At 36.1% G+C, this 72,089-nt stretch overlaps 4 protein-coding genes and 1 pseudogene across 5 annotated transcripts in view; 3 read left to right on the forward strand and 2 right to left on the reverse strand.

Moving 5' to 3' along the window:
* Positions 1 to 15,615: 15,615 nt before the first annotated feature.
* On the reverse strand, positions 15,616 to 16,683 carry LOC306665774 (olfactory receptor 2B6-like; the record flags this gene model as incomplete). The annotated part of the gene is made up of 1 exon (XM_079147391.1): positions 15,616 to 16,683. The coding sequence occupies one exon, from the start codon at positions 16,681 to 16,683 to the stop codon at positions 15,616 to 15,618; it is 1,068 nt and encodes a 355-aa protein (XP_079003517.1).
* Positions 16,684 to 34,476: 17,793 nt separating this feature from the next.
* LOC306665775 (uncharacterized protein) lies at positions 34,477 to 43,858 on the reverse strand (the record flags this gene model as incomplete). The annotated part of the gene is made up of 3 exons (XM_079147392.1): positions 34,477 to 35,415; positions 42,117 to 42,239; positions 42,929 to 43,858. 3 exons carry the CDS (start codon positions 43,856 to 43,858, stop codon positions 34,477 to 34,479), a joined length of 1,992 nt encoding a protein of 663 aa, XP_079003518.1.
* Positions 43,859 to 48,732: 4,874 nt separating this feature from the next.
* Positions 48,733 to 49,852, forward strand: LOC306666719 (signal transducer CD24-like). Its single transcript, XM_079148949.1, has one exon. It carries the CDS (start codon positions 48,810 to 48,812, stop codon positions 49,044 to 49,046), a length of 237 nt encoding a protein of 78 aa, XP_079005075.1. The 5' UTR covers positions 48,733 to 48,809; the 3' UTR covers positions 49,047 to 49,852.
* LOC306665776 (large ribosomal subunit protein eL15-like) lies at positions 49,099 to 51,119 on the forward strand (annotated as a pseudogene). Its single transcript has 2 exons — positions 49,099 to 49,116; positions 50,471 to 51,119. The product of its transcript is annotated as a large ribosomal subunit protein eL15-like (transcript).
* Positions 51,120 to 71,494: 20,375 nt separating this feature from the next.
* LOC306666688 (olfactory receptor 2G3-like) overlaps positions 71,495 to 72,089 on the forward strand; it is a gene marked incomplete at both ends in the record, with an annotated part of 933 nt that continues 338 nt past the window's right edge. Inside the window, one exon of the mRNA XM_079148910.1 lies at positions 71,495 to 72,089. This exon is cut by the window's right edge and continues 338 nt beyond it. Coding sequence (XP_079005036.1) covers positions 71,495 to 72,089 — 595 coding nt within the window.

The following is a 72,089-nucleotide window of genomic DNA, read 5'->3' on the forward strand; positions in this document are numbered from 1 at the left end:
ATAGTTAGGATCCTTTTCTCCATCATATTAGAACTGAAGAAAAGGATATTTTCTTGTATAGTCTGTGGCTTTCAAAAGTATTTCCAGAAGACTTGTTTTCAATGTTCCAGATTCATCTGCCTTATCCTTGGGAGTCACAAAAAGCAGACATGCTCCCTGTACTTTATTGGCAGTAAATGGAGATTTGCACTCTTCTTTTTAGACAAAGGAGAGGGAAGAGTTGCAGTAATCCTTGGGAAAAAACGGGCAGTTCTGAATCCAATTAAGTTGGGTGTATTTACATTTATGTCCAATGACTGGTATTGAGAAGAAGGATTCAAACATGGATATTAAATGGACTTGAGAAGGACTTATGTTAAAAGTTATTGCTACATGATAAGGTGTTTTAATTGGACCCATTTGAGAAAAGGGCAGCTTATGTGTTAGGAGATTATCAGTGTTTTAAAAAAGAAGCAATTTTCAGATGCAAATGAATATGTTAATTGGTAGAAGCCCAAAAGTCATGCTGATGGGTGAAGAGGAAGGAGAAGTTCATATGAAATATCCTATGACATGGCAGTAACCTCAATTGCTAAAGTATCTTATCTTTTGGGTGAGATTTTTGTGCATGTTTCGCATAGGTCTTAGCTTAAATATTTGTACTTCTAAGTTTTCATAATTTCTGAGAGTGTTTAACCCAGGAAAAGCATTAATATTTCCAGTCATGCTAACTTAATTTAGATCCCAGGATACATATCATCAGTGCATTATTAGCCCAAATTTAAAAAGTCTATTTAAATACACTGAAGGATTTTCATAAGACTATTCAGTTCATATTTATCAGGACCTTAAACAACATCTTATTAAGGGATCCTAACCCATTATTTTGAATTAAGTACAAAGAACTAAAATGAGTAAAAATGATTAGACTTGTTTACAGACAGGTTGTACTTTGGAAAGTATAATCATAAATAAAGCTTCCTTTTAAGTAAGAAAGGAAGTCTGAAAGAGAGAAATAAGAGAGAATGAGTGGAGAGCAGGCTGTGCTCTGCTCTGAGTTACTCTTTGGTGTACAGAATGGCAGTTTTCAGGTTGTGCCTAAACTTGAGTCACTCATTCCCTTTTGCAAAGCTGTGGTTTGCTACAAGTTACTCCATTCTGAGTTTAAATCCTGATGTGGAATGACACTAATCCTTGTTTGTACAAGTGAACAACCACCATCTGCCTGGCATAACTATACAGCACGAACTGATAAATTATCATGCTAGCAAGATAAATTATCATGCCCACCTGTGAACTTATCAAATTAATTCAGAGCACATGTATGCACAGGTGTATCAAATTCTTATTGGAAAAACCAGGCCCACAAGCTTATCCAACACACCTGCCCACCAGTAATGTGACCCCCTCACTTGAGATCCATAAAAGAAGGGCACCTTGAGACTGGACACAGCAGGACCCTGATCCTGTCACCTGATCACTTGTCATAAGACTTGCCCAGGAAAATCACCACAGTGAAGAACCTCGAACTCTCTGTTCTTGGGTTTTAGCAGTGTGGTTTCTCCTACCCAAGATGATCATGGATGCTCACTGCAAACTGACATCTAATCTGACACCCCAAGGTGACATTTTGAAACTGCTGTTCCTCCAGAACTTGGCCTAGACTAAGTTCCTATACTTTGACAGCTCTGTGCCCTGAACAAGTTCTTTGGCTGGTTCCTAATTCTATCTGACCAACTGCATTGATGATTTCCATTCATATCTGCTCTCTGCCTTTTCTCTTAGTTCAGCCTCCAAAAACCTATGGTTTCCTAAGCCCCTTCTTAGTCTTTTGGTGACAGTCACATATCATTGTGTGCAGAGTGATGTGTGATGTAAGTGTTGTAGATTAAAAAATATAAGATTGCAATAAAAGAATGAGTGTTTACCCTACTGGCTACCAGATGACCCACAAGTTATTCAGTGAAACTTGCACTGATTAAAGTGATGTAGCCTGTGAATTTATCATTATTCAATGAATTCTGACATTATAGAAAGACCCAAATATTTGGTCTATATTAATGATACTGAAAGAATGGACATTTTTTTAAGCTGTCTGTCTTATCTCAACTCCCTAAGGTTTCCCTCCCAGTAATGGGAACAAAGCCCTTAAAGCTGTTCCAGGAAACAGCCCCAAACAGAGAATAAAAGAGTAAATTGAGCCAGATAGCTAGATAGTGCTCAAACAGTAGGATTACCAGAAACTATTGACCAGAATCTACACCTGTTGTAAAACATTGTGAAACATGTTGTCAGCAAACCCAGACCCCCTTTGAAATTTCCTGGCAGCTTTGTTCCCCCTTTTCCCCCTTTCATGTGTGACCCCTCCCGATGTGTGGTTTCTGCCTTTATAAACCTACAAGATTTTCTGCTAGGGACTCGACTCCTCAAGTTGGGTCCCAGCGCGCTGGAATAAACACCTCTTGCGGTTTGCATCAAGTGACGCCTCCTGCGGCTGATTGGGGTTGCCGTCCATCCATGGGACAGAGTTGGGGTTTCCTTTTTGGGGGCCTTACATTTGGGGGCTCGTCCGGGATAAGACGGCCCCCCCTCATCCGCGGAGTCGACCTTGGAGGTAAGAAGGGGTACCCCGAAGTTGTCTTTGTCTTGTGTTTTGTTAGTTGGTCTGGTTCTGTGAGCGCGCTTTCGGTTTCGGTGGCAACCGTTCGGTGACTCGTGAGAGTGGCCGGACAGTGGCTGGTAGACGTGCCTGGGGGGCCACAGGTTGCAGCCCTGGGGGACGCCCTAAGGGTGGAAGGAGAGCCAGGGACGCCTGGTAGTCTCCGTCGGTAAGGGCGCTGATGGGGTTCAATTGGTGGATCAGAGATTGGCGCCCATCTGTATCTGGTTCTGTTGTGTGTTTGTGGCGGAGGTGGAGGAAGGGTTGGAACAACTGCGGGGTTCTCGGCCCGGGCTACTCTCGGGTGGACCCCAAAGGTTCCTTCTCTGGACTCCCCCTCCCGACAGCCCTGAAGGGTAACTTAGCAAAGTAGCCTCAGTCTCAAAAGTAATGGGAAATAAGGTCTCATAATTTTCTTTAACATCCAACCCAACCTGTCCTGATGAGATGGCTAAAATGCCTTAGACACAAAGTTTCTGTTAAAACCTGTTAGATCCTTCCAGATCTCAGTCAAGGCTTACATTGAAATATAAATAAAAGAAGCCTAAAGGCTCAGTAGGAGACCGGTCTCCAACCCAGGGAAAGAAAAGGTAAAAAGAGTCTCTAAAACTCCAGCAAAGTAAATGCTATATTTTTAATTATATGTTTTTTTGAGCTCATGATTTTTTGATCAGTTCTATTTTTTATTCAACTAGAGTTTTTGAACATCTGTTACACTGCAATGGAGATTCACCTATAAAGTTACAAGGGCTTGATTTTGTGTTATTTGTATGTTGTGCTGTCTGATGTCATGTTTCGTCTGTATCAAAACTGAGCGCTCCTAAAATTAAAATTTAAAAATGGATCCAGATACTTTTAATTCACGTGATTTAAAAAAGGTTCAAATTGGGTAAACTAATAAGAGTAAAATGTCTTTGAAAATAACTTGCAATTCTCTAGGTGGTCAAGCTAATAAAATATTGATGTTAATAAAATGTCTAATATCAATTGTTTCTAGGACTTTTCTTCAACAGGGAAGAGACAGCAAATACTGTTCAGGACACTTGTCTGATATCTTGGTTTTTTACAGAATAAGTGAATTAGAGTTAACATGTATGGGATTACTCTAATGTGTTTGTAGAGACATCTGATTAATTTACAAAGTTAAAATGCTAATTGTTAAATAACATCGAGTACTTTTAACTCCTTAAATTCCATGGGGTATCATACTTAAACATTATTGGTGTTTTCATAGGTTGGTAAATAAAAGGGTTTAAACTTGCTTTGTGTCATCACTAAACTAAAAACAAGGTTACTAAGAGTTATGTCCTAACAAGTGCAATTCTATATACAAAGGGTCCCAAAAGTTTCAACTGTGTTTCAATTAGAGTACTATAAACAACAAACTATTTAATCTTATTAAAATAGAGTAATTTATCTGAATTCAGAAATTTCATAAGAGTTTCAGAATGTGAACAAAAAGGGGTCAACAAATAGGAAAGAGAAAATAAAAGATTCTGGGTATGGAACTATATTTAGTAAAAGGAAAAAGGAAATGTTTCTGGGTAAGAAAGTGCTTGTGTGATGAAATACATGAGGGTCTAAGTAAGTGCTAGGAAAGTCTGTGTAAGTAAAGGGCAAGTTTCAACAAGTTTGTATGTAACTAAGTTGGTTATATGTATGTGAGACAGCTAAAAATATTTAAGGTTTTTCCTAAGGTGAAATACTAACGTTCTGATATAAACCAAAGTTTAATCTATATGGTAGAATGACATGGTAAAATGACAAGGATTTGAAACACTAATTTACTCTTAACTTTGTGTCTATTAAGTTTTATTCTTTAGAACAATTAGTCTTAAAAATTGGGGTGTATACAATTATGGTTAAACAACTGTTATAGAGTATTGTACTGTGTTACAGAGTCTACATTTCTCTTTAAAAACTCAATTTGGTAAGATAAAAGTGTCAAGGTATTTGTGAAATGGTCACTAGTTGTATATTAAATATGTTCATATTTTTCAGGACCACAAGTTTTTAAAGCAAGGAATTTATTAAGCTCTGCTATCCTCCAGATTAAACTTGTCTGTAATGGTAATCTTAAACTTATAAAGAGTAAATTTATGCTTTATCACTCTAAACTTCTCTTTTTGAACTGCTTTTGCTGCATCTAAAGTTTTATGTCACATTTTCCATTGTCAAGATATTTTTTTACTTTACTTTTTTGGCATACTTTTTATTTGTTCTAATTAGTTATACGTGACAATAGAATGCATTTTGATAGATCATACATAAGTTGAGTATAATCTCTCATTTTTCTGACTGTACATATTGTAGGATCACATTGTTCCTGCAGCCATATATGTACATGAGGTAATAATGTCTGTTTTACTCTACTGTCTTTCCTATCCCCATACCCCTTCTCCTCCCTTCACTCCCCTCTATCTAATCTACAGTAACTCTATTCTTCCCTAGCACCCCCCATCTTATTGTGAATTAGCATCTACATATCAGAGAAAACATTTGGCCTTTGGTTTTTTGGGTTTGCCTTATTTCACTTAGGATGGTATTCTCCAACTTTTGGTGCATTCTTTGACACAGGGGTTGTTTAGGAGTATGTTGTTTAATTTCCACATATTTGCAAATTTTCCTTTTTTCTTCCTATTATTGATTTCTGGCTTCATACTATTGTGGTGAGAAAGATATTTGATGTGATTTCAATCTTCTTAGATAAGTTAAGACTTTTCTTGTGATTTAACATATTTATCCTAGAAAATGTTCTGTATATGTCTGTTAGTTTATGATCTAAAGTGTACTCCAAAACTTCCTTATTGATTTTTTATCTGGATGATCTATGAGTTATTGAAAACCAGATGTTTAAGTCCCCTACTATTAATGTATTGCTGTATATTCCTTCAGATCTATTAATATTGGTTTCTATATTTATGAGTTTCAATATGGGATGCATATAAATTTATAATTGTTATATCCTCTTAATAAATTGACCCCTTTATTATAAAAAAAAAAAAGAGTAAATTTTATTGGGGATTTATTTCTATCATTTAATGTTCTATTATAGGACCTGCTATCAATAGGGTATGTGTAAAATTTGTTACTTTTTACACTGAGATAAAGAATTTCAAATGTAAATGTATTTCTAAACATTAGAGTCTGATTTGTTTAAAGGTTAATATTGTGAAATATGAAAGAAACATGAAAACATTTTGCCACTTAATCACACAAAAGGAAAGTTAAAAGCTCTCTCAGCCTTTCTTTGATTCATGTTTTAGATACTATGTTAAATTGTGTTAATTATAAAGTTTATATAGACTCAGGAAACAGTATATGTAAACTACTTAATGGTATTTAAGGAAAAGAAGCAAAGATCAACATCAGAATTAGAACACTTAAGATCTGTAAAGAGCCACGCCTTACCTGAGATAAGGCTCTGCCTCCCACCTCACTATGTGTAGAATAGCTCCAAAATAAGCCAGACTTCAGCTTATTTAAAGTTATAGTCAAAAGATTGGTTCTTGTTGTAAAAGTACTGTGATCTCAAATAGGGGATAGAATGTAGTTCTCAATCAAAATTCAAGATAGCTATTATACAAGCTGAATATATTTTTACTCTTGCTAATTTCATTTTGTAAAACTGTTACCTGTTAATGTTTTGCAGAAGTAGCTGCTCCAAGAACAAACAACCTAGGTAACTTGTGATAATAAGCCATCACCTATAGAATAGATAGTGGTAACTTCCAGTACTAATGCAGACTCCAGTTAGATAAAAGGGTAAATAACTGTAAAGTTATGGACATTAAAGTTAAAGCCCATTACTCTTAATTTATGACTGGTGAGACTGGCTTGCTGGATAATTAAGATCAAACTTAGAAATTGGAGTTAAATACAGAGGTCAAGAAAAGTCCATATTTGGGTCTTGGCCTCAACGTTAGCCTGAACCCAGGGAATAAGAGAACTTCTCTAAGGAGCGTTGCAACTCTGGGTCACACAACCTCCTGATCAAGGAGATTGTTGAGACTAGAGGATGAAAAATTATCCAGTGCATCTGCTGCAGAGGAGGGTCATGGAAAAGGGGAAACATCCCTTGATGTTTCTAAAGGAAGTCACCTCATCAAGAGACCCTGCCTAATCAAAGTCACTGGTGGAGCTAAGGAGCCGCTCTTAAGTTCTGTATGAGTGACCCCTGTGGGAACTCAGCTGACTCTTTAACAAGACAGGAACCAGGTTAATTTGACCAGCTTGATCTTAGATACCCAGCAAAACAGTTAAAACCAAAATATAGCCATTCTTGGGCATTTAAAGGAAATAATAATTAAATGTAACTTAAGATGTACACTTGTATTAGCCCACTAGAATAAAGGCTGGAAGCTACAAATGAAAGAAAGATTCTTCAGCAAATGTGCCTGATAACTATCAAGAGAAACTGCCAGAGTCAGAAGTTTTTAGTCAGTTTAAGACCTTCCTAAGCTACACAGGTAGACTTAATCTATGTTTGCTAGTATGATTATCTATTCCTAAGTAACAGAAGTATAGAGATCTCTAGTAAACACAGGTTATACCAATAAAGGGATATTTTACAAAATCAGATGACATTAAGTAGCTTAACTATATTTTCTGGGGACATCTATGACAATGTTAAAGTCCCCAAATAAAGGCCTTGTTCTCTCCAGCCTTTGCTAGGCCTAGTTATGGGAACAATTTCTCAGTTCTTCCACCTCCTGGTGAGAGATTAACTTCTGTCATTTTCATGATACTCAGTGGCATGTTTCAGATGCTGCAACATTTACTTTGTGCTAATCTCATTTCAGTACTCATGTCTTTTTGTTCTTCTATCATAGAAGCAGCCGCCCCCAGATGACTTTACAACCTGCTGTTCCCCAACCAGGCTTCTTCCTGGGACCCCTTGATTGACCCGATTTTTAGAAAAGGAACTCCAAGCTGCTTGCCCCACGCCACCCACTTCCAACTCGAAGAAGCTAGAGCGGTCATCGACCTCCTTCCCCAGCAGCATGGAGTTCCTAAGATTACAGGGGGGAATGAAGCCAGAATTGGGAACAGGTAGTTAGTGTAGAAATAGGGGATCGGGTCAAATCGAGGAAATGGCCATAAAATCATCTGCCTCTGGAAGTTGGAGACTGCCCCTGGAAGAATGGAATGTCAAGGATCTCCGGAGCCCATTGATTACCAAATTTACCTGCCTTTATCAAGGACTGTTTATCAAGGACTGCAAACAAGGGGCTGCTAATTGGTGGCCTGTCCCCTGGGCTCTTGCCTGCCTGAAATCACCTAGTCACCTTCATCAGGGAAAGAGTACGTGCTGTATAGGTACTAATGCTTAGGCAACAATACCAGTCCCTCTGCCAAGGAAATAGCTTTGGAGAAGAGTATATAGAGACAGAAGTTCCATGATTAGAACTTACCAGAAAAGAAAATGGGGACATGAAAGAATGGACATTTTTTTAAGCTGTCTGTCTTATCTCAACTCCCTAAGGTTTCCCTCCCAGTAATGGGAACAAAGCCCTTAAAGCTGTTCCAGGAAACAGCCCCAAACAGAGAATAAAAGAGTAAATTGAGCCAGATAGCTAGATAGTGCTCAAACAGTAGGATTACCAGAAACTATTGACCAGAATCTACACCTGTTGTAAAACATTGTGAAACATGTTGTCAGCAAACCCAGACCCCCTTTGAAATTTCCTGGCAGCTTTGTTCCCCCTTTTCCCCCTTTCATGTGTGACCCCTCCCGATGTGTGGTTTCTGCCTTTATAAACCTACAAGATTTTCTGCTAGGGACTCGACTCCTCAAGTTGGGTCCCAGCGCGCTGGAATAAACACCTCTTGCGGTTTGCATCAAGTGACGCCTCCTGCGGCTGATTGGGGTTGCCGTCCATCCATGGGACAGAGTTGGGGTTTCCTTTTTGGGGGCCTTACAATACAGCTTGCTTGTGACAGAAGGTAAGGGAGAAGGAAAGGGGGACAAAATAATTGTAGTTTTTTCAAATCCTAGGCTTTACACAGGATGCATGCGATATGGAGGCCCCATCCTGTCGCTGGCTCTTTGCGGTACCAAATCCGTGGATATTTGTCACTGCCTGCGGCAACAATTTGCACGGGTCTTACGGATGGACTGAAACTGAGCTACTTCTATCTCTGGGCTGCTTCCTTGCTTGCTTGCTTGTAGAGGATAGAGAAAATGAGGCTTACTTGCTTTTAGAGGAGAGAGAGGCTTTGCATAAGAGAGAAAGAGAGACTTTGCTTAAGAGAGAGAGACTACACTTTCAGAGATCTATATCTTCTTAGTTCTGCTGCTTCTTAAAGGTGCGTCCTACATCCTGTGAACTAAGGGTGCGTCTGAGGTGCTTCTTAGTGATGCGTCCCACGTACTGCGATCTGCCTATCTGTGATCTAGAGGTGTGTTCTCAATTCTCTGCTCTGTGATCTGCCTTCCGCCGCTGCCTGCTACTTCTCTCTGTGAACTGCTTCTATCTGCTTGCTGCCTTTTCTTCTTCCTTTCTGCTAATGGCTTCTCACCGCTTCTTTCTGCTAGCTGCTGCTCTTTGCTGTCCGGCTCGCGCCTTCGACTATGGCCTGTTTATATTCCCTCCAGGAGGCAGAGGGTAGGGCCACGCCTCGTATGCAAAGATTAGGCAAGACACTAGATGTCTGAGCAGGCACGATTAGGAGTGCTCGAGAACACATGCGCATGCATTGTGTGTGTGGACGATAAATCACCTGAGTGTGCTTATGTCAATTAACCTCCTCTGCCGATGTGATCAGGCGCCATTCTGGCACTGTCTGCATGGCACAGCCCCCAACACCATCCCCCTTTAGGTTTCACCTAGTGGCCCAGGAGTGATTCCTTGCTGTCATCCTTGCATTCTCTAGTTTCAGCTCCCTATGCAAAGGGAGGAATGTCTATGCTGCTACTAAAGAAAATTAAAGACAAAGCACTACCAAAGGGAAATGGAATTCCAAATAGAAGTAAGATTATCATATTCTGTGCCACCTCAGGCTTTTGCTCCTGGGATCAGCATTGTTGGGGAGCACATTTTCTTTTGCACTCTGCAGTAGTTATCTCCCAGGGAAGAGTTCAGACCTCAATGACAGCATTTCCATGTATCGGGGTCATTCCTGGGATTGGATGGCCAAAACAGCAATACAAATGAGTGAATGTATGACTTATGTAGTAACCAAAAGGAAGCAACACAAAAGTGTTTGAGATGCTGGTGATACCGTGGTTTACCTGTGACGAGCTCTGCTCCTTCTAAAGTTGAACATTGAACACTAGAGAAGCACGCCAAGGCAAGCATATTAAGCAGGTTTTATTTAAAGGTAATAATACAGACTTCTCCCGGCAGGAAGAAGGGGGCCGTGGCTGATGTTCTAAAGTCCCAAGAAGTGAGCACCCTACATCTTTTATAGGCTAAAGTCTCTTTTGTTCTCCAGTTCTCTCCCCCCTTATCTCTCCTTCCTGCCTACGTGATTAGGACTGGTTTTGCATTAAGTGAGAAGCCATGGGCAGGGGGAGGGCCAAGGTGATTCAGGCAGGTAATGGGCCAGGGGGCATTAATTAGCAGCTCCTTGTTTGCAGTCCTTGATAAAGGCAGGTAAATTTGGTAATCAATGGGCTGGGCTCTGGAGATCCTTGACATTCCATTCTCCCAGGGGCAGTCTCCAACTTCCAGAGGCAGAAGGCTTCATAGCTTCATTTCCCCGATTTGACCCAATCCCCTATTTCTACACTAACTACCTGTCCTTAATTCTGGCTTCACTGGCATCCAAAGACACTTCTTCATTTTTTTTTTTTAAAAGAGAGGGTAATACAATGATATCAGAAGTATCAAAACATGCTCACTTTGATGCAAGTGAGAACTGCAAAAAGGAATTTCATGCTTGATTAGGATGAAAAATTCAAAGGTCATTCAGAACTTCCACAATGAGATGTGGTGGCTGTGGAAGTGTGTTATACCAGCAGTACGATCAGCTGAGTTTGGTGGATCTCTGGAGCATAGGAATTGGAGAAAATCCTAGTTGAGGGCAGTCCAGAGACAAAGAAGCCCCAAGGGGAAAGAAAAGTCCTGGAAGACACAGAAAAGGAAAATTTGAGTTTCTCTCTTTTGGGAACAGAGAAGGAAAGGGAGGTTGAAATAATTTTTATTTTATTTCCAATACCAGGCTTGACACAGGGTGGTTACTATGTAGTCATTTATTCACTCTTTATATATTGTTGTCCTGGTCCACCAACGCCAGGCATGACCCACAACATGGAAAAACTCAAGTCACTGAGCTCCAGACTCTGCCCTTGGAGATGAACACCACAGTGTGGAGAGGAAAATGTGTTCCTCACAGTGCTGATCTCAGGATAGAGAGCAGCAGGTGGCACAGAATTTGTTTCTTTTGTTTCCATTTGGATCACACATCCTTTTACTCGTCCTGTGTTTTAAATTTTCATTGGTAACAGCATAGAAATTCTTCCCTGTGATTAGGGAGGATGATTAGACAGTGCAAGAATGTCAAGTAGGAAGAGTTCCTGGGCCACTGGTGAGACCCATTCTCAAAATGAAGCCTCCTTGGAACATGTACCTGCAGCATGCCTGGGACTCTACAAAATGCACATCATTTAGACTTCCCCTTTCGTCTCCCTTCCATTCTCTCTTTTCTTATTTCTCTCAGGCTTCCTTCCTACCTTGATGAAGAAAGATGAAAGAAATGAAGCTGGAAAGAGAGAAACTGGAGTTTTCCTTCTCTACTTCTTCCAGGCCTTTTCTTTCCTCTTGAACACCTTCTTCCTCTTCTTCAGGTCTGGACTGCCATCCCCTGTGCTTGTCCCCTCTTCCGGCACTCCTGAGATCCATCAGAGTCAGCTGTTCTTATGGCTGCTGGAAAATGCTTCCAGACTCACCCCTCCCCATGGTCAAAGTTCTGAGTGACATTTGAATTTCTTCATACTGATCAGACCTGAGACTTTGAAATTTTGACTTGCATCAAAAAGCACACATTGTTGCTTGTGTTCTTGATAATCGCCATTCTAATTGGGGTGAGATGAAATCTTAGGGTAGTTTTGATTTGCATTTCTCTTATTACTAGAGATGTTGAACATTTTTTCATATATCTGTTGATTGCTTGTACATCTTCTTCTGTGAAGTGTCTGTTCATTTCCTTAGCCCATTTGTTGATTGGATTATTTGTATTCTTGGTGTAGAGCTTTTTGAGTTCTTTATAGATTCTGGAAATTAGCGCTCTATCTGAAGTATGAATGGCAAAGATTTTCTCCCACTCTGTAGGCTCTCTCTTCACATTACTGATAGTTTCCTTTGCTGAGAGAAAGCTTTTTAGTTTGAATCTATCCCAGTGGTTGATTCTAGCTTTTATTTCTTGTGCTATGGGAGTCCTCTTAAGGAAGTCTGATCCTAAGCCAACAAGTTGAAGGTTTGGACCTACTTTTTCTTCTATAAGATGCAGGGTCTCTGGTCTGATTCCGAAGTCCTTGATCCATTGTGAGTTGAGTTTTGTGCAGGGTGAGAGATAGGGGATTTAGTTTCATTCTGTTGCATATGGATTTCCAGTTTTCCCAGCACCATTTGTTGAAGAGGCTATCTTTTATCCATTGCAAGCAACAATAGGTGTTGGCGAGGATGTGGGGAAAAAGGTACACTCATACATTGCTGGTGAGGTTGCAAATTAGTGCAGCCATTCTGGAAAGCAGTATGGAGATTCCTCAGAAAGCTTGGAATGGAACCACCATTTGACCCAGCTATCCCACTCCTTGGCCTATACCCAAAGGACTTAAAATCTGCATACTACAGAGATACAGCCACATCAATGTTCATAGCTGCTCAATTCACTATAGCCAGATTGTGGAACCAACCTAGATGCCCTTCAGTAGATGAATGGATAAAGAAACTGTGGCATATATATACAATGGAATATTATTCCACCATGAAGAATGATAAAATTATGGCATTTGCAGGCAAATGGATAAAATTGAGGATATCATGCTAAGTGAGATAAGCCAATCTCAAAAAACTAAAGGACGAATGATCTCGCTGATAAGCGGATGAGGTCATATAAGGGGGGGTAGGAGGGGTTAGTGTTAGGGTTAGAGTTAGGTTTAGGGTTAGGGATAAGGAGGGTGGTAAGAATGGAGGAAGGAAGGACTGTATAGAGGGAAAAGAGGGGTGGGAGGGGTGGGGGGGAAGGGAAAAAATAACAGAATGAATCAAACAAGATTGCCCTATGTAAATTTATGATTATTAATTGAAATAAATAAATAATTAAAAAAAAAGAAAAAAAAGCACACATTGTGATATTTCTTTTGAAACCAACAAAGTTAACTTCTTCGTTCAACAAAAGTGCCTCTGTGTGCTAGCATCTAGGCAACCTCTTTGTGTTGCTTCATTCATTCTCTCATTTGCATTGCTGCCTGACCATCCAAGTCCAGGCATGACACCTTCCTGGGCAAGGTTCTATCACTGAGCTCCAACCTCTGCCATGGGAAATTAACACTGCAAGGTGGAGAAAAAAACATGTCCCCCAACATTGCTACCCCAGCAGAGAGAGCCCAAGGGGCATAGAATTTATTGATATTGTCTCCTTTTGGAACCCAGTCTCTCTTGGTTAGTCCTGTGTCTTTAATTTTCATTTATAACACCATAGACATTCCTCCTGTGCTTAGAGAGGCAGAAGCTAGGGAGGGCAAGGATGCTGGGTAGGAAGTGCACCTGTGACACTGGATGATTTCTCTTCTGAACAGAGCTAGGGCTGCCACCGAGCATGGGACCTCCCTCAAACATGGGAATTGTAAACAAAACAAAACAAAACAAAACAAAACAAACAAACAATGCTTTTGTCCTTTCTTTTCTTCTCCCTTCCATTCTCTTTTCATATTTCTCTTTTCCATTCTTCCAGAGCCTACTCATGATTTTGCAAGTCATTAAATAGAAGATAGAAAATGATGAAGAACTAAATAAATTTATAATCTTTTTTTATCATGTAGATTTTCTTTATGGGACACAATTATAGTTTTAAGTATGAAATTCAGTATCTTCTGAGAAGTAATTTAAATCACTTTCAAATATCATCTACTTTTCCTTCTCTCTCCACACACACACACACACACACATTCTTGAAACTTTTAATTAAGGCAAATGGTTGTATATGCACTTGTTGGCAAGGAAACAAGAATTAAAAATAACAAATTATTATTTCCTATAACTTGTACATCACTGTGTTGATAGGACTACATTTATGATGAGTATACTTCTCTTCCCTTACAGGTAATGCAGTTGGTTGGGTTTTTTTTTTTTTTTTTTGGTGGGGCGGGGTGGGGATTAATCTCAGGGGCACTTGGCCACTGAGTCACATCCCCACTCCTATTTTTTTGTATTTTATTTAGATACAGGGTCTCACTGAGTTGCTTAGCACCTTACTTTTGCTGAGGCTGGCTTTGAATTTGTGATCCTCCTACCTCAGCCTACTAAGCTGCTGGGATTACAGGCATACACCACTGTGCCCAGCTGGATTTTTATGGTAGTCACTTTATTTTGCCTAGGTACCTTTGTCTAATATGTATTTGTGAGTCAGTTTGCAGCAAGAAGTTATAAAATATTAAAAAATATAAAACTAAAGATCGACCAAGTTTTTTGAATTCAACATGGTATTCTTAACCCTCATGAAAAAAACAGAATGAACTTACCCAGAGAAATTGTGAAGGAAGCTGTCCCATCAAAGGCAGACAAATCTCAAGTTACTTAGTTTTCTTTGGTTGGAATATTTTCCATCTTAAGTTTTTTGACCACTGTTTACTGCCCAAAGCCTCCCACTCTTTTCTCTTTTCCTCCTGAGTATGTTCTATTTGTTTTGGCTACAGTCTCATTGTTGTATATTAACACAACACTGTATTGTGTATGTGAGCACAAGATTAATTAAAGTTTATGGCAAAATAAGTTGTATTTAAAATTATGATCCCTAATTTTTAAAAATTAATTTCTCTGTCCATATTTTAATGTTACTTGGTTTTGACTATTTGTCTCTTGATTTCATTTGCCTCTGGGGAATTAAAAAACCTTTAGGGTAATATAATTACACATTGAATGTTGAGACATGACCAAGTAGTATCATTACATGATTAAAATTGACTCTGGATAATAGTTGCTTGTTTTTAAAATTCAATATTGTGAGACAGATACAATGGGCTCCTTTTATGCATGGTTTTAGTTTCCCATTGTCAACTATTACCCAACAATATTGAATGGAAATTTCCAGAAATCAACAATTTATACATTTTAAATTGGGCATCAGTCTGAGTGCATGATGAAATGTCATGCTATTCTATTCTGTGCTGTCTAGACATGAATCATACCTTGATCCAGTGTGTCCACACAGTGTGCGCTACCCATCCATTTGTTGCTTAGTAACCCTCTTGGTTACCACATCAACTGTCATGATATAGCAGTGCTTGTGTTCAAGTAACTCTTATGACCCCAAAGTGCAATAGTAGTGATGCTGACAATTCAGGTATGCCAAAAAGAAGCTGACAGGTGTTTCTCTTAAAAGATGGAAGTTCTCTCCTTCATAAGGAGAGAAAAAAATGATGAATTTGCTAAGATCTCTTGTAAGAATGAATCTTCTATCCATGAAATTGTGAAGAAGTTTTGCTGTTGCACCTCAAAATTGCAAACATTATGTTCACAGTATGTGAACCCAGTTAAATCACAGGTTTTAGTATCATTGTCAGTTACAGGCATCCCCAGAGTGCTTGGAATATATTCTCCATAGATTGGGGTGGGGAAGGTGTCTGCATATTGTTCAAAGAAGAAAAATGCCTTTGTAGATTGAATCAAAAGTTGATCATTCCCTTCTTGGTCCTGTTCCTCTTGTGAACTTTGTGCCACTTGATACATGCTTCCCTCATCAATTTGATGTCCAACATCTTCTTTGAAAGGCACATAAATCCATTCTTACTTCTCAGGTATTTTTTTCAGAGATCATCTTTTCTTGACCCAAAACTCCTTAGTCAATGATCTTCTTAGGGCAGCTTTCACATCCTTGTTTCTCAATGTGTAGATAAAAGGGTTGAGGGTTGGAGTGACAATGCCATAGAAGAGAGCCATGATCTTACCCCTGTCCCGAGAGTAACTAGAGGGAGGCTGGACATACATACTGATGGCTGTAAAGTAGAACATGGAAACCACAAGCAAATGTGAAGCACAGGTATTAAAGGCCTTCCAGCGACTTTCAGCCGAGCGGATTTTCATCACTGCCCGAGCGATGAACACATAGGTGCCCAGGATGAGGGTAAGTGGTACCAGGAGTAACAAAGCCCCTAGAACATTCAGCTCAGCTTCATTCACACTAGTATCAGTACAGGCTAGTTTCAAAAGGGCAGGAACTTCACAGAAGAAATGGTCCATCACCCTGTGTCCACATCTTGGGGCCACCACTGTGAGAGTGGATTGTACGAGGGAGTTAGCAAAACCACTAATCCAGGTCCCAGCTGCCATATGGACACATCGTCTCTGATTCATGATGATTGGATAGTGAAGGGGTTTGCAAATGGCAGCATAACGGTCGAAGGCCATTATGGCCAGAAGAATGCATTCAGTGGAGCCCAAGGCCAAAAAAATATATAGTTGGGCAATACAACCCCCATAGCTAATGGTCTTTTCTGGTCCCCTAAGGTTGACTAGCATCTGTGGGACAGTGCTGGTGGTATAGCAGAGATCCAGAAGTGATAGATTTGAGACAAAAAAGTACATGGGACTGTCAAGCTGTGGATCTAGGCGAGAAACTAGGATAATGGAGATATTCCCAAATAGAGCAAAGATGTAGGCCACCAGGAAGATTATGAAGAGTGGTGTCTCTAGCCAGGGTCGGTCAGAAAATCCCAATAAGATAAAATCATCTAGGGAGCTCTGATTATTTATCCATATATTAGCATTGATAGGTGAAATTCCAGATGAGGTCTCTACATATCCACTGTTAAAAATGGTTATCAATGGTAAGAGGAAGCTACTATGAATTAGAGACCAGAGATGTTGAAATAAAGCTCTCATTTTTTGCTCTAATTTGCATCTATACATCAGTGACAAAAATGCACCTATATCCTGATTATGGTAAAATGTTGAGTCAACATTGTCAATGTAATATTGAAAGATTGCTGAGAAAAGAACAAATAAAACACCGTCAATGTAGTTAGTAAAAGTCACTTATTTAATAAATATCTTCTGGTTAACCTCACACTCCTTTAGAAATTTTGACATCTTCCCTTCTAAAAAGTTGGCACAGTACTACCATAAGCTCTATGTGTCATGGATATTTAGTGATGACAACAGAGCATGATGACAACAGAGCAAATTAAGAAAAGGTGAAACTTCCCCAAAACAGGTTGAACAAAGCACAGCAAGAAGAAGGCAGATGAATCTGTAGCTGAGGTAGAGCTGACATGTTCATCTTCATTGCACTGAACCTGATTAGAGACATCATGGGAACTTGAGTCCTTCATAAAATCTGCATGATGAGTGGATGGAGTGTCAGCGCACTCTTACCCTTTCCAAGGTTTATTTCCGCTCCTATTTAGGAATTTAAAATATAGAGATAGAAAACAAAACATTCAGGCAAGGTAACACAGGAAGAATCAGGAATTAAAAATTTGTTTGCTGTGAAGATACTACTTTAATATTATCTGAAAAATTTGGGTGCAGCTTTAATCTCCTAGAATAATTAGCAGAAATAACTTAAAATATTTATAGTCCTGAAATTTGGGACTGTATGTGAATTTTCAATTGCTCAGGTTTATGACCAGCACATACACATTTCAAAATTTCTCCACTGTTTCTACTATCTGACTTGCATGGGTCCTGATATTTTCTCATCCAAATCATGGAATTCCTTTATAATTTCTGAAAAAAATAACCCTCAAAGACCGATTTTTCTGTTCCCTACAATCCTGAATTTATTTTGAGTTAGACTTGGGTAGTTTGGTAAATTTATATTTTTTCTAGTTGTTTTACAAAAGTCATCATTTTTATTTGTCACATTTCAGTTGTTCTGTTTACTAGCTGTGTGACTTTGAAGATGTCATTTAAATTTTGGGTCTTCAATTTTCTTATCTGTAAAATGGGCATAATTATTATTCATCATATAGAACTAATGTAGATTAAGTGACATAAAGTAAATTGCGAACATAGCTCAGCTTTTGTCATATGCTAATAATTAAATAACTATTATTTATTTTCCTATTTGTGAGTCCCCAAACATCATGTACTTGTTTTGTTTTGTGTGTCTGTCCAAGTACATAATGGTACAATAATATATGAGCAAATATAAGCTGGTGGTAGTAAGTATGATGTGACTGCTAAGAAATCAGCTCAGGATAGTTTTACTATTTTCAATCCTTTTATTTGTTCCTAGATCATGTTATTATGATCTTGAATTGGTAGGTTTAATGGTCTTAGTTGGCCAGGTCTATTTCTTAGTTTGTGTCATCTTGAGTCATTGAATTAGTGTGGGCAGCCAGAGTGACAGTGATAAGTGATGGGGAGAAATATTGATTCACAGCTAAATGTCAGGATCACTAAATCCAAAACTGAGCCCAGTATTCACCCATTCAACTTCAAATTTATTCATTTTATCTACAGCATCACAATTATTTTAGTACCCTAAAGTAATCATTCTCTTTGAACTGTAATCCCATGTGTCACCTAACTTGTCAACTAGACCACTTCTTCTGTAGCCTCGTCTCACATATATATCAAGTCTGTACACCCAGAAACATTAAGAAGACACATGAAAAGTGTATTAATGTCCCATGACCTGTAGGTCTCAAACTGGTGTCACTCCTCACATCGCTCTCTCATCCTCACAGCATCCTAGCTTGTTTGGAGAACAATCTTTCCTTCATTCAAATTTGATCATTTATCTTAGCTCAAAATTCTTTAGTGATGCTCTGGGTTCAAACATATTGCATTAAAACACAGCCTTGGACCTAAGGCCTTATGTAATAGTGTCTTGAACCATGCAGTCATGTACGCTGGGCCATTCGAGCTTCCTACTTGCCACCATGGCTATGGTGATGTGAAACTCCATTGTTGATATCTACCCTGAAAGACTTATTCCAAGTACCAAAGTGTTCTTAAATAATTTTTGCCCTATTTATGACTCTTCAGAATGCAATTTTAATTCACTTATGAGATACTCCACATTTTATTACACACACACACACACACACACACACACACACACACACACACACACATATATATATGAATATGTAATCAGAGACAGTGAGGAGATGGAGAGGGAGAGATGGAGGGAGTGGGAGAGGAAGAGATTCTATTTTTTGTACTTGACTTGTTTCCCTGACTATATTGATTATACATTCTTTATGAGTAAGTTTGTGACTTATCAAAGCTACAGTATATGTTAAACATGATAGATATTGACTACATATTAATTCATCTGGGTTTAGTTCAAACCAGCGATCATGAAACTCTTGCCTTTGATGCTCTGGTATTTTAAATTGTGTCAGCATTTTGATATCATAATTTCTTTTCATCCATAACCTCAGATTCACTGATATTTTATTAGAACTGAACCCAAATATATCCTTTACTTTTTTATTCCAATCCCAAGAAACCAAAACAGAGTTAAAATATACCCTGTTTAACTCTTGACATTTTTAGGTTTCTATCACTATTTCTCAAATAATTAACAAAAATACATGTATTTTACTTACTAAGAATTGATGGACTTTGAATATTATTTTCACATATGACTTTGTCCAATCAAATAATGAAAATTAAAATACTTGCATATAAATTCCGTCATACTTTCATGACAATAGGGTGTGAATTTGCTTTGTAAGTGAAAGAAAAAGCTGTACAGTATGATACATAATACAAAGAGAATAAGCACTAGCAGCAATATTAATAGAACTATCTGCATGGTAAAATTACATAGGACTGACTTTAGAAATTTCCAGGTTCCTGTGATCCTCTGTAGAAAATCGTTTTCTTGAGATTTCTCCTTTTGTTAATTCTATCATTTCTTGCTATGCCACCCTTCCTTTCAAGTTGGTCTCATCCAATTCCTTTCTACTCCCCAATTTCTCATCCTGGGACTGCAAGTCTTAAAAATATTACCTTAGAAATATAAAAATAAGTGTAATAAATAATAATATTGTAGTCCTAAAGAAATGAGACAGATAGTTCTGTCACTGGATTAGATAATTATTATAGAAATAGATTTTGATATGATGTCGTGAAATAATTTTAGAATGAGTTTTGCCTTATCTCTCATGGTCATAGGAAGACTCCTGTGTTGCAGAATTACTTATAGAAGAATATCCTTTAATCAACATTCAAGTAATTCCTTATCTAATTAGAATTTTAAAAAGGACAATTGTGAATTGTTACCTTTGTCTTATCTGCATTGTTTTCTTGATAAACTATTTCAGAATATCATTCAGTTAACCGCTGTCAAATAATGTTTTTCTAAACCAGAAGAAAGCTGAGTTTCTTCTACAGTTAAAAATTATTGCTATATCATTTTTAATGTTCTTGCTTCTCTGTCACCCCTGTCTAAAAAGCCATAACTATTTGTTCCTGTTATTAAAGACTGTTATGTATTTGAGATAAGCTTGTACTTTAGTGAATAAAATCAAATTACATACTTTCCTGAAGGGAAACACTTAAGGTATTAGAGGGGAATATATAGCATATTTCTTTTGGCTTTCTGAATCGTTGGATACATGCCTAAATAGTGGAGATTTATGGACACATAGGAGTAAATTGAGCAAGGATAAAATAATAGAGAGATAAAAACTCTGAAAAATGGAGAAGAAAAACATTGAGAGAAAAAGATAAAAACATAAATACAGCAATATTCTAACAATAGAAGAAACTTAGGTAAGTATCTGTTGAACATGTAAGTATAGAAAGAAACAGAAGAAAATGGGAAATAAAGATTAAAGACTAATTTAGGTAATTCAGTTTATTTTCCTAGAAAGGACTGTAGGGAGTTCTTGCCTTTCTGGCTGCATAAGAAAATTACAGGGATTAGGAGAGCTTAATTTACCTAAATAGGAAGCAAAAAATGTGCTGTTGATCCTCATGAGAATGAGAAATGAGTTGGGAGGCAGAAGTATTTATAAATCTTAAGCAAATGGGGTGTGCAAAGAAATGAAGGGAAGGAGGGAAAAAGTATCTGATCATATGGCTTAAGAAATCATGGAGCTCATTACTTTAGACATTTACATTTCTAATACAGTCTTTGTTAACTTCATAAGCATAATTCCGATACAATGTGCTAATAAGACAAAATAGGAACAATAATTAGGTGTTCATTCCACCCCTAACCCAGCTTAGATATTTGCTATGGCTTTAATTCCATGCTTTGTCTATTGGATTCCCTTATTCCAAATTGTCACAGATTTAAACAATCTTGGTTTGTCTGAACAATAGTTTTTTCAGAGCTAAATTGGTTTCTACACAAAATCAATATTATAATATCCACAACTTTATAATGCAAATAGCAGTTTCAATTTTAAAAGTGGCAAAAGATGCACTTAAAATATGTAAATGAAAGTACAAGTTTGCAAAGGCAAATAATATAAATAGTGACACATGTATTTTCCCATAGCTCCCTCATAATAAAATTATTATGTATTTATAAGAAGGATTTGCAAATACCACAATGTTATGCTGAATTTTCCACTAACCTAAATTGTGTATAATTTCATATATACTCTTTATAGGTACATCCATTTGATTCCCTTAATAAGCCTCCAAAGTGAGAATGTTTTTTAATTGAAGAGAGAAAATTTAGGCACAAAGAGGTTATAGTACTTGCCCAAGTATATAGATCTAGTACAATCAGAAATAAATATTTGAACAAAAATACAGGTGACTTGTAGAATCAACCTTTTAATATTTTTTCAAATATTTTTACTTTATAGTTCTAACCATGAATAATCTTCTTAGTCCATACCACAAAGGCTGACAAGGTAATATGACTGGTTTTGACTAATCTTCCCTCTCTGAATCCCTTCTGCATTTACCTGGGGCTGTGCTGCAATCCATCAGTTTGTTGGGGTTGTGATGTGGAGAGTGACAGAAAACTGCCTTGTGGCTCAAACATGATCCTCAGACCAGAGTGTTGTTTGAATTTCATCTCAGTCCACTAACCAGGCATTTACACTTACTGAAAAGTCAACTTTAAGAAACCAGTTCTAATTTATGGCTGTCCGTAAAACCCATGGATCCACAGGGAGCTTTCCCATGAGTTTCCATGTCATTACTGTCTTAGTCTCATCCTCTACTTAAACCTCTGAGGTTCAGCATAATTAGTACCTGCTTCCGCCAATATGTCCAGTAGGGAAGAACCAGAGGGACTCTACAAGGTGAAAATACCTTGCAAGCAATCAAGAAAATATTTTTGCAAAACACAAATTTTCAGCATGCAAATTTAGAGAGTCACTTAAGAAGAAATTAAATCAATTCTGTTAAGACTTGCTGCTCTTAGAGGTTGTTAAGATGATTTTTACAATATAGGTTATAAAATAGATAAAAATTTTCCCTTATATATAATTGCTATTCTGAAAAAATAGGACAATTTCATAAAGATTTGAAAATCTACATTAAAATATGACTTTCAAGTTTCTTCTCGTAATGGCTTTTTAGTTTTACTCTCCATTTATATTAATTATATGATATTTTATAATCATTAGACATATTTTTTCATTTGATAAACATTGCCACTGTATAAATTAAGAAAATATACTTTTTATTATTATTATTTAGCTGGCCATAATTCTAAAATGACAACAACAAAAATAATAATGTGCTCAAGGTCACACTCAAAAACCAGGAACCCAAACTGATATTGCCAAATTTGATCTATTCCAAATTTTCTCTTCAAGTTATTGAGCATAACTAATCTAGACTCCTTAGACTGAAAGTTAAAGTTAAAACTCAGCATGTTTTGGTTATAATCTCCATTATATTAGCTATTCTTTCATAATATCTATGGAATAGTAGAAAAATAAGGAGCATAAACTGCTAAGATTGTTTACAAATAATCTGTTTATAGTGAATATCAGATTTTGTATTTCTTTATCACAAAAGTCTGCTTATTAAATCTCCCAAATCAGCTTGATCTGAACTTATTGTACAAAACAAGGTTTTAAAAAAGATTTTATATCAGGCTTCAGAAATAACCCAAATTTTCATAGAGATTTCCTTAGCCATAAAGATGGAATTTCATACTATGTAACAATTTCAATAGGATGTGATTGTGCTGACTTTAAAACTGTGAAAAAATACATAAATTTAATCTCTACCCTCAAATTAGTTCCAAAATGTAAGTTTAAGATAGAAATGTAGTAGTATCAGGGGAAATGTCTACAGTTACTCAAAAGATATAAGATCACAAACTCAAAAGGTTTAAAATGATTGATGTATTTGAAATGTTAAAGTGATATTTTGGCAGACACAAATATCATAAAATGAAAGAAAAACACAGGTAACAAACTCCTAAAGAGTAACTATGAAGTGTGTGAAAGAAAAAAGGCTAACTTCCTCAGTATCTGTAGGTTTGTTGTAAAGGACCAACAGTTCCCTGAAACAACAGCAAAGGACCAGGAGAGAGGCTTATCTGTGACTTTCACATGTGGAATTTGAAGGTAATACTTACATGCACAAGAAATACAAATTAAAACCGCCAGGGATACCATTTTTACCTCTGGAATTGGGAAAGATCAATATTTTATTTTATATCATGCTGGAATACCATTTTGCTTTAGCCTTCTTGTAAAGCAACTTAGAATTATATATCATATGTAAAACCGAACCTGCTTACTGGAACAGCAATTCCATTTCTAGACATTCACTTGATGAAGATTCTCACATATTTGTGAAGAAGTGAATGCACAAAACCTTCATTGTAGTGGTTTTTTTTTTTTTTGCATTAGCAAAGAGTTAGCCATAGATTATCACCATTTCTGAAGTTGTTAAATACACCTCTATAATGTAATATTATGTACTCATTAAAATAACAATGGGCATTCTTAGTTACAGAATTGGAATTGTTTCCAAGATATATATTTAAGGAGAAAAAAAATTATTTGACAGAATTTATAGCACCTTTGATTTCTATTAACCTATCAACATACATACATAAAGAAATAAATTTATAAAGCACTTGTACATCCATTTAAGCACCCCACATATGGTAATATATTCCAGGATGTGTTGGAAATGATGGAGAATGTAGAGAAATGAGGAGTGGAGGGTGTAATTTATTTATTCCATGAACATCTCTATTGTATTTCTTATCTGATAATTTTTATGCTTTTTTAATTTGTAAATATAATGAGGACAAAACAACACTAACAGTACCTTTCATGGAAGGTTTTCTGAGGAGTTTATGTACAGTGTAATTATAATTATGAAAAAATATGCATAAGATCTGAAGTAAAAAACCAAAATTTTACCTTAATCAATATCCTTTACTATGTATCTCTTTTTATACTTGATGGTTTCATATTTAAATTTATTTCTCTAAGGAATATGTATACATAATTTGATTTTAAACAGTTCTACATGGATTTTAAACACACACACACACACACACACACACCCAGTATTCCATTCCCTCTCCACCTCAATTTCCTATTCCCAAAAAGTATGATTTGGGGGTCCTTTTTGATTTCTATTTGGCAGTTTCTTGAATTTTTCAAGTTGATTTAACATTTCCAAAAATAGTTCTTTTGAGTGCCAGTACCATTCCTGTGCTCCTTGGATGCATGAGCAAATTAATGATCCTCCTTCTCAGAGGTTAAAATTCTAAGGGAAGATAGAAGATAATCAGAAATGAGCCTAAACTTTGCTATGTGGTATGTTAGAAGATGATCAGTGCTGCAAATGAAAGAAACCACAGATTAGGATAAGAAATATCAGGTGGGTGAGGTAACTGTTAAATGAAGTGGTCCAGAGAGATGCCCTTGAAAAGATGTGATCTAAAAACCTGAAGGTAAAGAAGTTAACCAAGCATGTATCTGATGTCCAGAATTCCAGATACAGAACAGCGAAGATCCTTATGGCAGGAGATACCGCAGTGCATTTGTAGTAACCATTGGGAGGCCAGCAGAACGAGGGAAACGGAGGGAAGTACAGGAGACACTGCCAAAATAGGAGGGCATCATGTGGAAATCTGCAGGCCATTGCAAGAATTTAGAGACTGAAGGCTCTAAAAAGAGGACTGAGGAGAGACATTCTGTACCTTGAGTTTCAGAAGAATTAGTCTGTTTGTGATGTGTAGAATTCTCTGGAATGCTGGAAGTGATTGGAGCAAAGAGAAAGCTACAGTAGTAATCTACGTGAGTATTCAGGCTGTTCACAAACTGGGAAGCTTATAAACCATGAAAATTTATTCTTTTTTTTTTATTGTAAGCAAATGGGATACATGTTGTTTCTCTGTTTGTACATGGAGTAAAGGCATACCATTTATGTAATCATAAATTTACATAGGCTAATGTTGTTTGATTCATTCTGTTATTTTTTTCCTTCCTCCCCCACCCCTCCTACCCCTCTTTTCCCTCTATTCAGTCCTTCCTTCCTCCATTCTTGCCCCCCTCCCTAACCCTAACTCTAAACCTAACCTTAACCCTAACGCTAACCCCTTCCACCCTCCATTATATGTCATCATCCACTTATCAGCGAGATCATTTGTCCTTTGGTTTTCTGAGATTGGCTTATCTCACTTAGCATGATATTCTCCAATTTCATCCATTTGCCTGCAAATGCCATAATTTTATCATTCTTTATGGTGGAGTAATATTCCATTGTATATATATGCCACAGTTTCTTTATCCATTCATCAATTGAAGGACATGTAGGTTGGTTCCACAATCTGGCTATGGTGAATTGAGCAGCAATGAACATTGAGTGGCTGTATCTCTGTAGTATGCAGATTTTAAGTCCTTTGGGTATAGGCCAAGGAGTGGGATAGCTGGGTCAAATGGTGGTTCCATTCCAAGCTTTCTGAGGAATCTCCATACTGCTTTCCAGAGTGGCTGCACTAATTTGCAACCCCACCAGCAATGTATGAGTGTACCTTTTTCTCCACATCCTTGCCAACACCTGAACAGACACTTCACAGAAGAAGATGTACAAGCAATCAACAGATATATGAAAAATTGTTGAACATCTCTAGTAATAAGAGAAATGCAAATCAAAACTACCCTAAGATTCCATCTCACCCCAATTAGAATGACGATTATCAGGAATACAAACAACAATAGGAAATTTATTCTTTATAGTTCTGGAGGCTGGCAAGTCCAAGATCAAGATGCCCTTAGATTTTGCATTTATGCTTTTCAGTTTACAAATAGAGGGCATGCTTTGGTTTATAAAAGGAGACTTCTCACTGTAACCTCATATAGTAGATGAAGAAAGTCAGCTCTTTGACTTCCTTCTTTGGGGTCACTTCTTTAAGGGCACTAATTCTATTCTCATCTAATCACATCCCAAATGCCCCTCCTCATAATACCAACATGTTAGTGATTAGGATTTCATCATATGAAGGGAAAGGGGCCACAGATATTCAGTCTGTAGAAATGAGAGATGGTAGTGATTCAGAGAGGGGTCTGATACTAATTTTAAATAATTCAGTGTTTATTTTATATTGGTAATAGAGTTTTAGCAGCTAAGTTGCATAGTACACTATGATAAATTTTCCTTTCTCAGATAGCTTCTGGTTGCTCACTAAATTAAAAAATGTGAGTGCATGCATGTTTATGTATGAGTGTGTGTGATTTTTCTCTGTACTTTTCCCTAATATAGTCCATAAAATTATAAGGCTCCTTTCAGAATGATCAAAGACACCAAGTGATCAGTACATTTTTTTGACTGGATTTGCTAGAAGCAAAAGTCAAACTCCTTTGGCTGGATTCTCTTTACATATCTTCCTGAACCTCACTTTTACACCCTTCCAAAGTTTTTTCCCTTTCTTTTCTGTTTTCAGTTCCTTGTTTCCTATATTCTATGCTTTTTACTTTCTTACTTTTATTTCCTCATAGGGAAGCATGGTGCCCAAGACCTTCCTGAGAGTACTGGACCGAGCAAAAGAAAAATGAGAGCATCCATGTCAAAATATTTCTTTATCCTCTCATAGTATTTACTTAATTGATATTTTCTCTAACATGGAATTTTAAGGAAGAAATAAATATCTCTCACCATTTTAAAATTGTTGTTTCATGATAGTTTAGTTTCCAGTTCCTCCCCACCACTTAAGAACTGAGATGACATTTTAATTACTCAGCCTTAATATGTGACTTTTCAATCTTTACTGCCACCCCTGGTAGTTTTCAGTTTTTTGCTTGATTGCTCATGATTTTACTATGCTATATCTTTGTGTGAGTCTTTTCTTTCATTTTGTTATGCACTAATTGAAACCTTTTTTAGGTAATAAATTTTAACCACTCCTTCTATATGAAAATATTATTTTCAAAAGTGATCATAAAATTAAATAATAATAATGATCAGAAAATAAGTGCAGTAAGAGCATTGTCTTTTATTAAACTTTGAATATATAATTGTACTACTAGAAAAATGCAGAAAAATAATAAAACAAATACTATACTATGAGCACCAAAATATCTACAAACATACAATTGTGTACTAATACAGCATTTTAAAATTTGTTCTTTGGTTTTAAAACAACAGTCTAAATAAAGAACAAATCTTAGTTTTAAGCATTGTAGTCAAATTCAGTTAAATATTTTAGGTAGAAATTAAAAGCTGCACTTAGATTTAAAAAAAATTTTTTTTAATCTTTACAGACTGCATTTTGATTCATTGTACACAAATGGGATACACCATTTCATTTCTATGGTTGTGTACAATGTAGATTCATACCATTTGTGTAATCATACACGTACATAGGGTAATGATGTCTGTCTCATTCTACCATTTTTAAAAACAAATACTCTAAATGGTCATATGAGAAGACAAAATAGAAGTATTTCAAGGTTTTGTAATTGCTGTACTATCAGTTTATTTTTCTTTTTTAATGTGAAAATATTTTTTAAAAAAGATTAAACTTTTACAAAAGTTTAGGAAAGAAGGAAAGCTGTCAACTAGTTTACATCAAAATCTGAGCCACAGAAGGACAAAGAACTGCTGAAAGATGCAAGAAGCTGAAGCAAACTGCAGGGATGAAGATGGTTAGTGGCCATTGGAACCAGCAATCCGAGTCAGTCACATTTTTGAAGTATTATCAAGAGGCAGCAAGGACAGCAAAGTTTCTGGTCTGAGTCATTCAAGGGAGATACAGATGCTCAATTTTTAGACATATTCTTGAAGACCTGTGTTCTTTTACAGCCTTCTCCCAATTGCTGCCAATGAATTACTCTATGACCTGACACTCCAAAGTACCCTCACCCAGACAGCCTGGGGGCAATTCCGAAACCTCCCTGGTATTGAGTGGGGAGTTCACAAGCTCTGAAAGCCACTATTCATAGAGAAGGTATGCTGGGATTAGTGTTTGTTGAACATACAGGTTGTCATACTCTCATCTCCCTTCAGGAGCTTGAAGTAAGAAGTTGGAACAATGAAGCTGAGAAATAAAATACATCAAATTAAAATGAAGAAGAAGGCATCAATAGCAGAATCAATCAAGCAAAAGAAAGAGCCAGTAATCTTAAATCAGACTCATTGAAAATATAAGGTGGAGTAAAAAAAAATTAATAGGAATGAAGAAAGCTATAAGACCTATGGAGAACATCAAATGAACAAATATTGGGGTTACTGGAATTCCCTTGAGAAGGTTCATGGGCAGAAAGCTTAAAGGAGATAGTAACAGAAATTTTCACAAGCCAGAGAAGGATACAAATATCCAGGTATAGGAAGGTCCAATCTTACCACTCATATTCAAATCAACCAATAATTAATCTCTCAAAGATAAAAGACATAGAAAGGGTCTGAAAACAGCAAGAGATAAGAAAAAAATAAAATAGATGTTTTCAATTCACCTGAGGAAGACTACTCAGCAGAAACCGTATAAGCCAGAGGAGAATGGAATAACATATTCAAAGTGCTAAAGAGAAAAAATTGCCAACTAAGAATATTGTACCCAGCAAATCTATCCTTCAGATATGAAAAAGAGATACATAACCCAAACAATAGCTAAGAGAATTTATATCCCCAGACCTGTCTTACAAGAAATGCTAAAAGATGTTCTTTAAACAGAAAGAAGAGAAATGAATCAATAATAAGAAAACAACAGAAAGCACAAAACTCATTGAAAAGTAACTACAAATTCAGAATATGCTATATTATAACCATAGTACATAAAATATTTGTGTTTATTATAAACACTAAAAAGAACAATTAAAACTGCTAATAACTATGTTAATTTGTTAACAGGTGATATATGAAGATGTATAATGAAGCATCAAAAATTCAAAATATGGGGGAGAAGATAGAATGCAAGTGTAAAATACTTTTATTATTACTCTTTCCTTTTTCTATGTATTTTCTTATCTTTGTAACCTGTTACTATCAGTTCAAAATAACTTGCTGTAAAATAAAAGGCATTTTTATAAGCCTCATTCTAACTTCAAAGTAAAAAACTACAATAGACAGTAGTTGCTGTAGTAAGACCTTACATATTGAAATTATCTTAACTTAACTAAATTAAGTTCCCCAATTAAGACATAGAGTGATTGAACAGATAGAAAAGTGAGACCCAACTACACACTGCTTATAAAAGCCTGGAACTGTAAGGATATGCATAGACTGAAAGTGAAAGGATGGATAAAGAGGGTTTTTGCAAGTAGAATCAAAGAGAAGAGGAGTAGCTAAATATATTTAGATCAGTAAAATATGCTTTAAATCATAATTGGCAAAAAAAAGACAAGGAGGGCCAGACTCAATGGCACACAACTGTGATCTCAGTGGCAATCAATAGATCAGTGAAGACATCAAGAAAGAAAATTTAGAATTTCTTGAAATAAATAATAACAATTACAGCTACAGATAATATAACTTTGAGAGGTCTAATACTACTACTCCCTGATGAAGACAATAAGTCAAGAGAAAGAATGACAGTGGAAGAAAGATCTTACCTGGCAATAAGCTGGTAAACTGGAAGATGGAGACCTTTGACCCCCACTATCCCTAGCCAAAAAAAAAAAAAAAAAAAAAAAAAAAAAAAATGCCATCTTGTTTAGGGGTTGAATGTACAAGGCTTATGAGGGGATCTGGGGGAGGTTTATCTTTAATCTCAAAAGGATGGATGCAGAGATGGCCATAAATTTCCTGGTGGTCCGCTTTTCTGATGCATATACTATTGTCATCTGAAGGCCACCAGATGTTCTGGGTTCTGTAATTCTAAAGAAAAGTTAGTGATTAGAAAGTTCTTATTTTTCCAGAAATAGCTAGTCTTGCAGTTAATCATTAAGATACAAAATAGGGGAAGAGAGCAAAAAGTAACTTTTGCAAGAGGCAGTTTTAACCCTTCAGGTGACTGAAAAAATATGATATACCAAAACCTATGGGATACAACAAAACTAATAAGAGGCAAATTTATAGTATTAACTCCTGCATCAAAAATACTGAAATGCCTCAAATAAAAGACTGATCATTGCATCTCAAGGAACCAGAAAATAATTAAGTCAAATGAAAAATTAGGAGAAAAAAACAGTATTGAAAATCATAGCAAAAATAAATGAAAAAGACTAAAAAACAATATACAAGGAAACCCATTATTCTATATAATTAATAGGTACTAACAAAAAAAAGAAAAACCCAAAAGATCAATAAATTGAGTAACTTTTTTCAAAAGATAAACAAAATTAATAAATCCTTAAACTAACAAGGAAAACAACAGAAGACTTAAAGTCAGAAACCAAAGGATACATTCCAGTTGATAACCACAGAAATTTGAAGGATCATTAGATACTGTTATGTAGTTATGTGCTGTTAGTCTTTTCATTGTTGTTAAAAAAAAAAAAAAAGTATCTGACAACAGTTTAGTGACGAAAAGGTTTATTTTGGGCTCATAGTTTCAGAGGTTCAGTCTATGATTGTATTAGTCCCATTCCTGTGGGCCTGAGGTGAGGCAGAACATCATGGCAGAAGTATGGTGGAGAAAAGGTGCTCAGCTCATGGCAGCCAGGAAGCAGAGAGGGAAAGAAAGAGAGAGAGAAAGAAACAAGGAGCCAGAAACAAAATATAATCCTCAAGAGCACACCCTAGTGACCTACGTTCTCCAGTTGTGCCCCATCTGCTTACAGTTAACACCCAGTAAACCATTTGGATTTTTAACCCACCAAATGGCTTACTATGCTGATTAGGTCACAGCTCTCAAAAGTGAATCATTTTACTTTGGAACATTTTTATATTTTCTTATGAGCTTTTCAGGGTGCATCTCACATCTAAAACATAACATGTACAAATACATGCCAACAAATCTGGTAACCTAAAAGGAAGGATAAATTATTGGACACATACATCTTATCAAGACAGAATCATGAGAAAGTAGAAAACTTTAACAAACAACTAGTAGCCATATTGAATCAGTAACAAAAAGTCTCTCCTCAAGAAAAGTCAAGGGCCATGAATCTTTTCTTCTTGTTTTCTTCTCTGCTTATGTTATAATCATCTCTGTGTTAGAAGCTTTGCTCAGAAGTGAGATGACATATTCACAAAACAACTGATAGGAAAGGCCTTGACTTAAGTATTCTAAGTGGGGTTTCAGAACAGGATGATGAAAGCATTTAGTTGGAGTATGACAAATATCAGTATTCTTTTGGTATTTTTGAAAGGTCTTGATTCTCCATAAGTAGCACTTTTACTTCTCTACCTATAGAATTATAAGACTGGCTTTCCATGTTCTGAGAGCAGGATGAGGAAAATACTTAGGAAGGATGCCATATGCAGCATCTAATATAATTCTTTGCTTTTGGTGTGACAGTCAAACCTCAGTTGTGTCTGTGTAGCCAAGTCTAGAGGTTCTTTAAGGAGGACTAACTACCCCTCTATCTGCTTTGATTTTAGGACAGCCCTCATCTGGTTGTGTGGGCTAGGGGAGAAGTCTTTTTAGAAGGAGACTTAAATTGTTCTTATTTTAGGGTCACTCTGCAGTCTGTATTCTAAGACATACAATGTTTACCTTTCCTAGCCTCCATTGCTACTCTGGGGTTCTGTAGTACAAATTTCCTTTATACTCACGGGCTTCCCCCTTTCTGTGTCAGAATCCTCTAAAAGCAGTTATGTTTCATAGCAATTTCCTTCTGGAAGCCATTTACTATCTTCCATTAATTTTGCATCTGACAAAAGCTTATTGATCTTGTCTCTGCCCTCATCTTCTCTTCAGTCCTATTTCTCGTTATACATTTGTAGTCTTTTTAACATAGTGGAATTTTAATGCTTTTTGTAAAGGAATAGGAACAATCACTTCTGTTTAACTTACCATGTGTAATCACAACTATTCATTATGATTTAAACTATTTAGGTTGCTAATTTTTAGTATTAAATAAAAAAATTTCAATAAAGATTTATATAGTCACAATTATAAAAATGTAAGATGCCATATAATTTTTATTACTAATGTGTATAATTAGAAGCCAATGAACTGATTTCCATCCTTCAGAGATGTTGCCCTCTGATCCTCAGCACATTCAACATTCTCATCTGAGATGCAATTTTCTTTCCTCTACATATATTTGTAGTTTTATCTCTCTCCCTACAAAATAATACTCAGTAATCAGTTATAGATCCATAGTTAGGATAAACTTCTGAAAGAAATCAGGAAGTATCTTTTATAGGAATATTGTATATTACTTGTTGGCAGTGCTAGCATCTTCTACCTTCCTCACAGAGACATAAGTTATTCATAAGTTCTTACTCATTGAATGAAAAATGAAATTATTGTTGATATGATGATCTATGATTTGACCCATCAGTGCTTTGCTCATATGTTTTTAGACAATTCTTAAAGGGCAGAGATCACAGGTCACCTTCTTTCATATAAACATATTATTGACTGATTTTGTATATGAGGAATTAAGTATTTTGTGAAACAAGAAGGGTAACTGAGTATAATATAGATACTCATAGGTATTAAAACTAAATATAATAAAAATAAAAATATGGATACTCATCTAGATAAGACTTGGATCATGCTAGTATAGCTTTTCAGGAGAATTTTACCTGATATAGGTATATTGGTAAACGCATCTTGTAGATTGGGATGTCAAGTAGATAACTAAAGATGACATGTGCTGCATAATGTTTGGTTAAGAATATCTTTCAGTTTTATGTTAATGTGAGGAATTTTTCCCCATATTATGGAAATGGAAAATCATAGAAATCAAAGCAAAAATCATATGTTATAATCATGTTACAAACATTAGCTCACAACTGTGTACACTATTTTTGGCCTATCTTTTTTAAAAAAAGGCACATTTACATAAATAACAAACAAACACATTTTAGATGTCAAAAGCAGAATTCACCTGATTATTGCAAGTGAACTTAGTAAAGAATTAATAGTGACTAGTGACTGCTTTTTAATTTATGACTGGAAAACATATGTATATTAGCCATCAGGGCTGCTCAATCTGATATTAATAGTTTATTAGTGATAAATGATATTTACTGAGTTCTTACCAAATGCTTTTTAACCTCTGAAATGCCACAAACTGAGACTGTTCTAATGTTAGAAACACAATTACTGAGACTCTGGTCTCTCCTGGTTCAAACACAGTTCTTTCCTACCACATTTACAGTAACTGTCTTTTTAAAAATGACAACTTTAACTTTACTATCACCATTAAAAACAAATATATCATGCTTTTTATAAGTGAGTGAAGGAATTGAATAATGTTTTTCCATATTATAAAGAGAAAATAAGAATTAACTTATTTTCTGTTAGATTTTGAAGGTATTATTTTCCTATGCAGAGGTAAACACAAGTGGATAAATAATTTTAGACTAGATAACAATTTTTATTGATCAAATTTTAAAGAAGCCTAAATTAGACTCCTCATAGAGGGAATATTATGCCCAGGAGAGTAGACTACTGAAAACATGCTAATTGATATATGTACATATGTATATATATATGTATATATGTATATATATAGATTATTATCAGTTACTTCATTTATGCTGCATTTAAAATCCTTTAATTAACATAATAGTGAAACTATTTTAACTCATATGTAAATTTGGATACAAAAAGTTCAATAGAATTGCATAAACTCAAAAACTCCAAATTCTTGAATTTCTCCACAGTTCTTTTCAAGCTATATGATAGCTTTTATTGTAACAAATGAGAACAGTTTTGTTTTTTTGAGGCAGTTCCTTTCAGGAATCGTTAGAATATTAATGGGAAGAGATATAACACAAGACATCAGGGAAGGCAGCTATAAAACATATCATACAAATGGGAAGAAAAGCTGGGCACAGGGGTACACACCTACACTCACAGCTACTTGGAGGCTGACTCAGAAGGGTCACAAATTCAAGGTTAGCCTGGGCAACTTAGAAAGACCTGTCTCAAAATGAAATACAAAGGGATGGGGATGTAACCCAATGGTAAGAGTGTTTGCCTGGCATGAACAAGGTCCTGGGAACTACAAAAAACTGAAAACCAAGTGGGATATAAAGAAGGAATGAAAGGTGAATAAGAAGGAAGGAAGGAAGGAAGGAAGGAAGGAAGGAAGGAAGGAAGGAAGGAAGGAAGGAAGGAAGGGAATGACATAAGAAGAAATGAAGGAAGAGAGGATAAGACATGGACATTATTTGGAAAGTGGACATCAAAGAGTATGGGAAAATAATGCCTTATGCACGTAGTTCTCTGTGGCATAGTCTTCCAAGTGCACCTTTCACTTCTTTATTCCTCAAGGTGTAAATGAGAGGATTGAGGGTTGGGGTGATGACTGTATAGAAGAGGGAAATGAATTTCCCATAATTGTGGGCATAGGAACTGTTGGGCTGGATGTAGATGGCTGTGATGCTCCCATAGAAGAGGGATACTACTGTCAAGTGGGATCCACATGTCCCCAGGGCTTTGTGCCATGCCTGGACTGACTTGATTCTTATAACTGCCTTGGCTATATGTCCATAGGACATCAATATCAGTGCCAAGGGCAAGAGAAGCAGGACCAGTGAAGCAAAGAAGAGCTGAATCTCATTGGCATGGATGTCCACGCATGCAAGCTTAATCATGGAGGGGACCTCACAAAAGAAATGATGGAGCCACCGGTGTCCACAGCGAGGTAGCCAGAGGGTGATAGTGCACTGGATGAGAGCATTTCCTGCTCCGCTCAGCCATGCAACCCCTGCCAGAACCTGGCACAAGCGTGGGTTCATCACAGATGTGTAGTGGAGAGGTTTGCAAATGGCAGCATAGCGGTCAAAAGCCATCACGGCCAGGAGAACACATTCAGTGGAACCCAGTGCCAGGGAGACATAGAGCTGGATGGCACAACCCAGGGGTGTGATGGTCTTGGCTGGTCCTTTTAGGTTCCACAGCAGCTGGGGAACAATACTGGTGGTAAAACAGATGTCAACGAGGGAGAGGTGAGTAAGGAAAAAGTACATGGGTATTTTGAGTTTAGGGTCTATGGAAGAGACCAAAATAATTAGTGTATTTCCCACCAAGGTAAGGAGGTAGGATATCAAAACAGCCACAAACAGCATCTTTTCCAGCTGGGGCTGGTCTGAGAAGCCCACCAGAATGAAGTCTCCTTTGGTACTGCTATTGGTCATGCCCATCACCTTGTTCAGACAAGAAGAAAAACATTACAAGAATTAAGAAGAGAGTATAATGTGTTGGTCACTAGTGACAACATCAAACTTTATAAAATAACCTTTGAATTCCTCACTCAGACAAATTACAGTGACTCACAGAATAAATTTCAGTGCATTGTCCTTCAAAAGTTGCCAAGGATGATGCTAAAGACCCTCTACAGAGAGACAGCTGGAGCCTACTGTGGAAACAAAGTCTTTTGAGAGAGAACTATTAGAAGCTGAGATAAAATCTTCCACAGGGGAAAAAAATACAGAGAAAGAAAGAAAATGTCAAAGAAAAAATACATTAAGTTTGCTGATAGCTTATGACAAATCATTCAAATTAAATGGAAAAATTCAGTAAAATAGATGTTTAATATAAGTAAATTTTATATATACATACATATGCATATACATGTATATGTGTATATGTATGTATATATAAAAATTCCAGTCTTCAAGCATGAACTTTGAGTTGGGCATTCTTTTTTGAAGATTTTCTTTATATAAATGACTGTTCGGTTTTGGAGAATATAGAGATTCTTTCTACTGTAAAGTGGTAAACATTTGGCTAATAAAGTCATAATATTAATGTTTATATTACATGTTTAATCATGTGGACACATAATTTCGGAAGCATGTTTCCTTTAGGGATTAGTTAATTCACTTATTCCACCAGTGTACTGAGGATACAGATTCGTGCAGTGCATTCAAAACGACCCTCTTTTTTTGGTGTGTGGTGCTAGGAAAGGGAATGTTGAATGAAAACGTGGTTAAACCTGAATGGAATGAGTGGGGATCACCATTACCAGGGCCCTTCAAAGGGATGAAAGGGCTGCCTCAATGTGCAGGAAACCTACATAGAATTTTTACCTTCTAGAAGACTAAAGGGTCAGCTTTCTAAAACTCCAAATATTTATAAATGCAAAAGTTTAAAATATATTCACTCATTCAGTGAATATACTCAGACCATAACCGTACCTCTTGTTTAGGAAAAATAAACACTTTCTACATGGGTGTGAAAAAAATCTTTCAGACCTTGAAATTCTTCCCTAATAATTGCACATCCTGTGGTTGGTAATTACTTGTGAAAATTAATCATGGAAATAAGAGATGTGAAATAATTATCAAAAGCAATACCTTATGCTAATTTCACTTATCATATAAAAATGATATCTAGCAGAATTCAGTGAAAATGAAGCCAAGGGAATGGAAGGGGAGGGACACCAAGTAACAATATGAATTCCTTAAGGGATCACACAAAATATGGAAAGGGGAGCACAATAGTAAAAAGAATATGAAGGAGGACCTCTATATACATACACATATATATATATATTATATTTCAATGACATTTATACATATATGTATCCATGCAAAAGCCACAAATATATATACGCATGATTTTCAATTCTCACTTTACTTCTATCAATGCAATAAAATAAATTCAGGTGTGTCACTCATTCTAATCCTGCTTATAGCCTCTTTACCCATCTTCACCCAATGAGACTTTTGGTAATATTTTTAAAACACATTCTCACACATACACAATCTGAAAAGAATGAAATGAGAGATTAATTCTGGTCATGAGCAAGTTCCTTACATATAAGAGTGTGTTCATTTTAGGCTCATAGAAGAATTGTATTTAACTCTGATGCAAAATCTGAAATCACATGTGCCCCATATTATCTCCCTAGATGGACATCACTTTAATCCCGAATCTCAATTTATTATTAAAAGTTAAAAATCACAGGAATGAGGAAGCTATAAAATCAAGGCATAAATAGCAAATATATTAAAAGAGAGGACGCTCTTCATATTTTTTTTTCATCCTGATAATCACCTTTTAAAAGAAAAGGATTTAAGCCATAGAGCTCAAAAAAATTTTACCTTGAAGCGATAAATCAGTATCTGAGGCCCATGTGTTGGTTGTGGGGACACTTATTTGAGATTGGAGATCCCTGAAGATTAGCAAATGAAGAGAGGCTGGGAGAGGACACAGACCACTGAATCCAAAAAGTTCCCAGGGACACAGTTCTCCCAATATGGCAATTAATCTGAGGCTCTGTAGTATCCAAAGTCAACTGTCCCAGGAGGTCATTCTGAAAGAGATTCTTTTGCTTTCCTTACCTTTTAGTACTGTTTAAACTACACAAAACCACAAAAACTTTTAACTTCTACTTTAATAACCTCCCAATATTGAGTCAGTCTATTTCAAATATATTCATATTAAATTTCCATCGATAATCTAGTATTTTCTACACACACACACACACACACACACACACACACACAATACAATAAATATATCCTACTGGCAGATAACTTCATTGTGACCTTAAAATTTTCTCTCACCTATCCTTTCCTGACTACCCTGAAAACTGCAGGCCTGGAGCATTTCAACAGGGCTTTCCCCCTCATTTCTTACAGGCACTTGACTTTGATGGAAATAAACATATGACTCTGTAGAATCACACCCTTAAAATTCCTGGTCCCTCTTCAGATGGCCTCCTAGATCTGCCCAGAAATCATTCTACATGTGTCCTGTTGTTCTTCTCTTTTACTGTCATAGAAAACTGGGACAAATTATTAAATTCTCCCTCCCATCCCTGCACACGTAAGATGACACCTAAGATGAAACAGAGGCCCCAAGTGGAAATCCCATTAATTTCCTGTCCACTGCCTATAAAATTCCCATATTCATCTCATACTTCATGCTGTTCTCCACAGGCTTTTCTCAGTGGGTGAGGAGAACTTCATTTTGTCTGGGGCTATCGATTCCTCTTCCAATATTTTAGAGTCTGAGGAAAAACTCATGTGCATTCAGGTTCTAGCCAGATGATATTAATGACAGAGATAATCAGGTCTAAGAAAACAAGTGCAGTAATATAACAATGAATGGCAACCACATTTAGCTAAGGCCCATACTCAGTACTAAAAGAGTAGCAGAAACCTGGACCAACTTCACAGCCCATAAAGAATCTGAGGGAAACAACTATTCAGCTCAACTGATCAATTTTCTGTGCATTGAGTCCCTGGACTGAAAAATATTCATAATCTTCAATAGAATCTGAATTTTATGAAAACGTATTGATTCTTTAAAGAAATTTATTTCATATACCAAAGTTCATAAAGATGCAGGGTGCCAAATTATACATTGTGAACACATCCTGACTCAGAAATAAAACGAGGAACACTCTAGAACAACCCTCAATTCATTTCCATATAATATTTTACTTATCCCATGTAAGCATTATTATGATTTCTGAATGGTATACAAACAAAATAATCTATGCCTTCATTCATTCATCTTTGTGAGATTTAATCATTGTGATGCTTATAAATCACAATTTTGATTGCTGCATTGTATTTCATTGTGTGAATATGCCACATCATGTTTATCCACTATAGTATTGATAGATATTTAAGTGTTTCCAGGTTCATCTTTTATGAGCAATGCTGCTGTGAATTGTTTTGCATATATCTCTGGGTGAAAATTCTGATCTTCTGATGAATTGCTTAGCCATAAAATAAGTACACATATATTTAGCTTTAGTAGACAATATTAACTCAGGAAATTGGTGTAAACATGTATACTTCATAAGGTTTGGGAATCCCAATTGCCCACATCTGTGCCTATTATTTTGGACTTTAAAAATTTTAACCATCTGGTAATATGTGATGGATATCTCATTTCAATTTAAATTTTGTGCTTCCTCGATGACTAATAAAATTGACCAGATTACTTTATGTTTATAGTTCATTATATCATACCTGTCCAAGTCTTTAGGTGCTGTTTTTCAAATTGATTTCTAGAAAATCTTTATATATGTCAGAGGTTTGGAAAAATACAAATCCATTTTTAAGTCAAGTGTAACTTTGACAACAAGACAGAAAACCAAAAGACAGTCTCACAAACTAAAATGGGTTTGAAATATGATCAAGTCCATTATTAAAAATATTATACTCATTGTCCAAATTGAATTTATTCCAGAGTCAAATCATGAATAATTATAATTCACCAAAATATTAGAATTAAGGAAGAAAAAATTACATTACATCCAAAATCAGGTTTTGATAAAATTCAAGGTTCACAAAAGTAATAAAATAATTTGTAAACTATAAGTAGAATAAGACACTCTAAACTTTTAAACAAATTTGACTTTTCAGGTCACTAGAAGGAGTAATTTTTTTCACTAGAAGCTACTGTAATAATTAATCACTCATGGAAAAGGGGATGTGATCACTATCATACCATTCACAAATATTCTTTCCAGATGAGTTACATCCAATGATTAAATACTATATATATTCATGACATCCTCACACAGGAATTCTTTCTTAATGAACCAGTAAATTATTGAAATATCAAACCATGAGGAAAAGTTCTATTAATTTGAATATATTGAAGTTACTGAAAAGCTTTGTCACCACCCTGGGGTTGAGTTCCTAGAAAGACCCTGCTGTTTCCTGACATAGTATATTTCTTCTTTAGAAAATCTTCCTACTATGTATATCTGTACCACCCATACTGTTGTACATCCTTTCCCTTTCCTCTAGCTTCTTTCTCTAATCTCTCTCTCTCTCTCTCTCTCTCTCTCTCTCTCTCTCTCTCTCTCTCTCTCTCTCTCTCTCTCTCATTTGCACACCTTCCTGGGTTTCTGTTAACCCCCCACACTTAACACCTGCCAGGCTAAAATGCCTTCCTGTTCCAATTCAGTCCCAAAGTGTAAGGAAATATATTCCTGAAATTCCTGAAGTATGCAGTGGTTTATAATGCTCATTGATTATCTTTATTCTATTTAGAATTTATTTAATACTGGCTATAATATTTTGCTTAACGATAATGGTTTCTTGTTCTTTACTTTCTTGCACAATCTTGCTAGCAGTTTATCAATTTTGCTAAACTTTTATAAAAATGTACCAAAAAGTACATTTCAATGTTCTCAGTTGTAAACTCTTTACTATTTCTTTATAGTCTTTTATTTGTGACCTGAAAGCAGACATTTGAACTACTGATATGAGAATATTTTATTGGGAAAAGTGACATTTTTTATCATTTGTAAATAACCAGAAAAATCAGGTGGCATTCTAAAGCTCTTCTCCAGGAGTGTGGAAAGAGCCATACCCCTGGTGTGTGCAGGAGAGATGAAAGAATGAAGTAATGCTTCTTCTGATTTGATAGAGCTCCTTGAGGAATCTTGCTGTTAATAGGCGAGTGTTGAAATTTGCTAGATGTCAGGCTTATTTCATGCAGGGTTTCACTTGCTCCTCACCGTGGTATCATGAAATTGGCCCTATTACTCCACTCTTTAGATTTGCAGATTAAGGAACTCACTCCAGGAACTGGAATTAGGTTGGTATGATTCTGGTGTCCAAGACCTTATACAAGATATTTTTCTAGAAATCGCAGGAATGTCCAGCTTTCTTCATATAATACACATATCCCTAAGGGATATATATCCCTTCATATAATATACATACATATACTATACAGTTTGGAAACTTAAAAAATTTGGTCACAGGTGCCAACACTTTTAAGTGCCTTGAAAGCTAGAAGGTGACCCACATGGAGTCCATGAGCCAGGTGTGGAAGGCTGTAAGGCAGAAAATCTATTAGACGTCTGGGAGCATCCATAGTCTTTAAACTCTGCCCTCCAAACCCATTTCTTCCTGTAAACCCATTTCTGCTCAGAGCTTTTCAGTCTTTTTTTGGAGCAAGATAGAGGATCTGAACTAGGGCAGTGGCAATGTGCATGTGATGAATGAAATGGGTTAAGTAAGAACACTAGGGATAGTTTGGAGAAGAATTTCCTCTGTCCGTGATGATAAGAGAAATTTAAATATAATGAGGATCTGCGTTCCAACTTTATGCTGAGTTAAGGAGCTACCAAAAAGGGAATAGTTGGGCATAGTCAAAGATTGTTGAAATAATACTCAAAAGTGACTCAAGATATAGAGAGATCATTAAATGGATAAGGTCAATGAGGTTGTGAAGTTTGGAATAGTATAAGTGATGTAGAAGTAAATAATTATTGGGTGGTTGTTATTAATACATAAAAGATAGCTCTGAGCTAAACTCTATCCCAATCAGATTTATTTATCACAGTAGCCAAGTAAGTTAGGAACAATTGTTACCACTCTGTACAATTGAGGAAACAGTGAATTGGTATAGCATAGATATTAATTAAACACTATTATAGTTGATTAGTTTCATAGGACTGGAATTTGAACCCAAGCGCTCTAAGCTTCACTAATAATAATTTTCAACAATATTCTTTGAGCAAAGATTCCATAGTCATAATTGGTACTTGACTACAAATTGGTGTTGATACAAAGAGGTGTAAAGAGAGATTTTGATTGATTTTAGTGTTGCCAGTAAAAAACAAATGAATAAATTTAAAAATTTAAAGATCAGTCAATATAAAATACAAAACAAACACAATGAAGCACTTGTTGGGAGTGATGGAGATTGTGTGGGAAGACTGGAGAATTCTGTGCACCATTCTATTTTTGAAAATATTTTAAACAATTGTTAAATTTACTCAGTATTTCCCAGTACCATGACTTTTTGACACTTTGCATGAGTTAAGTTTGTTTAATCCTCACTGAACATGTCACACTGATTGAGAAACACAAAGGCAAAGTAAAGAGCAGAGGGACATGAATGGCAAGTGAGTAAAACATACCTTCAAACCAAGGCAGTGTGGCTCCAGAGTCCACATGTTCAACAACCACAAGGACACTGGGGAAAGCAAGAGTCTGTTAGAATTGAGTGCAAGATTTTGCCAAGGACCTCGATCAAACTGAAACTGCATTACATGCATTAAATGCATGTTAAGTATTCATTAAATTACTTACTAATTATTCATAACTATTCAACAATTATTTTAATTATTGTTTGGTAAAAGCCAGTAGTTTCCATAGTAGTTTAAGTAGATTCACAGTTCTGGTCACTGATGTCAAAAAACACCACTTTTTGAAGTTTGGTTTTGTTGTATTTTTCCTTGAAAAAACTGATACAATATCTACAAAATGTTTGCAATAATACTACAAGACAATTCTTCTACAAAGGGAATACTACAATAATTTATTCATGCTAAAATATACTTGTGAACTTTTCAAACAGTAAATATTATTTTAATACCCTAATCATGTTTGCAGGCATATATATATATATATATATATATATATATATATATATGTGGTGAAAATCTACAAAATCTTCAATTCTTACTATATACTTTAGCCTTTCAAATACATTTAATAAGGGAGTTTGTGAAAATATTTATGACACACACATAGGAGGTTCCATGAGCAACAGAAGTTGAATCTAAATGTTCTTTTTTGAGACAATGTGGGCCACACTGTATGTGAATGCAGCTAGAGAGGCAAGTCAGCCACACATGCACTACACATTAGGGAGTGGTTATTTAATATTATGTCTCTTGAATAAGTTTCCAGCACAGAAAGTCACTGCTCCTTGATTTTTCCATTAGAAATTTTGTTCTCTCCTCAGCAGTCTTCTCAGAGCTCCTTTCACATCCTTGTTCCTCAAGGTGTATATGAGGGGGTTGAGGGTGGGAGTCACAACTGTATAAAAGAGTGTGAGGAACATGCCCTGACTGTGGCCATAGGATCTCTGAGGCTGGATGTATATGACAGAGCTGGTCCCAAAATAAAGGGACACCACTAGGAGATGAGAGCCACAGGTCCCTAGAGCCTTGCGCCAAGCGTGGGCCGACTTGATTTTTATCACAGCGTGTGCGATGAATCCATAGGAGATGGATATCAATGCCATGGGAAGGAGGAGGAGAACTAATGTTGCCACAAAAAGCTGGACTTGGTTTGCATGGATGTCAACACATGCCAGCTTGATCATGGCAGGCACCTCACACAGGAAGTGGTGGAGGCGACGGTGCCCACATCGAGGAAGCCTCAGGGTGATGGTACTTTGGATGAGAGTGTTTCCCACTCCGCTTAGCCAGGCTATTCCTGCCAAGGCCTTGCAGAATGATGGGTGCATGACAGTGGTGTAATTGAGAGGCCTGCAGACAGCTACGTAGCGGTCAAATGCCATGACAGTAAGGAGGACACACTCGGTGGAACCTAAGGAGAGGGACACGTAGAGTTGTAGGGCACAGCCGGTGGACGTGATGGTCTTGGCTGGTCCCCTCAGGTTCCACAACAGCTGGGGCACGATGCTGGTGGTGAAGGCAAGGTCAAGAAAGGAGAGATTAGTGAGGAAGAAGTACATAGGTGTGCGGAGTTTGGAGTCCAGGCAGGAGACCACGATGATGGTTGTGTTGCCCACTAGGGTCAGAAGATAGGATATCAAAACTACCACAAAAAGGATGATTTCCAACTGGGGCTGGTCTGAGAATCCAAGCAAGATAAAACCTCCTCCAGAGGTTTCATTGTTTTCTTCCATCAGTCTTCTAAGGTAAAAGAGAAAACTGGGTATTAGAAATTCAATCTAGGGAAGTATCCTTATTACTATTTACCTACTATATTTGAAATAAACTCTTAGATAAGGTTTTTAACCAGTGCAATTACACAAAGAAGAAAACATATGATTATTACAAAGACATTCATAAATGCAAAGTCATTTTTGTATCATTTTTTGTCACAATGAATACTTGACAACTCCTCTTTTTATCATGAACTGTCTCTTCCTTCACCCTAATTGTTAAAAGCTATTATTAAAGACGATCTACTTAGGAAAAGGTTCCATTTGGTCACAGTGACAAAAATCTGACTAACACACTACTCAAACCTGATAATAACAACTTACAGGAAGAAAAATTTACTTTGAGCTTACAGTTTCAGAAGTTCAGTTCATGGTCAGCTGACTCCATGGTTCTAGGCTTGAGGGCAGGTGGAGCATCATGGTAGAACGTCAATGGTGGAGGAGAGTTGCTACCTTATGGTGCAGGAAGACAGAGAGGAGCCAGGGGAACAAGACATAATCCTCAAGGATATATCCCCAGTGATCCACCTCCAGCTACACTCCGCCTGCCTACAGTTACCACACAGTACAGTAGACCTTTCGACTGATTAATTCATCAAATGGATCAGGCTATAGTTCTCATAATCTAATCATATCACCTTTGAACATTCCTGCATTATCATCGGAAATTTTGAGAGACTCTTCATATCCAAACCATAACAGTGGTTATTATGTGGGAGAGGAGTAGCAGGTGGATGCTGAAACTAATTTAAAATGACCATTGAATGGATTTTTAATGATCATTGTTCACAGTAATAGAAATTGAACTGCAAAAAATAGGATTAACAGTAGAAAATTTGGTCAGGAAAATAAATGGAATGTATTTTGTGTCTTTTTTGTCTCACAGACAAGGAAAATTATGATGATGTTTCTTACATTTAATTATTGGATCAGAATGATATGGGGTTAGATCCAGGTTAAGTTTCAATATAGAGGGAAACTAAATAATGCTGTATTTTCTTTAACAACATGCTTAGGAGTACTTACATAAAATCATTTATCTCTTAAGGTTATGGGAAAAACATAGGTCATATATATAGATATATAGATATATATATATACACACACACACACATATGAAAATACACAGGCACACAATCTCAGATGTACACACATTTGTTGAGATAGATAACTTGAGATGTTTGTGATAAAAATAAGGGGAAAATTGTAATCAATTCGTTTAAAGACAAGACGTCAGCATTTAAAAAATCATAAGAAGGCAAATCATATCTTCTTCAACTCAGTTTACATTGCTCTGTTTAAGAAATGAAAGGAGATTGGATCATAATACAATCCCCCTGCCTCCTCACTTACTATTTTTATGATGTTATCACCTGTGCTCCCAAATTTTCTGCTCTGGTGATAGCATCTTCTTGAATCATTTACTTGCAGTAATAATAAAGGATTGCTTTTTTGTTTTATTCAGACATGTTTATATTCAAACAGTAAAATTGTTTCAGGAATAGGGGGAAATAATGTTTTAATGGTTTAAATTCTGGAGCTAAATGATTACATATGCATAACTAATAATGAATTCTACTCAGAAAGCCTGAATATTATGCTATAGAGATTCCCACATTCTGCATATTGCTAATGCTGCTTAACATAAAATGGTAGTTTTTCTCAAACTAGTGTGCTTTTAGTTTTAGTCACTAAAGTAACTAAAATAGTCTAAACAAATAGATCTAAAGCAGGTATAACTTATTCCCATTTCCTTGAGAAAACACAATGTACATACTCTTAAAACTTTAGTATCATCTTAAATGTGAACTCTTTTAGAGTAAAGTTTTCTTAAATATGAATTTATTCATAAGCAAGGAATTACCAATTTTCTAATATTCTAAAATCACATAATTTGATAGGATGTTAGGTTTACAAGCATCTTTAGAAATAAAATTTTAATTTGTTTCCTTTTGTAAAAATTCAAATGCACAATCCAATATGTAACACATCTGTTGAAATTAATACAGGAATTCAAAAGTGATGCTAACATCCATTGAATTTACAACTGCATTATGTAAATATTAAAGATCATTTTTGTTTGTGCAATTCATATCCCACATTATTTACAGTAAATTTGTTTTTATAGCTTTACCGAAGTACTATTGACAAATAAAAATTGAATATACTCAAAATGTACATGATGTTTGATATATGTGTACATTGTGATATTACCACCAAACAGCAATTTAATTTTAATTTTACATAGGGAAATATTAAGTTTATGTGCTTATGTGTCTACAAGAATATTAAGTAAAATAAAAATCATCTATTTATTCATCTCACAACTTCCTATTACAATACTCAAAAATATTGTTAAAACATTTGGATTTTAAGTAATATTTCAAGAAGAGCTTTCCACTTCTACCCATCACTTACTCTGATTTTTATTCTGATTAGGTTGAAGAATAAATATTCTATCCAATCTCCTGAGAACTTGCTCATACCTCTGAAAATGAAGTGAGTAAGAATTTGCTTTCTCCACAGTTCAAGTCTGACTTGAAACTTGAATGGAGTCATTGAACAGGACCTAGGAAGAAGAGGGATCAGAAGAGTGTGTGTGTGTGTGTGTGTGTGTGCCTGTATGTGTGTGTGTGTGTGTGTGTGTGTGTTTTCAAACCAAAACAGAATTGTAAAAACCTACCTTTTCACATCTTGCGTATAATAAACACTATCAAGTACCCTTTGGAAAACAATTGTCCAGAGAAAAATCCTTTCTCTTTTGGCAAAAAGATCAAGAACTTTATTCTTTGCAAGACGTTTCTGATTATTCTTGTTGAATGAACCCAATTATTTTTAGTGAATATGCAGAAGGAGCAACACTGACTCAATTCTTGGTGTTGACTAGTGTGACTGGAAGCAGCTCAGAGTGAGAAAGACAAGGCCATACAAGACATTTAGAGGGTTACTTACGTCCTTTAGGTCTTCTCTCTCTGTCTCCCTTTCACATTTATCGGCATGTAGAGAATATCACTGGTGATATGACTTTAGAATAACAGGGTTTCTCTCCTGGAGTGAATATCACTGCCCAATACTCAGGTGAGAGTAAATATGGCTTGAGTAATGTTCCCTGGAGAAACTCAGAGTAAAATGAAAGAAAAATACATGGGATATGGATTCTCTCAAGTCCTTGGGGATCTGTATTTCCAAATTTCTCATTATCATGGAGTTGATTAGTGTCCAGAACTTTGGTCTCTCAAGAGAGACACATAAAGGAAGGCATTTCTCAACAGAACATTTTTTTGGTTTTCCTGACAGACCATATCATAGAAAAATTCTGTTACCCATATTCAGATCTCACAATTGTATATGTTCTTCAGTTCATTGCTATGGGTGATGTGGGCAAAGTCCATGTCATAGCTATTGGAAGTTAACTACATAATTGGGTAAATGAGCCTGGTCTCCTTTGTAGCCAGTTACTTTCATTAACAAGTGTAAATATTTTTCAGTATCAGAAAATATTAACCATAACATCAGTGCCTCAATGACATTCCATTATAAGGGTATACCAAATTATTTGACTAAATTCCACATTTATAGTCATTAGATTTGTTTATTTTTACTGCACGTTATAAATTGTTGAAATAAAATATTTCTTATAATTAAATATATGCATATATCATTGTATATTTAATAAGGAAATTCATGTTTTATCTGCCTTAAGAAAACTTTGCAAATCCCAACTTTATGCAATTGTTTATGCAGTATTATTTGTCTTAATTTTATACCTATTCATTGATACTTTTAGTTTAAAGTGAAATCTTTAATTCTCTCATGTATATTTTTGTTAGGCTGGAAAGTAAGAAACCTAATATTGTCATTATTTTGGTGGATCATCATTTGATCCACTAAATAATATATTTCCTCACTCATTTAAAATGCTAGTTGTATGGCATGTTATTTCAGATATTTGTATTTTTATTACAAAGCTTATGAAAGTTTTCAGTATATATTTTCCATGGATATATCCATTGATTTCATCTATTCATACAAATTTTATATTAGTTTTGCTACTATTGTCTTTTTATGATTTGATTCTTTTGGGGGCAGGTAATGGGGATTAAACTCAGGGGCTCTTAATCACTGGGTCACATTCCCAGCCTTTTTAAATATTTTATTTAAACTCAGGGTCTTGCTGAGTTGCTTAGGGCCTTGCTAAGTTACTGAGGCTGGCTTTGAACTCAAGCTCCTCCTGCCTCAGATGCTGGGATCACAGGCTGCCACCATGCCCAGCATTAGGATTTAGTTTCACATGACTTCTAACATATATGTAAGTCTACTTTTCAGAATTCTTTACTGTTTTAAAACTACTTGGAAGAATGTCTTTGGTATTTTTATGGGGATTGCATTGAATCTGTGTAATGATAGTGGTCATCTAACCATTTGACAATATTAATTTTGCCCATCTAAGAACATAGGGGTGGTCTTTCCAAAATCATCTAAGATCTTCCTCAATTTCTTTCTTTGAATTTTTTTCTTTTTGAGGTTATAAGAAAGCTATCATTTTTTTTATGTTGATCTTTTATCCTGACACTTTGTTATATAGGGAAATTAAAATTTAAAAAGGAGTATGAGAGGTTGATAAAGAATAAAAATATGATAACACAACATAAAGTAAGAGAATATCTTTGCATTAATTATTTTTATGTGTCACACACATTAAAGTATGATTTGTATTTCTCCCTTCAAGGTCTTAAAACTTCCGAATAAAAATTATGAATCTATTAACATGATTAAAATGAACCTCACTATTAGGTATAACTATAATGCACTAATAAAAATGTTTAGAGACCTTGCCTGCGCCCTCCCGGAGCCGTCCCATCTCCACACATCTAGCATCCTGCGAGACACGCCGCGCACCGTCGGAGCGGACATGGGCAGAGCCATGGTGGCCAGGCTGGGGCTGGGGCTGCTGCTTCTGGCACTGCTCCTACCCACGCAGATTTACTCAAACCAAACAGCTGTTGTGACACTTTCAAGTAACTCCTCACAGAGTACCTCTGCTGCCCCCAATTCAACTCATGCTACACCCAAGGCAGGTGGCAGTGCCCTGCAGTCAACAGCCAGTCTCCTTGTGATCTCGCTGTCTCTTCTACATCTCTACTGTTAGAGACTCAGGCCAAGAAACGTCTCTACTTCCCCATCTTCTAAACCCAATCAGAATGGCGACCAGAAGTCCAGTGTGTCAAGGAAGAAGCAGGTCTGCATTAAATCTACCAATTCCACACCTGATTTTATTGGCACAGAAAACGTTGAGAATTCCAAATTGATTGAAGGACATGTGAAGGGTTTCACAGGTGATGAATGCTGATATTAAATCTGCTGGAGTTTCATGTACAAGATAAAAAGAGATAACATCCAAAATTGGAACATGATTTCCTTGAATGAGGCATAAGAAATATGGATACTTAAAACTGTACCTTGAAAACAAGAATAGATTTTATCTAAAGATAAAGGATGGAATGTGGAATGGAGATTTCAGTTTTCATTTGGTTCATGAAATCTATAAGGCCATAAAACAGTTAGGTAATATAAAAAAGCTTCCATGATTCTATTTATATGTACATTAGAAGGAACTTCCAGGTGTTACTGTAAATCCTCAATGTATTGTTTCATCAGTACTAATTTAATGCTGATATATTCTAGATAAAGTTTCACATTGTTAAGCTATTTCTATTCCCTTGGGAACTGAACTCTTTCCTCTGTGGTTTTTGGATTTGACATTTTGTTTAATCTTTTATGTTTGAATTGACATGTGCTAGGGCAATGATTGGAATCCACCCCAAATCTGTGCATCACAAGTAAATCTTGCTTATCCTCTCAAAGTCAAATGGTAGACATCTCCCATCTCCTGTTTTCATTCAATAAGACTGCCAGATTCCTTTAGCGAAACTGATTCCAAAGAGTAAAATTGCATTGACCTAAAAAAAAAAAAAAAAAGTTTAGAAAGGAATTTCATTTAAAATATCAATTAAAAGATAAAAACATAGAAATGAGTATAACAAATATTTAGGTTGACTATGGTAATTATTCAACTTAATTATTGAAAATTTGAGTGCATGAAAAAGTTTATTTTTATATGAAGTTTCAAAACACCAACAAAATTTTCTATAATGTCACATAATTGTATAATTTTCTCTGGAATTAAATGTCAGGTAGGAAAAGGAGATTTCAAGGAGAGGAGTAGCACAGGAACTGATGTGGAAGAAAATGTTCATGCCCTAAAGTCACAACCATTTTAAAGCTAGAATATTTTAAATACTATTGTGAACTTTTAAAACAATTTCATAACAGATTTTATTACCCAGGGAAATTAAAAGCAAGTTATTAATATTTCAGAACTTCTCAATACATTAATGGTGGTAACACTCATTTACTGGTGAACACTTTCACTATTTTAAAATGCCTTTAGAAGTAATCTATTTTTTAAAATTTACCCTTATTTGAGGAACCAAAAGCTTTATATATCCATGTACATTTATTCCTTTTTGATATACTCACAAAGTAGTAACCTAACATGAAACTTTTTTAAAGAACTATAAAGCCTTTCCATCTGGCGGCAGCCATCAGGTGAGCCAGGAAGGGTGCGCACTGTACATCCAGGAGCTGTGGGGGAAGAAGCTATCGGACGTGATGGCGCTTTTTTTCTGAGAGTCCACTGCTGGCAGCACGGCCAGCTCTCTGAGCTCCACAGGGCTCCGCCTCCCACCTGCAGACTGGAGTGCAAGGCCAAGGGAGGTTATGTCATAAACAGGATTCATGTGCGCCGTGGTGACCCCACACGCACAGTTCCTCAGGGTGCGACATATGGCAAGCCTGTCCATCATGGTTTTAACCAGCTAAAGTTTGTTCGAAGCCTTCAAGTCTGTTGCGGAGGAGCGAGCTGGACGCCATTGTGGGGCTTTGAGAATCCTGAATTCTTACAGGGTTGGTGAAGATTCCACATACAAATTGTTTGAGGTTATCCTCATTGATCCATTCCATAAAGCTCGCAGAAGAAATCCTTATACCCAGTGGATCACCAGACCAGTTCACAAGCACAGGGAGATGTGTGGCCTAACATCTGCAGGCCATGAGAGTCGTGGCCTTGGAAAGGGCCACAAGTTCCACCACACCATGGGTGGTTCTCGCCTTGCAGCCTGGGGAAGGCACAAATACTCTCCAGCTCCACCATTACCACTAATATAAGTATGATGTTTGTAAAGTTCATACCTAATGAACAATTTAGGACAGTCATGTCTGATTAAGGGTGTTATTTGTCTGTTACAACTAGTCTGCAGATTATTTCATGAATGCATTGTCAAATTATGGATGTTAAAGTGCAATAATGTTTGAAGACAATAAGTGATGGTGTATCTTATTTCTAACTTTCTGTCTTGCTTTATCCAATTAGTGTTTAAAATATGTTATGTGATATAAAAAGTGTCAAATAAATTCTTTAAAAGAGGAGTGCTGGAACCAGCTTGGTAAATTTGTTTTGGTGCATGTGACAAAACCTACAACTTCATTGGGATAATGTAACGTTCCAGTAGCTTACCTAAAAGTGGTTGGGTTTTGTTGGAGTGTGGCAGTATAAACTTTTAAAGATTGGATTTTCCTTAAGATACAGGGAGGAAATCCTAACTCACATGGTCATATGCATTCAACTTTAAAGCACACATTTTAAAATTTAACCCAGTGTTTGATTTGTAAAATTGATGCTTCTGAAAGGGGAAAAAAAAAAAATCCCCAAATGCTGCCTATTTTCAGAAGAACAAATTTGTTGGAAGAGGCTTCTCTTACACATTAAAAGTCTAGGCTTAACAAAATTGCTAAAGTCTCCACAGTATCCTATAAGTTCACATCAAGTGTGAATACTGGTTTAATCATGTGGCTCCCAGGAATCCAGCATTTTGAATTTGTTGCAACAGTAACCTGTGGCATGTATGCCAGTGTATTTTTTGAAACTGATGGGATTGAGTGTTCATTCTTTACCTCAAGGTTTGAAAGTTAATAACATGCTAGGGTGTGTAGCTGGTGAGCCAGTGGCTTTTTGCTAAGTATTTGCAAGGTTAGAAAAAGTCCTGAGTCCTGATCAAGATTTTAAAGTACTTACTGCCGGTTTGCAACCACTATGAATCCTCAAGCCACATGGGCAAATGTATGATTGGTCATTCAAAAGTACTTGCTCAGTCAAGTCACCTTGGGCAACTCCCATAAGACTACTAAAGACGTGAGTTGATATCAACTTTACGTTGTGTGGCTATTTTTCTCATCCTTGGTCAACTCTCCAAATATTAACATTCCATGGAGTTGGTCATCAATTAAGTATGTTACCACACTGTTTCATTTCTATTAATATTATCCAGTAAACTAGTCTGCTGTTTGGCATGGTGAAGTTGAACATGGAGGAGGAATTGCCCTTACTCTTTAAATTCTGGGTTAACTGACTTAACAGGTGTTTCAAATTTAAAGTCTTAATTGATATCCTCCCTGAACTGTTTTTTTTTTTTTTTTCTCCAACAATTTCTATAGTCAGCTAATTGATTTCCAGGAAAAAATCCAGCAGGATCATAAAAACTTGAGAATTAAATTCCTTTCTACCCAACAAAAGAAAAAAATCCATACATTTTGATTGTGTGTAGAAGTTGCTCAACTAAAGGAATAAATGACTATTATGCAAAAATAAATAAATAAAACTACATAAATTGTAATTGTTTCCTTTTTTGTATTTGTGTGATATTAAGGTGATGCTGGACTCATACAATGTGTTTAGAAATATTCTCCCTCTCTCTATTTTTTAGAAGAGTTTAAGAAGTTTTGGGTACAATTCTTTGATTACTTTGTAGAATTCAGCCACAAAGCATCTGGTCTTGATTTTTTTGGTTGGAAGTTTTTAAAATTACATTTTCATTTTCTTTATTTTTTATTGGTCTATTCAAGTTTTCTATTTCTTCCCTATTCAATCATTTTTAATTTTTTAAATTTTTACAGACCTTATTTTGATTCATTGTACACAAATGGGGTACAACTTTTTGTTTCTATGATTGTGCACAATGTAGATTCATCCTGTAATTATACATCTACATAGGGTAATGATGACTGTTTCATTCCACCATCTTTCATACCCCAACCCCACCTCCCTCTCATTTCCCTCAACAAAATCTAAAGTTCCTTCATTCTTCTCTCACCCCTACCCCTCCAACTCCATTATGTATAATCATCCAAATATCAGAGAAAACATTCAGCCTTTGGTTTTTTGGGGATTGGTTTATTTTACCTAGCATGATAGTCCTCAATTTCATCCATTTATTTGCAAATGTCATAATATTATTCTACTTTATGGCAGAATAATATTCCATCGTGTATATATACCACAGTGTCTTTATCTATTCATCTGTTGAAGGGCATCTAGGTTGGTTCCACAATCTAGATATTGTGAATTGAGCTGCTGTAAAGATTGATGTGACTGCATTACTGTAGTATGCTAATTTTAAGTCTTTTGGGTATAAACCGAGTAGTGTTATAACTGGGTCAAAAGGTGGATCCATTCCAAGTTTTCTGAGGATTCTCCACACTGCATTCCAGAGTGGCTGCACTAATTTGCAACTCCACCAGCAATGTAAAAGTGTGCCTTTTTCCCCACATCCACACCAACTTCTATTACTGTTTGTGTTCTTGGTAACAACCATTCTAATTAGAGTAAGATGAAGTATTAGGGTGGTTTTAATTTGCATTTCTTAATTACTAGAGATGTTGAACACTTTTTCATATATTTATTAATCACCTGTATATCTTCTGTAAAGTGTCTGTCCAGTTCCTTGGCCCATTTATTGATTGTGTTCTTTGTATTTTTGGTATAAAGTTCTGTAAGTTTTTAATAAATTTTGGAGATTAATGCTGTATCTAAAGTGTGTGTGGAAAAGATTTTCTCCCACTCTGTAAGTTCACTTTTCACATTATTGATTATATCCTTTGCTGAGAAAAAACTTTTTATTCTGAGTCCATCCCATTTATTGATTCTTGCTTTGATTTCTTGTGCTTTTAGAGTCTTGTTAAGGAAGTCTGATCCTAAGCCAACATGAAGATTTGGTTCTACTTTGTCTTCTATTATATGTAGGGTCTCTGGCCTAATTCCTAAGTTCTTGATTCATTTTGAGTTGAGTTGTGGTTGTGCATGGTGAGAGATAGAGGTTTAATTTCATTTTACTGAATATGGATTTCCAGTTTTCTCAGCACCATTTGTTCAACAGGCTATCTTTTCTCCATTGTATTGTTTTGGCTCCTTTGTCTAGTATGAGAAAACTGTATTTATGTGGGTTCGTTTGTCTCTTCTATTCTGTACCATTGGTCTTCCTCTCTATTTTTGTGTCAATACTATGCCATTTTTGTTGTTATTGCTCTGTAGTATAGTTTAAGGTCTGGTATTGTGATACCTTCTGCTTGACACTTTCTGCTCAGGATTGCTTTGGCTATTCGAGGTCTCTTATTCTTCCAGATGAAGTTCATGATTGCTTTCTCTATTTCTATGAGGAATGTCATTGGAATTTTAATTGGAATTGCATTGAATCTGCATAGCGCCTTTGGTAGAATCGTCATTTTGACAAGATTAATTCTGCCTATACAAGAACATAGAAGATTTTTCCATCTTCTAAGGTTTTCCTCAATTTCTTTAGTGTTCTGTAGTTTTCATTGTAGAGGTCTTTCACCTCTTTTATTAGATTAATTCCCAAGTATTTTTTTTTTTTGAGGCTATTGTGAATGGAGTGGTTTTCCTAATTTCTCTTTCAGAGTATTCATCACTTACAAATAGAATAGCATTAGGTTTATGTATATTGATTTTATATCCTGCTTGAATTCATTTATTAGGTCTAGAAGTTTTCTGGTGGAGTTTTTTGGATCCTCTAAATAGAGAATCATGTCATCCACAAATAGTGATAGTTTGAGTTCTTCTTTTCCTATTTGTATCCATTTAATGTCTTTGGTCTGTCTAATTGCTCTGGCTAGTATTTCAAGAATGATGTTGAATAGAAGTGGTGAAAGAGGGCATCCCTATCTTGTTCCAGTTTTTAGAGGGAATGCTTTCAGTTCTTCTCCATTAAGAATGATGTTGGCCATGGGCTTAGTATAGATAGCCTTTACATTGTTGAGGTATGTTCCTACATTCCCTATTTTTTCTAGAGTTTTAAGCATGCTATATTTTATCACACTTTCTTAGCACCTATTGAAATGATCATATGATTCTTAACTTTAAGTCTATTAATGTGATGAATTACATTTATTGATTTCCTGATGTTGAACCAAACTTGCATCCCTGGGATAAACCTCACTTGATCATGGTGCACTATCTTTTTAATATGTTTTGTACGTGATTTGCAAGAATTTTGTCAAGGCTCAGAATCCATCTGGTCCTGGGATTTTCTTGGTTGGTAGACTTTTGATGACTTCTTCTATTTTGGTGCTAGAAATTTATCTGTTTAAATTGTGTATGTCTTCCTGATTCAGTTTTGGAGGATCATGTGTCTCTAAATATTTGTCAATATCTTTGATATTTTATATTTTGTTGGAGTGTAGATTTTCAAAGTAGTGTCTCATTATGTTATGTATTTCACTGATGTCTGTTGTGATCTTTTCTTTTTCATCATGAATTCTAGTAATTTGAGTTTTCTTTCTCCTTTTCTTTATTAGTGTGGCTAATGGTTTATCAATTTTGTTTTCTTTTTCAAAGAACCAACTTTTTGTTTTGTCAATTTTTTGAATTGATGCTCTTGTTTCAATTTCATTGATTTCAGCTCTGATTTTAATTATTTCCTGTCTTCTACTATTTTTGGTGTTGATCTGTTCTTCTTCTAGGGCTTTGAGATGTAATGTTAGGTCATTTAGTTGTTGACGTTTTATTTTTTTATTATATGCACTCAATGCAATGAACTTTTCTCTTAGTACTGCTTTCACAGTGTCCCAGAGATTTTGATATATTGTGTTGTTTTTCTCATTTACCTCTAAGAAGTTGTTTATTTCCTCCCTGATGTCTTCTGTTATCATTGCATCATTCAACAGCATATTATTTAGTATCCAGGTGTAGGAGTAATTTTGTTTTTTATTTTATTATTGATTTCTAATTGAATTCTATCATGGTCTGATAGAATACAAGGCAGTTTCTCCATTTTTAAAATATTTTCTAGTAGCTTCTTTGTGGCATAGCATATGGTCTATTTTGGAGAAGGATCCATGAGATGCTGAGAAGAAAGTATATTAGCTCAATGATGGATGAAATACTCTGTGTGTGTCCATTAAGTCTATATCATTGATTGTATTATTTAGTTCTATAGTTTCTTTGTTTAGTTTTTGTTTGGAGGATCTATTCAGTGGTGAGAGCAGTGTATTAAAGTCACCCACTATTATTATGTTTTGGTTTATTTGATTCTTAAAATTGAGAAGGGCTTGTTTGATGAACATAGATGCTCCATTGTTTGGGGTATAAATACTTAAAATCGTTGTCTTGCTGGTTTATGGTTCTCTGGAGCAATATGAAATGTCCTTCTTTATCCCTCCTGATTAACTTAGGTCTGAAGTCCACATTATCTGATATGAGGATGGAGACCCCTGGCTTTTTACTGGGTCCATGTGCATGGTATGTTTTTCCCCATCCTTTCACCTGTGGATGTCTTTTTCTATGAGATGAGTCTCATGAAGGCAGCATATTGTTGGGTCTTTCTTTTTAATCCAATCAGCCAGTCTGTGGTCTTTGATTAATGTGTTTAGTCCATTGACAATCAGGGTTATTATTGTGATATGATTTTTATTCCTGGTCATTTTGGCTTATTTTTGATTTTTAACTTGACTTGGTTTCTCCTTTGATTGGCTTTTCCTTTAGGGTAGTTCCTCTCTTTGCTGTCTTGTATTGTTGTTTTTCACTTCCTCCTCATGAAATATTTTTCTGAGAATGTCCTATAGTGCAGGCTCTCTATTTGTAAATTCTTTTAACTTTAGTTTATTGTGGAAAGATTTTATTTCATATCAAATCTGAAGGTTGGTTTTGCTAGGCATAGGATTCTTGGTTGGCAACCATGTTCTTTAAGAGCTTGAAATATATTGTTCTAGGCCTTTCTTCCTTTTTGGGTCTGAGCTGAGAAATCTGCTGTTATCCATATTGGTTTTCCCTTACAAATAATCTGATGCTTTTCTCTTCCAGCCTTTAAAATCCTATCTTTTTTTGGTATGTGAGATATTTTCATTATAGCGTGCCTTGGTGTGGATCTGTTATAATTTTGTGCATTTGGTGTTCTGTAGCCTCTTGTATTTGATTTTCCATTTCATTTTTCAGGTTTGGGAAATTTTCTGATACTATTTCATTGAATAGGTTGTTCATTCCTTTGGTTTGTATCTCTGTGTCTTACTCAATCCTGATAATTCTTAAATTTGGTCTTTTCATGATATCCCACAATTCTTGGAGGTTCTGTCTGTGATTTCTTACCATCTTCTCAGTTTGGTCAGCTTTATTTTCAAGATTAAATATGTTGTCTTCATTGTCTGAGATTATGTCTTCCAACAGATCTACTGTGTTGATGATGCTTTCCATTGAGTTTTTATTTTTATTTTTATTTTTTATTTTAATTAAAAATCATAAATTTACATAGGGCAATATTGTTTGATTCATTCTTTTATTTTTTCCCTTCCCCCACCCTTCCCACCCATCTTTTCCCTCTATACAGTCCTTCCTTCCTCCATTCTTACCACCCTCCTTATCCCTAACCCTAAACCTAACCCTAACCATAACGCTAAACCTTCCTACCCACCCTTATATGTCCTCATCCGTTTATCAGCGAGATCATTCGTCCTTTAGTTTTTTGAGATTGGCTTATCTCACTTAGGATGATATTCTCCAATTTCATCCATTTGCCTGCAAATGCCATAATTTTATCATTCTTCATGGTGAAGTAATATTCCATTGTATATATATGCCACAGTTTCTTTATCCATTCATCAACTGAAGGGCATCTAGGTTGGTTCCACAATCTGGCTATTGTGAATTGAGCAGCTATGAACATTGATGTGGCTGTATCTCTGTAGTATGCAGATTTTAAGTCCTTTGGGTATAGGCCAAGGAGTGGGATAGCTGGGTCAAATGGTGGTTCCATTCCAAGCTTTGTGAGGAATCTCCATACTGCTTCCAGAGTGGCTGCACTAATTTGCAGCCCCACCAGCAATGTATGAGTGTACCTTTTTCCCCACATCCTCGCCAACACCTATTGTTGCATGTGTTCTTGATAATTGCCGTTCTAATTGGGGTGAGATGAAATCTTAGGGTAGTTTTGATTTGCATTTCTCTTATTACTAGAGATGTTGAACATTTTTTCATATATCTGTTGATTGCTTGTACATCTTCTTCTGTGAAGTGTCTGTTCATTTCCTTAGCCCATTTGTTGATTGGATTGTTTGTATTCTTGGTGTAGAGTTTTTTGAGTTCTTTATAGATTCTGGAAAGTAGTGCTCTATCTGAAGTATGAGTGGCAAAGATATTTTCCCACTCTGTAGGCTCTCTCTTCACATTACCGATAGTTTCCTTTGCTGAGAGAAAGCTTTTTAGTTTGAATCTATCCCAGTGGTTGATTCTAGCTTTTATTTCTTGTGCTATGGGAGTCCTGTTAAGGAAGTCTGCTCCTAAGCCAACAAGTTGAAGGTTTGGACCTACTTTTTCTTCTATAAGATGCAGGGTCTCTGGTCTCATTCTGAGGTCCTTGATCCATTTTGAGTTGAGTTTTGTACAGGATGAGAGAAAGGGATTTAGTTTCATTCTGTTGCATATGGATTTCCAGTTTTCCCAGCACCATTTGTTGAAGAGGCTATCTTTTCTCCATTGCATATTTTTGGCACCTTTGTCTAGTATGAGAAATTGTATTTATTTGGGTTTGTGTCCATGTCCTGTATTCTGTCCATTGATCTACCTATCTATTTTGGTACCAATACCATGCCATTTTTGTTACTATTGCTTTGTAATAGAGCTGAAGAACTGGTATTGTGATACCCCCTGCTTCGCTCTTTCTACTGAGGATTGCTTTAGCTATTCTGGGTTTCTTATTCTTCCAGATGAATTTCATAATTGCTTGCTCTATTTCTGTAAGGTATGTCATTGGGATTTTAATTGGAATTGCATTGAATCTGTATAGCACTTTTGGTAGTATGGCCATTTTGACAATATTAATTCTTCCTATCCAAGAACATGGAAGATCTTTCCATCTTCTAAAGTTTTCTTTCATTTCTTTCTTTAGTGTTCTGTAATTCTCATTGTAGAGGTCTTTCATCTCTTTTGTGAGATTGATTCCCAACTATTTTGTTTTTTTCAAGGCTATTGTGAATGGGGTAGTTTTCCTAATTTCTCTTTCCTAAGATTCATCAATTATGTATAAAAATGCATTGGATTTATGAGCATTGATCTTGTAACCTGCTACTTTACTGAATTCACTTATGAGTTCTAAGAGTTTTCTGGTGGAATTTCCAGGTTCCTCTAAATATATAATCATGTCATCAGTGAACAGGGATAGTTTGAGTTCCTCTTTTCCAATTCGTATCCCTTTAATTTCTTTGGTTTGTCTAATTGCTCTGGCCAGAGTCTCAAGAATGATGTTGAATAGAAGTGGTGAAAGAGGGCATCCCTGCCTTGTTCCAGTTTTTAGGGGGAATGCTTTCAGTTTTTCACCATTTAAAATGGTATTGGCCATGGGCTTACCGTAGATGGCCTTTACAATGTTATGGAATGCTCCCACTATCCCAATTTTCTCTAGTGTTTTGAGCATGAAGGGGTGCTGTATTTTATCAAATGCTTTTTCTGCATCTATTGAAATAATCATGTGATTCTTGACTTTAAGCCTATTGATATGGTGGATTACATTTATTGATTTCCTGATGTTGAACCAACCTTGCATCCCTGGGATAAGACCCACTTGATCATGGTGCACTATCTTTTTAATATATTTTTGTATGCGTTTTGCTAAAATTTTGTTGAGAATTTTTGCGTTGATGTTCATTAAGGATATTGGTCTGAAATTTTCTTTCCTTGATGTGTCTCTGTCTGGTTTAGGTATCAGGGTGATATTGGCTTCATAGAATGAGTTTGGGAGGGTTCCCTCCTCTTCTATTTTATGGAATACTTTGAGAAGTATTGGAATGAGCTCTTCTTTAAAGGTTTTGTAGAATTCGGCTGAGAACCCATCTGGTCCCGGACTTTTCTTTGTTGGTAGGCTTTTGATGACCTCTTCTATTTCATTGCTTGAAATTGATTTATTTAATTTGTGTATGTCCTCCTCGTTAGGTAATTCATATGTCTCTAGAAACTTGTTGATGTCTTCGAGGTTTTCTGTTTTGTTGGAGTATAGATTTTCAAAATAGCTTCTAATTATGTTTTGTATTTCACTCGTGTCTGTTGTGATATTTCCTTGTTCATTCTGAATTTTAGTAATTTGAGTTTTCTCCCTTTTTCTCTTTGTTAGTGTGGCTAAGGGTTTATCAATTTTGTTTACTTTTTCAAATAACCAACTATTTATTTTGTTAATTTTTCCGATTGTTTCTTTTGTTTCAATTTCGTTGATTTCAGCTCTGAATTTAACTATTTCCTGTCTTCTACTACTTTTGGTGTTGGTCTGCTCTTCTTTTTCTACGGCTTTGAGCTGTAGTGTTAAGTTGTTTATTTATTCATTTCTACTTCTTTTGTTGAATGCACCCCATGAAATAAATCTTCCTCTAAGTACTGCTTTCATAGTGTCCCAGAGAATTTGATATTATGTGTCTTTGTTCTCATTTACTTCTAAAAATTTTTTTATTTCCCTCCTGATGTCTTCTGTTATCCATTCATCATATAATAGTGTATTAGTTAATCTCTATGTATTGGAGAAGTTTCTCTTTTTTATTCTGTCATTTATTTCTAATTTCAATCCTTTATGATCTGATAGAATACAAGGTAGTATCTCTATCTTCTTGTATTTGCTAACAGTAACTTTGTGGCATAAGACATGGTCTATTTTAGAGAGGGATCCATGTGCTGCTGAGAAGAAAGTGTATTCGTTCTTGGTTGGATGGTATATTCTATATAAGTTGGTTAAGTCTAAATTGTTGATTGTGTTATTGAGATCTATGGTTTCTTTATTCAATTTTTGTTTGGATGATATATCCAGCGGTGAGAGAGGTGTGTTAAAATCACCTAGTATTATTGTGTTGTGTTCAATTTGATTTCTGGAATTGAGAAGGATTTGTTTGATGTACATGGATGAGCCAATGTTTGGGGCATAGATATTTATGATTGTTATGTCTTGCTGATTTATGCTTCCCTTAAGCAGTATGTAGTGTCCTTCTTTATCCCTTTTGACTGGTTTTGGCTTGAAGTCCACATTATCTGAAATGAGGATGGATACTCCAGTTTTTTTGCTCTGTCCGTGTGCATGGTTGTTTTTTCCCATCCTTTCACCTTTAGTCTATGGGTATCTCTTTCTATGAGATGACTCTCTTGCAGGCAGCAAATTGTTGGATTTTTCTTTTTAATCCATTCTGCCAGTGTATGTCTTTTGATTGATGAGTTCAGGCCATTAACATTCAGGGTTATTATTGTGATATGATGTGTATTCCCAGTCATTTGACTTATTTTTGTTTTTTGACATGATTTGGTTTCCCCTTTATTTGGCTATTCCTTTAGACTAGTTCCTCCCGTTGCTGACTTGCATTGTTGTTTTTAATTTCTTCCTCATGGAATATTTTGCTGAGAATGTTCTCAATGCTGGCTTTCTTTTTAAAATTCCTTTAGCTTTTGTTTATCATGGAAGGATCTTATTTCATCATCAAATCTGAAAGTAAGTTTTGCTGGGTATAAGATTCTTGGTTGGCATCCATTTTCTTTCAGGGTTTGGTAAATGTTGTTCCAGGCCCTTCTAGCTTTTATGGTCTGGATTGAAAAATCTGCTGATATTCTTATTGCTTTCCCCCTGAATGTAATTTGATTCTTTTCTCTCACGGCCTTTAAAATTCTGTCCTTATTTTGTATGTTAGGTATTTTCATAATAATGTGCCTTGGTGAGGGTCTGTTGTAATTTTGTATATTTGGAGTCCTATTAGCCTCTTATACTTGGTTTTCCATTTCATTCTTCAGATTTGGGAAATTTTCTGATATTTTTCATTGAATAGATTGTTCATTCCTTTGGTTTGTTTCTCTAAGCCTTCCTCAATCCCAATAATTCTTAAATTTGGCCTTTTCATGATATCCCATAATTCTTGTAGATTCTGTTCATGATTTCTTACCATCTTCTCTGTTTGGTCAACTTTGTTTTCAAGATTAAATATTTTGTCTTCAGTATCTGAGATTCTGTCTTCCAGGTGTTCTATCCTATTGGTTATGCTTTCTATGGCACTTTTAACTTGGTTTATTGTTTCCTTCATTTCAAGGATTTGTTCGTTTTTTTTCAGTATCTCTAACTCTTTATTGAAATGATCTTTTGCTCTTTTAACTGTTGATTGGTGTGATCATTTAATGCCTGCATTTGCTCTTTCATCTCCTTGTTTGCTTCTCTGATTGTTTTAATTATGTACATTCTGAACTCCTTTTCTGACATTTCTTCTGCTGTGCTTTCATTGGGTTTTATTGATATAGTATCTAGGTTTGTTTGGGACATTTTCTTCCCTTGTTTTCTCATATTGGTCAGATGTCAGCGGGACTTTGTGATATTGCAGAATTCTTCTATTGGCTTATATTGTCCCTGTAGATTTCCAGTGTATCACCTTCCTGCCTTCAGTAGCCTGAAGTCTTGGAGTAACTTGATAATGCAGTGCTTCCAAGGAAAGCTGCCCCTAGCCTGCTACTGGTTCCACGACTTGGAGCTGGCTCTGTGTGGAAAGGCTCTCACTGGGGGGTCTGCTCCAAGAAGCTAGCCTGGAAATGCGCTTCCTGCCGGAGGGGGCTGGGCTGCTGGCTGCTTGGCGAAGTCCCTGGCTGCCCTGTCCTGGTCCCTGAAGCAAGCTGCGGGCAGGAACTCGCCGCCCTGGTTCAGGGACTTCAAGCTTGGTTCTGTGCAGAAAGGCTCTCACTGGGGGGCTTGCTCTAAGATGCTGGAGAATCTGGCCCTGTGGGAGGAGCCCACCGCTGGAGTGCGCAGGGCCGCCTGGGGAAGACTCTAGCTGCCCCACCCTACTCTAATAAGCCACCCGAATCCGGGCCTGCCGCCCAGGCAGCGCTTCACTGGGTGGGGAAGACTCACCCCGAGGCTCTATTTTAGTCCGAGTCTCTAATGCCTCCCCTTCTTGAATCCTGGGTTCTGGAGCGACTAGAGATGTAGTCACCCTCTAGTCCACCATCTTGGATCGCCCTCCATTGAGTTTTTAATTTGGCTTATTGTTTCTTTCATTTCAAGTATTTCTGGTTTTTTTTTTTTTTTTTTTTTCCAGAATCTCTATTGAAGTATTGTTTTGCTTCCTGCATTTGCTCTTTTAACTGTTTATTGGAGTGATCATGCATTGCCTGCATTTGCTCTCTTATCTCATCTTTTGCTTCACAGACCATTTTAATTATGTAGATTCTAAACTCTTTTTCTGTCATTTCAACTGCCATGCTATTATTGGGTTTTATCAAAGTAGCATCTTGGTTTGTTAGGGACTCTTTCTTCCCCTGTTTTTCCATATTGTTTCTTTATATTCCCCTCTAGCAGTGAAGATCTGAGGTACTGCAGTTTCCCCCCTGTAGGCTTATTGTGACCCTGCAGGCTTCCAATACCTCTCCTTTGAGGGAAAGATCAATATTAGCAGCACCCAGTACAAACAACATGCAGCCCTAAACCAGATAGACCATATAAAGATTTTAACATTATTGTAATAAACAGGTTGAGTTTGACTATTATCTACAGTATTTCTAGTGGTGGACAAAGAGGATCAGGAGGGATATAGATGTAAATATTAATGGGAAATGAAGTGAGTAAATAGAGGTACCTCAAGGGAAGAGTGAGCAGGGTCAAAAGACGTTGGTCTTTACCATGAGAAAAGGGACAAAGAAACTCCAAAAAAAAAAAAAAAAAAAAATCTTTGGTTCACAGTCATCCACCACTCAAACCTCCCAGTCCTCTGTATCTTGATGCGATTGTGGTACTTCTCAAAAGGCCTCCAGTCTCCTGTAGCTGTCTCAGAAAGGGAGCCAACCCTCCAATAATGGTGGCCACACCCTCAGGAGTAATTTAAAATGTCTGCACCAGCCTCCAAAGAAGCTGGGGAGTTGCATCGTGGGTGAGCCAAGTCCATGTTGATGGGGGGCGGGGAGCAGCATGATTTCCAGCCACCATCTCTGAATAAAATTTTAACAACCTGTAAAGTATTACTAAATAATACTTGTGAACATTTATTTTTTTCTGAGATCATTTTAATTTTTTTAACTTGTGCATCATTAGAGATATACCATATATACAATGAACATTAATCAAATACAGGTAATAAGAATTTTCATGTCTTCAACCACTAGTCATTTTTATGCATAGGAAATTTTATACTCATCTGTGAACACATATTGTGCAATTACAGTATAAAAATGATTGGGAAGGGAACATATCAACTTCAGAACAATAGATGATTTGGGAAACAATGTTAAAAAAGTGACTTGAGGGTGATAAAATAAGGACTTTCAGTGTATCTGTAATTATTGACCCTTTAAAGGGATATAGAACCAAACAATTATAATATTTTTCATAAAAGTATTGAGTCCATATGTTTTATAATATATACATATTTAATATTAAGCAATATAAAGAAAAAATAAAGCATATGTAAAGAGGCATTTCTCTGTTTTCAAAAAATGCATGAAAACCAAATTTTATCATTGTATAATATATACATATTATTAATTAACCATGAGTAGAATTAAAGAAAACTTATTGCCCTTTTAACAGAATACTCATCTTAATGTGACCAAAATACTCAACAAGAAGAACTTAGAAGAGGAAAAGTTTATTTGGGGCTCAGTGTTTCAGAGGACTCAGTCCATAGACCACTAACTCCATTGCTCTAGCCCAAGATCAGGTAGCATAATGTCGGGGGAGGGCCCAGAAGAGCTGCCACGTCTATTTCCTGCCATTCCGACACTTGACATGGTCTGTTGAAGTAGAGGATCCGACACTTGACACTGTCTGTTGGAATAGAGGACTCAACACTTGACATGGTTCTGTTGATTGTCCTTCCTCTTGGGGGCCATAGGTGTGGCATGTCTCCTTGTGTAGTTGCTTTTTAATATTAGTAATCAATATATCATTTAGAAACTTATTGGGAAAACATTGGGAAGGTTTTACTGTATTGGGACACAAAATAGTGCATAAGAAAAATTTGGCAGTAGTACATAGATAAAATATATGAAAATAAACAATTGTAGCTGTGCTCAAGTTAAAAGGAGCCTGTGATTACTTCAGTATAATAATAGATAGACAAAGAGACATTCCTCTGAACTTGGATGCAGTGTTTGGCCTTTGTTGCTTTCTTAGTTTCAACAGTGGATTCTAGAGATACTTTAATAATGAAAACATTTAGGTTAGTCATAAATATAATTTGTGCTTTTCCTATGTTTAATCTAATTCTTTAAGAATCAGAATAAAATTGTAGTCTGTCATTGTGTGAAATTAAAATAGACTAAATATGAACTATGATTTGATTTCTTTGCCCTTTAATAATAGTAAAAACTTTTCATGTTAAACACTGGAGTTCATGGTGGTGGTGGTTTCTCAGAAAATCTAGTGATGTGTTTGTTCTGAAGGTTGAAGGCTGGCAGATCATGGTGCCCTCAGTTTAGCTGGGAGACAAGGTCGTTTTAATCTAGCTGGGAGACGAGGCATTTTAATCTAGCTGGGAAATAAGGTTGATTTGGTCTGGACTGTCATACAGAGAGAATGTGCATAGAAGAAGCATAGATTGTACTTTTGAAGGTTTTTCTTGTTTTAAACTAACCAAAAATGATATAATCATTAGTAAGGAAAAATATCTATAAAAAGACTGGCAGAAAAAATACAGACAGATTCGGCCTCAGAACACATGGTGTCTCTGTGTGCTGTTTCTGCACCACGCCAACATCTCCCATCTACCGAGGACCCTGGACCCCTGCTAGGGCTGGACCCTGGCAAAGCTGCTCTCTTCACAGCAGGATCAGGAAGAAAAAAGAGACAACAGGGAGGGCCACACAGCAAGCCCTCAGTGACCCAGCTCCTCCAGCCATGGTCCACCTGCCTTCAGTTACCACCCAGTCAGACTTGATAGGTCTGCTTAGTTTACAGCTGTCCTGATCAAATCATTTCACCTTTGAGTATTTCTGCATTAACAGGAGATTTGGGGATCAGTTAGGATCCAATAATAACAGAGGCACTTCCCACTTGTTCTCCTGTTTGAAATTGAAACAAGAGGAATACTGCTTCATTTGGAGGTGGGTATCTGAAGAAAATTACTATAAATCAAAGATTCAGAGAAACCCAGGGATTCTGGTGTAGTAAACAGAGGATATAAAGGAAAACACCTGAGACCAGCAGCAAAAGTGGTGCTGCCACCATAAAGGGTGGGACAACACAAAGGGAGAGAGAAACAGACACAATGGACAAATTTGATGCATAAACTCCTGTGGATAGCAGTTTGTCCTGAGTTAATATGAATACTGCAGAGTGAACTGACATTTAAGATGTGCTCCTTTCTTAACTTGTAAGAGGAAGAGTGAGGTGAAAGTGGAGAGCCAGCTCCAGAGGTTTATCCTTAATCTTATTCCTATGGGAACCCAAGGGTTCTTGGGAAATACCTCCACTCTGCCTCAGCAAGGACTTACTGTATGACCTGGCAAATCGCAATCCCAAAACGGTTACAGAGAAAAATGGATCTAGGGGATTCAAGACAGAGATACAGAACAGAGTGCAACCCACTCTCCCTTTGAGCTCTGTGGTGTGAACAGCCAGCTGAAACAGAAGGCTGAAATTGGCTAGCTGGGTGTAATTACATAAGGGACAGTAAAGTGCAACCCACTATTTTTTTTTTTTTTTTTTTTTTTTTTTTTTTGAGCACTGTTCTGTGAAAGATCGTCTAAAAGGGGGAAATTGTACAGGTGGGCATGATTATATTCGAGGACAGAAACCTCATATTTAGTGGTGGGAAAGGGAGGCACTATAGGAAACCTGCTGGACACCATGGACCCAGAGTGGTCTCTTACCCCTCCCTATAAATAGAACTCTGGGGTGATGCTAGAAACCTAAATGCCCAGCCAAAATTAATGCCCGCTTAGCCCTTGGTATGCAAGGATTTAAATGCTTAGGACTAGATGCCCCAAACAAAGGTTTAAATTTCCATTTAGAGCTCAACCACAGCAGTTGGAACTTCCCAAATATATCTCTGTGCCACTTCCAACCAGGAAGAGAAGTGATTGAAGATGTCCAAACAAAACCCAATTGAAAGTTCCAGATCCATTTCCTCTGCACTGGTGAGCAGAGAAGATGAGCTCATTTTCGACCAGCTACACTTCCATGCCACTCCAGCATGCAGACTGGGGAAAATCACAGAAGGAGGTTGGGTTTAATAACTGCCTAAGAGGTCCATAGACTAAGAAAAAAGGGACAGAAGAACAGTCTAGAATATAAAGTAAATACTCACTTCAGCCACCTCAGTGAAAAAAATGTTAGCATTCTTAATTAAGAATTTTTCTTTTCCTCTTTTCATTTTTTTTTTAGTTGTTCTAGTTCTATTTGCTGAAGGATCATGTATATACATATGTCTATATGGTTCTAAGTTATTTTCCTATTTTATTTTTAAATTTTCTTTTTATTGACATTTTACTATTTGGCTTTGTTTTTCTAAGAGGTAGTTATTTATTTATCTATTTATTTATTTATTTATTTATTTATTTATTTTAGCAATGGACCTTTATTTATTTATATGCCGTGCCGAGAATTGAATCCAGTGCCTCACACATGCTAGGCAAGCACTCTGCCACCGAGCTATAACCCCAGCCTATAAGAGGTAGTAATTTATTAATTGTATTTTTTTTTTTTTGTTTTTAGTTTTTTGTTTGTTGGTGGGGGTTGGTGCTGTTTTGCTCTATTTATTTTCTTGCTTTATTGTTCTTACTGTCCTCACCTCTCCGTCAAATAGCAAAATACACAGCTCTCTCTTTTCTAGTACTTCACTTCTTCCCTCTTAAGGGTTTTCATGCACAAACTGTCACCTACTTTCTCTCTTCTTACCTTTTGAATATTCTAACCTTTCTTTCGCCTTAATACTCCAATTTTTTAATTCTGAAATAAACTATATTTTTAACTTCCTTTTAGTCCATGAAGTTTATCCCTCTGGGTAATAGAATAAAGGTAGTTCAGAGGAAGCCACTTTCTAGAAGCTCTCCAAGAGTTATTCAAAACAGCAATTCAGCAGTGACAAAGCTGAGAAAAGTGAAGGACCCTGTCACTTCAAACAGGCAATCTGAGCTCTGGGGTAGGTAAGGAGTCCGCTGCACTCTGGGGAATGGGGGGAATGAGCTCAATTAAATCTTGGCCAAATCTAGTAAAATTCTATTTGGAATTTGCATACCATTCCCCTAACAAGTTTGACCACTTCGAATCAGAGTTGAGAATAAAAAGAACTGTGCAATAAATGGCACCCCAGAAAGAAAACATCAAATTTCAGAAAACCTCAAGAAAAAAAAAAAATCAATCAAGTTATTCCCAGAAAATGTTGGAGGGGAAATATAAGTCTAGAATCCTCTCTAGTCCAGAATCAAAGGAGTATGAGAAGAGCTGACCAGAAAGCCAACTACTTTTTAAAAGCAACTTTAATGTCCTTATCATATAATCTCTCACCCAATTTGAGAAAATCACTCCCATCTACCAGACAGAAAAGTGGACTGTTGATGAACATTGTTAGTAACTTTTTAAAAAAGATTTATAGTATAAGCCATTGTTAGAAGTGGTTGTAAGTACTGGGGATTAGTACTACTTCTCAATGTGGTGTTAGAGATTGGAAATCATAGCAAGTTCATATTGAGTAAGACTTTGAAAGTTGGAAAGACCATCCATGCTCTTTGATAGGCAGAATTAATATTGTCAAAATAGTGGTACTACCAAGAGCATTATAGAGATTCGATGTAATTGCCATTGAAATAGCTATCACATTCTTCATAGAATTAGAAAAATACACTTTTAAATTTCATTTGGAAGAATAAAAGATTGTAATTGCCAAAGCTATTAGGTCCCTATCTCTTTCCTACACAAAAGTCAATTAAAAGAAGACCAAAGACCTAGAAATTAGACGATAAACTTTGCAACTGCTACAGAAAACAGGCTCACCACTCCAACATAATGGCACAGACAATTATTTCCTTAACAAGAACCCTGAAGTTCAAGAAATTTAAAACAAGAATCAATAAGTTGAATTACATCAAATTAAAAAGCTGCTGTACCACAAAGGAATCAATTAAGGAGGTATAGAGACAGTCTATGAAGTGGGAGAAAGATCTCTTGTGGCAACTCCTCCAGCAGGCTAATAATATTCATAATATATAAAGAACTAAAGCAACAACACAAAACAACCGAATCAATAAAGAGCAAAAGACATTTCTCAAAAATTGCCAACAGGTATACGAAAATATGTATGGCATCACTTGCAATCAGGAAAAGGCAAATCAAAGGTTTCATCTCACTGCAGTTACTGCTGCAATCATCAAGAATACAAATAATAATAAATTCTGGCAAGGTGTAGGGGGAGAAATGTACACTTATACATGTTGGTGGAACTGCAAATTAGCATAACCACTTTGGAAAGCATTATGGAGATTCCTCAGAAGATTGGGAATGGGACCATAGAATGATTCAGCTACCTCATTCCTTGGTATTTGTCCAAAAAGAAGCAAACATAATCTTTACTATATTCTTAGTTATAAAAGGTTGACCACTGTCATCTCTTTCTCAGACAAAATTCTTCTTTTCCTCACATTGATTAGCAGAAATGTGAAAGGGGGAGGGAAGAGGTTTTATTGTGGAGTCTTCCTGGAAAATATCCATTCCGGGACATATAAATAAATACACAAGGAAATAAAATGATGTCACTCATCTCTTCCTTCTGCCAGGAGACATCAACTATTTCAACACAGCACAGTTCTAGTTATTCAATAATAGGGAAGATTTTGCCAACTCACATTGAGGTCACTTTGGGCACATCAGAGCATTCAGGGTTTTTATTTTACTACCAAAATATTTGACCAGGAAGACAGATGCTAAACAACGTGACCACTAGTTTACAGTGTCAGTTTCCTTCTTTTTGTTTTAATTCTGGAAGAAGGACTATTTGTATCCAAAATATGTCATAGTTTCATCTCTGCTAAATTAAAGCATGCAATTGATTATTACCATGGATGCCAAAGAAAATTAGGCACATATTCGCCTAAAATATAATTATTTGAGTCTGGACATAACAATCTAGGGTTCTTAGATTTACTTGTTTTCTAGTTAGGCTGTTAGAGGTCTAATCAGAAATTTTCGTTAGAAAGGCTATTTTAAAGGAAATTTTTTTTTCTGTATATTTAACTATCAAAGTTAATCAATATGCTGCAGACTTTTTTGGGAACCCTAAAATTGACCAATCAGAAGTAAATATTTTAATAACTACATTTCTTAATCTTTGCAAGTTAGTTTGAATTATACTTATGTAGTCTTTATAATTTATTTTATTAAAGGTCAATGAATTATATTAACTCTATTTTGTGTACTATTATACTAGAACCATCTTTTCTTTAAAATATTTTTTAGTTGATGTAGACACGGTATCTTTATTCATTTAATTTTATGTGGTGCTGAAGATCAAACCCAGTGCCTCACACATGTGAGGCAAGCACTCTGTCACTGAGCTACAGGCCCAGCCCCATAATAAAACCATCTTAAAGTGTGTGGCATTGAATTAGATTTTAAAATGAATTAGATTTTTCTAGAAAGCAATATTTATAAAGCAGAACAATGCCTCCAATAGATCACAGAAGCTTTCCTTAATTCAATTGCTGGTTCTACCTTTAGTAATTGATTGCTTCCTAGAAAAGTAATGAATATGAATGATAGACATATATACTTTCTCCTATTTAATATTGTAATTATTCTTATTGTATCCCCAACTCTATATCCCTTTTCTCTTAAAGTCCTACCTACTCTGTGTATTTTTCAACTTTTGTATCTGTTGTATCTATTGTATAACTATCATGTATCTATGCATATAGAAATCACTTTATTTTCATCTTGCTTTGCTTTTTCACAGTTTGCACATTGATAGCCTATGTATTTCATTTTCAGATAGATCTCAAATCTGTTTTGCTATATGATCCTAATGTCTATTCTGTGTTTGTATTTGACATGTTCATGATATGCATTTCTCTTATTCTATATAACAAGTCAGTTTATCATTTATTGCATTATTTAATCTGTGTATTTTGTTTCTCTGTATATAAATCCTGAGCACTTGAAGTGCTCAAGTTTTAGTTCTTTATTTTTCTATTGGTCACACTACAGGGTTTTTCTTCCTACAAGAATAAAATAGGAATTATCAAGAAAGAAGACTCACAATTAAGGAACAATGAAAAGAATCAATTTTAGCAACCCAGCAGGTTTTATCTTACTGGGATTTTCTGATCAGCCCCAGCTGGAGATGCTTCTTCTTCTGGTCATCTTTGTCATCTACATTTTGACCCTGCTGGGGAACACGGCGATCATACTTGTTTCACACGTGAACCCCAAACTCCACACACCCATGTATTTCTTCCTCTCCAATCTCTCCTTCCTGGACCTCTGTTTTACTACTAGTATTGTCCCACAGATGCTTTGGAATCTCAAGGGTTCTGAGAGGACCATCAGTTACACTGGCTGTGTGATCCAGTTATATATTGCATTGGGATTGGGCTCCACAGAGTGTGTCCTCCTGACTGTTATGGCCTATGATTGTTTCAATGCTATCTGTCCACCCCTCCACTATGGTGTTATCATGCACCCAAAGCTTCTCCAGCAACTAGCAGCCATGGCCTGGACCAGTGGTTTTGTGGAGTCCACAGTTCAGACCACCCTTGTTTTCCAACTGCCTCTCTGCGGCCACCACAGGGTGGATGATTTTATGTGTGAGAAGCCTGTACTGATTAAAATTGCTTGTGTGGACACAACCTTCCTGGAATATGAGC

Source organism: Sciurus vulgaris (genome assembly GCF_902686455.1).
Source record: "Sciurus vulgaris genome assembly, chromosome: 7".
NCBI classification, from domain to species: domain Eukaryota; kingdom Metazoa; phylum Chordata; class Mammalia; order Rodentia; family Sciuridae; genus Sciurus; species Sciurus vulgaris.

Excerpts from the sequence above, each read along its gene's own strand:
- LOC306666719 (XM_079148949.1), top strand. The coding sequence starts at position 48,810 with ATGGGCAGAGCCATGGTGGCCAGGCTGGGGCTGGGGCTGCTGCTTCTG.